We start from the raw sequence: 60,948 nt of genomic DNA on the forward strand, positions 1-60,948 counted from the left end.
CATTCGTTTGCAACCTGACAAACACAAGTTACAAATCGGAGAACACGAGTTACAAATCCCTTTGTAAATTTAAAATCCCTGCATTCGTTGGTGTGAATCCTTGCATTCGTTGGTGTGGATTTTTTGAACTTTCCTGACGCGCTTAGATTCACGAGTGCATTTTTTTTCTTAAAGATATCCTCTGCAGCCTATCAGATGTCTCCAGTTTTAGCCAATCACCGGAGAATGTCTAATATGGGTAGACGGGCTCTGCGTTAGCCTAGGAAACACAGAAAATGACTAAACATGAATCCTGCCATGCTCAACAATATTCAATCACGTATGATCATCGGTTTAATAAGATTAACAAGCAATATTTCACCTACATGCTACCAGACGACATTGCTCGTGATCTGAAGGAGACGATGTCCGTCATTATGGCAGGTTGTTAAAGTCCACATAGACACGTTAATGTGGTCTATGGTGTCGCCCATAGATATATATACACACATACATATGGGTCAGTTTTTTTACTGAAATGTTTACAACTGATATACAGCGATGCACCACACAAACTTGAGTTTAAATACATTATTTAATGTGCCATTACGTACTGTACATGCAAGTCTTAGCTAAATAACTTAAATGTATGATGCAGCGCTTTTCGAACAGTCCTCCACGACACGATATATCGTATACTTGTTGATTATAACAGCACAACAACACAAATACAGGCAGGGATACAGTAGCTAACAACGCTAATGCTAAATAAGTATTAAGCTGCTCGGCTCCATGAGAAGGGCTCGTGAGACTGCTCACCAAAAGAACGAAGGGAAACTCACTAATTTGGCAGATTACATAAAACATGTTCGTAGGAACCTAGTGAAAAATAGCCTAGACTTTCCAAGACTTTTAGCAACGGTAAGCTACTAATGCGGAGGGCTCGCTGATAGCGCTGTACAAGGACGTCTTATCTATGCGTCGTTGCTACCGTGTGCTAACGTGCACACCCAATAAATTCCAAATTTGTAGGTCACACATGCGTGAGTGCTTGTAAATAATGCTTGCACTGTCTCAAAACTGGTCGCAAAATGCAACCATTTGGTCGCAGTCTGAAGCCCTGCTCTATGAAGCTACACAGTTTGCAGAGCAACTATCGTGGATGTTTGCATGCGCCACTACCCAAGAACCGTCAGGTAGTAGCGCGAGCCAATATTTATTTTTGTTTCGAAACAATAATATTATAGGGAAGGCAGAACTTTTTAAAATCACATTTCAATTATATCATAGTTAAGGTAGGCCTATTTAAATATTTCTGATATTCCTCCGCGTACCACTAGAAGGGGGCACGCGAACCACAGTTTGAGAACCACTGAAATACACCATATTAGTTGATATATTTGTATAAAAAAGCATGTTAAGATTTTACTACATTAATTGTAGACTACGGTGAACATTTGTAAAGTTGTAGACTTATAAATTATGTTTTAAATACTTGGCAGCTGGTCGAATTTTTCCTCAAAACGCCGGTGAAATTTTATAAGTTCGAGACTTAATTATTATTTTTTACATATTATTTTGGAGGTCTACGTACAATATTCACTCTATATAAATCCTAACTACACACTGTTGGTAACGAACGGCCTTTACATGTGGTTACCCTGATTAAAACGAATGAAAATAAACAGATAGATCTGTTGAGCTAGCATGCCCGTAGTTGTTTTGTTTGAGGGAAACGAGTTGTCACGCACGCGTTACACACAACACAGACGGGTGCAGACAGCCTACCGTGAGAGAACCTCAAAGTCGATTTTGAATATCAGCGAGAAATTCAAGGAGATGGAATTAATTCTCTAAGTTTAAATACACAGGGAGTTGTATGACCCCCAAAAACAATTTAACAAGGACAACGTAGATAAGGATCAATGGTGGGATATAGCCAATGCCATGTTTATGTACCATGTCAGGGTAAAGGAAAGGTAAGAGTAGCTGAAAGGCTTGGTGATCGGCACAGAGAAATGCGCGTCTGGTGTGAACCGCTTTTGCTCAGTTGTAGCCGATTGTGGCGCTTTGCGGCGCTTCGCAGCCAGTGTGTTCCAGGCGTAAGATCAGCACGGAAAATTGGAGGATCACCTCTTCCAACACACGCAGTTCAAATCCCCCAACACACGCAGTTCAAATCCCCAACACTCAGCTGGAATCTTTTCAATATGTCCCCTAGGAACTCCGGCAACGAGCGAGCGACAACCGACCATGCTCCAGGTCGGAATCCGGACGTAAGCCACCAACGGATGAGCTAGCAACAGGCTAACTCAGTCGCTAGTCAGCATGTTACAAAAGCTAACAGAAACTAATGGTTGGGGTACCATACAATACAAACAATCTTTTCTTTCACTCCACGTGTACTCATCTCCTTCCCTCTGTTTGTGGTCCCTCCCCTTAACAGGTAAACCCTGATTGAAAGCTCAGGTGTCCTAATAAACATTCAATGGATAATTTTAGAAAGTTTTAGAACTATCTTATTTATTACTGATGACCATTTATTCATATTTTAACGCTATGAACTACAATTTTTAACAAACTTAAAACGATATCTGGATTAAATATGAAATATCTTTATATGTATGTAATATAATACAGATTAATGTGACTGCTTATTTTCTTAGTAAGTAAACTGAACCTGTATATTCTGGTTTACCACCTGGGCTACAAATGCATTAGGCTAAATGTTTTAGAGATAGACTGAGTGCATCTACTCACACTGATTTCAATAGCAGATATCTTTTCATAATGTCCATGTATCAATCTTAATATTTTTCTGGCCCCCCAATGGTGGAATCAACTCCCCACCTCCATCAGGGACACTGACTGTCACCCCACCTTCAAGAAAAGGCTCAAGACGCACTTGTTCCAGGAGTACAACGGCACTCGGAATGGCTGGACCATGTTAGTTTCCCCCAGGATCACAATGACTTGAGAGACTTGTTGCTTTTGTTGGTTAGTTGTAACTGTCTTAACATGATTGTACTCGCTGTTAAATAAATAATTGTTGCTTGCTTTTTCTACAGGTACACTCTTGCACTTTTGAGGTTCTTGCTGTTTAATTGTAACTTGTCTAACTACATGCTCTTATTGTTCTTCCCTTTGGGACTTATTTGGTTTCACAATGTATGCTTCATGTTTGGCTACCCCCAATGTTTGGGGCTATCTTGTTGTTATGATCAGTGACCTATGCACTTTTGTAAAACTCTTTCTTGGAAGTCGCTTTGGATAAAAGTGTCTGCTAAATCCATAAATGTAAAACATGTTTAAAGTTGGAGGTTTACCACCACTGGCACGTCATCGGGGCGCTGGTCATCGTGGCCCCGAGGGGTGTGGCCCCCGCTGCGGCAGGCGTCCCTTAATTTTTTGTATTGAAGGTGGCAACCCTTGTTGTAGCCTATGTATTTAAGTTGATTTTCTATGGGACTACCTCATTGTTATGATCAGTGACCTATGCTCTTGTAAAGCTCTCTCTTGGAAGTCGCTTTGGATAAAATGAGAATGTCTGTGATATATCATAATTTTCCCGTTGGGTCAGTGTTAAAGGAACGTCTGGTTAAGCAACAACACGGGCTAAGCCTGACAGTTAGCCTGCCACAGACCAGGCTAGTTGCGAAGCACAAGTTGCCATAGTAACTGAGTTCAAACTACGTTGAGCTGGCTTCATGGAACCGAATGAACAAGAAATGAGTCCGACTACTTAGCCTGGCTTATTCGGTAAACTTGCTTTATGGAACAGGCCTCTGCAATGTTTTTTTTATTCTCTTGTCTGCCCTTTTCCAAACAATGTTCAAAGACGAATTCCCGGATGGATATGTTTAACAAACCATTTGGCAAGGTTCATCGCCCATTTATTTGTGGCGTTCATACATTTATTAGTTGCAAACAGTCAACACTGCAGTTTTTTGGGACCTAAGCAAGACACCTGCTACCATGTAACTTCAAACGTTGCCCAACTTACAGTAATAGGAGCATGTGCCCGTTCACATAGAAGAGGCATGTTCATTAGCAGAGTTTTTTTAATTGAGTGCCTGTGACAAATAACTTAAAAGGCTTATTTATTTTGGCAAATGCAACAGCTCATCCAAACAACATCACACACACTGCAAGTCCTTGGGTCCTGAGCCATACATCTTCTGCATTTCAACACGCTTCATGTAATGCCTGGTTCACAAGATAATCAAGCCACACACACACACACAAAGATTCTTGGAATCCTAGATATATTACCCAGAGTGCACTGATGATCAGGTACTTTTTGGGGGTATAAAAACCCAGGAGAACATCACAACACCAAAGTCACACATCCAGGTGTGAGAAGTCACACTATTGATCTGTGATGCATTATTGTATTGACAGGAACTTATTATTTAAATAAACACTGCTTTAGAAAGCATTTGTGATTTGCTACTTAAGAGTTAGAGTTGGAGATGGGTTCTAAATTGCTTCTCATGAACGAGATAACAGACGGAAGCACTCTTGTTGCCCTATGGCCTCTGCTGTATTTCCCTGCTTCCGATCAAAATAAAGCAATTATGAATCAGGTTTATCATAATCATCATTATAATCCTCGTCTCGTCATCTTCCGCTTGTCCGGGGATCGGGTCGCGGGGGCAACGACCTAAGCAGGGAGGCCCAGGCTTCCCTCTCCCCGGCCACTTCCACCACCTCTTCCTGGGGGACCCCGAGGCGTTCCCAGGCCAGCCGAGTGACATAGTCCCTCCAGCGTGTCCTGGGTCTTCCCCGGGGCCTCTTCCCAGTGGGACGTGCCCGGAACACCTCACCAGGGAGGCGTCCAGGAGGCATCCTAATCAGATGCCCGAGCCACCTCAGCTGGCTCCTCTCGACGCGGAGGAGCAGCGGTTCTACTCTGAGCCCCTCCCGGATGACCGAGCTTCTCACCCTATCTCTAAGGGAGAGCCCGGACACCCTGCGGAGGAAGCTCATTTCGGCCGCTTGTATTCGCGATCTCGTTCTTTCGGTCACTACCCATAGTTCGTGACCATAGGTGAGGGTAGGAACGTAGATCGACTGGTAAATAGAGAGCTTCGCCTTTCGACTCAGCTCCTTCTTCACCACGACATTATAATCCTAAATAGACAAATTGTCTGTCAGCTGTCAAGAGTTGTGATAATTGAGTGATCTGACACATTTTCTTTGCGTTTCCTGAACAACCTCAACATCTAGACAATGTGCATGTGAAAAAAACTATTAGGTAAATCTGTGATCCTTGTAGTTTGTGAGTTGTTGGTACGTGGTACTTGAGAGAACAAGAAGAACTTAAAGGGGTCATTGATTGCAAAACCGATTTTGTCTTGTCATAGTTAAATAACAACAGTTTGGTGGTTAAAATGGACATACAGTGAACCTCAAAGTCCATTGACACCTCTTTCCTATCTAAATCTCACAACTGGAAACTGCTGCTGTAAAACGATCGGTTTTGAAAAAGCGGAACATTTACATTTACACCCTCTGGTGTTCTGGCCCAGGATCTCAGACACTAGTTTAGCTGCGCGCTGCTCTCTGTACTTCTGTACTTTGCAAACAACAAAGGAGAACGTTTTTAAAGTAGGCTATTTTGAAAATGGACCATTGTAAATGCAGTGTTCCAGGCGGCACTGGAAATGCTGACACTTTTCATAATCTTCCCAATGAACCAGACACTCGACGGCATGGCTGATGTTTTTCTGAGAAGATCCCTGTGAACTTCGACACTTATTTATTCATTTGCTCGAAACATTTCACCAAAGAGAGTTTTTAATGAAAACCTTGGACAATTTACATTTAGTCATTTAGCAGACGCTGTTATCCAGAGCAACGTACAGTAAGTACAGGGACATTCCGTCGTCGTCATCTGCCGCTTGTCCGGGGATCGGGTCGCGGGGGCAACAACCTAAGCAGGGAGGCCCAGGCTTCCCTCTCCCCGGCCACTTCCACCACCTCTTCCTGGGGGACCCCGAGGCGTTCCCAGGCCAGCCAAGTGACATAGTCCCTCCAGCGTGTCCTGGGTCTTCCCCGGGGCCTCTTCCCAGTGGGACGTGCCCGGAACACCTCACCAGGGAGGCGTCCAGGAGGCATCCTAATCAGATGCCCGAGCCACCTCAGCTGGCTCCTCTCGACGCGGAGGAGCAGCGGTTCTACTCAGAGCCTCTCCCGGATGACGAGCTTCTCACCCTTTCTGTAAGGGAGAGCCCGGACACCCTGCGGAGAAAGCTCATTTCGGCCGCTTGTATTCGCGATCTCGTTCTTTCGGTCACTACCCATAGTTCGTGACCATAGGTGAGGGTAGGAACGTAGATCGACTGGTAAATAGAGAGCTTCGCCTTTCGACTCAGCTCCTTCTTCACCACGACGGACCGATGCAGAGCCCGCATCACTGCGGACGCCGCACCGATCCGCCTGTCGACTTCGCGCTCCATTCTTCCCTCACTCGTGAACAAGACCCCGAGATACTTGAACTCCTCCACTTGGTTCAGGATCTCCTCCCCGACCCGGAGATGGCACTCCACCCTTTTCCGGTCGATAACCATGGCCTCAGATTTGGAGGTGCTGATTCGCATCCCAGCCGCTTCACATTCGGTTGCGAACCGCTCCAGTGAGAGCTGAGGGTCACGGCCCGATGAAGCCAACAGGACCACATCATCTGCAAAAAGCAGCGACCCGATCCTGAGGTCACCAAACCGGACCCCCTCAACACCCTGGCTGCGCCTAGAAATCCTGTCCATATAGGTAATGAACAGAATCGGTGACATAGGGCAGCCCTGGCGGAGTCCAACCCTCACTGGAAACAAGTTCGACTTACTACCGGCAATGCGGACCAAACTCTGGCACCGGTCGTACAGGGACCGGACAGCCCCGATCAGGGAATCCGGTACCCCGTACTCTCGGAGCACCCCCCACATGAGCCCCCGAGGGACACGGTCAAACGCCTTTTCCAAATCCACAAAACATGTGTAGACGGTGGTCCAGAACCTTTTTGAAGCCGTTCGGAAGTCATTCTCCATGGCCTCCTCCCATGCCCGGGTTTTTGCCTCCGCGACCGCCAAAGCCGCGTTCCGCTTGGCCTGCCGGTACACATCAGCTGCCTCAGGAGTCCTACCAGCCAATAAAGCACGATAGGCCTCCTTCTTCAGCTTGACGGCATCCCTCACCTCCGGAGTCCACCACCGGGTCCGAGGGTTAAAGCCGCGACATGCACCGACCGCCTTGCGGCCGCAGCTCTGGTCAGCCGCTTCAACAATGGAGGCCCGGAACATGGCCCATTCGGACTCAATGTCCACGGCCCCCCCCGAGACATGATCGAAGCTCTCCCGGAGGTGGGAGTTGAAGCTCCTTCTGACAGAGGGTTCCGCCAGCCGTTCCCAGCAGACCCTCACATTACGTTTGGGCCTGCCAGGCCTGACCGGCGTCCTCCCCCACCATCGGAGCCGACTCACCACCAGGTGGTGATCAGTTGACAGCTCCGCCCCTCTCCTCACCCGAGTGTCCAAGACATGCGGCCTCAAGTCCGACGACACGACTACGAAGTCGATCATCGAACTGAGACCTCGGGTGTCCTGGTGCCAGGTGCACATATGGACACCCTTATGCTTGAACATGGTGTTCGTTATGGACAAGCCGTGTTTAGCACAGAAGTCCAACAACAGAACACCACTCGGCTTCAGATCGGGGGGCCGTTCCTCCCAATCACGCCCCTCCAGGTCTCACTGTCATTGCCCACATGAGCATTGAAGTCCCCCAGGAGGACGAGGGAATCCCCGGGAGGAGCGCTTTCCAGCACCCCCTCCAGAGACTCCAAAAAGGGTGGGTACTCTGAGCTGCCGTTTGGTGCATAAGCACAAACGACAGTGAGGACCCGTCCCCCCACCCGAAGGCGGAGGGAGGCTACCCTCTCATCCACCGGGGTGAACCCCAATGTACAGGCGCCGAACCGAGGGGAAACAAGTATTCCCACCCCAGCTCGACGCCTCTCACCAAGGGCAACTCCAGAGTGGAAGAGAGTCCAGCCCCTCTCAAGGAGACTGGTTCCGGAGCCTATGCTGTGCGTCGAGGCGAGGCCGACAATATCTAGCCGGAAACTCTCTACCTCGCGCACCAGCTCAGGCTCCTTTCCCGCCAGCGAGGTGACGTTCCACGTCCCTAAAGCTAGCTTCTGCAGCCGAGGATCGGACCGCCAAGACCCCCGCCTTCGGCCGCCGCCCGTCTCACACTGCACCCGACCCCCATGACCCCTCCTGCGGATGGTGAGCCCACTGGAAGAGGGTCCCACGTTGTCTCTTCGGGCTGTGCCCGACCGGGCCCCATGGGAAAAGGCCCGGCCACCAGGCGCTCGCCATCGAGCCCCACCCCCAGGCCTGGCTCCAGGGGGGGGCCCCGGTGACCCGCTTCCGGGCAGGGGCAACTGAGAACCATTGTTGTATTTCTTCATGGTTGGTTTTTTGAGCCACGCTTTGTCTGGTCTTTCACCTGGAACCTGTTTGCCTTGGGAGACCCTACCAGGGGCATAAAGCCCCCGACAACCGCGGTAAGGTGGTGACTCAAGGAGGGGACAGGGACATTCCCCCCGGGGCAAGTAGGGTGAAGCCCGATTCCCTAACCGCTCAGCCATCTGACTCCTGGACAAAATTTAAAGAAGGATTTGTTAAGACGCTGTTGCTGAAAAGAGGTGCTGTTCCAACCGTATGCTCATCACAAACGCAAGCTGTAAGTAGGCCTATGATTTTGAAGCCTATTAGCAATGCTAACGTCTCCTGTATGTAGCATAGGTAGAATGCTAAATAAGTTTGAAAACACATCAACATACCTTACTTAGCAAATGACTCTAGCTAGACCAGCTGTAGTCGGCATTTGAAGGGAAGCTTCTGAAAAAATAGCCAGAAAACGAATAGCAGTCTAGCCTATTGCCTGTCTAGAACTATTTGAAAGGACTGGAGAAAGCAGGTGCTAGAACAGGATACGTTACCATTGTTAATAACTGTTACCAACAAAATCATACTACAGCTTGCGGTTGTGATGAATATAAGGTCGGAACGCACCTCTTTTCAGCAACAGCTTCATAGGAAATCCTGTTTTACATTGTCCCAGGTTTTCAGAACCATCCTTGGTGAAAAAGTTCGAGCAATTGTGTAATTGAGGGTCAAACTGCACAGGGATTCTATGCTATGGTATAGACAAACATCAGCCATGCCTGTCGCGTCAATGTTAGCTAGACTAGCTCATCTGCTTTTTATTAACACTGTTTAGCAATGAATGCAAGAACAGCTAGATAGCAAAAACGCCTAATAGGCATGTAAACTAGTTTAGCTTGCTAACGCAAGAGCATAGGTAGAATGTGTGATGATTTAGCCTAGTTTATTGGCAATGGGGCTAACGCGTTATTTCATGTTCCTGACTGTGTTTCATTCGAATAAATAACCCGTGTTGTCATGTAAATCTACAATTCACAATGTATATTTGTCCAGATCTTAGTCAGGTTATTTTTCATTTCATTTTTCAACAAGATATCTAACTGAAGCTGAGTTGAATCACTATATAGTTTGGTTGCAAAACTGTAATGTTACCAACAAAAGTCGATCCCGTTTCCTTCGACAACAGAAATTTATTTGCACGTTTTTATTTCAAGTCTTCACCTTCAGTGAGTGCTGTTGTTTCAGTGATTGCCGTGTTTGTTTTTTTGCTCCGCAGCTTGACTCGTTGAAAACTAACCAATCAGCGCGCAGCTCATCTATATATTCATGAGCATACCATAAAGAAAACCTAGCGTTTTTTTCCCTGGACAATTTCACAGGAAGCACCAGGGGGCATGGAACTGCACCTAGGCCATTTTCGGCCCAACCAATGTTACATACCCTATTCGGAGACCTTAAGGAACAGTGTGAAATACCCCAAAAAACCCAGTCAATGACCCCTTTAAAAAACTGCTGGAAAATTCCATCAAAAGACATATTTCCCTCAAGGGTAGCCTATGAGGATGTTTAACAAACTAGATGCTTCAATAATTTTTACTAAGGCAAAAGTTGGACTTGGACCAAAGCTTCACCAAAACTAAACCTGAACCCATGTTTGCATGCCCACAGCCTGCCCCCAGCCTCCATGGTAAGTTTGTACCACCACTCATTCAGTGGAGAGAGAGAAACACCAGATGAAAAGTAGGACACAGAAATGGTCCGTTACAAGGTCTCTCTGAAGCACAAACTTTTTTTTTCTCCATAAAATTCCGGGATAATAAAAGAATAACATGAACAGTCATGTCTCAGTCAGGCTCAACCTATGCCAGGCCATGGCATAGGTTAAAACCCCTGACCACATGTGACAGGCTCTGACCGGCTACAAAGCATGCTGACAATATGATGACCTATCCTCCACAACGGTCCTTCTGTAATCAAAGTTAATTAATACAGAGAAATACAGAGCATTCGACAAGGAAACTAAGTGAATTATATGATACAGAATTACAAGTACCACTTGTTCTGCATATTGTGATTAACATAGGAAAATGGGTAATCCTTCCATTTCTTCCACAGGTAACAGTTCACATCTGATAAGACCCTCTTATCCAAACAGGAAGAAGCCTATCCACATTTTTTATCTCATCTCATTTGAAACCCTATCCCTCTTCCTAGCACTTCCTTTGTGCTGTGCTGTTTACATTAGCAGAGAGCCACCTGTACTGCCTCTGGTGATGACAGAAATATCCTGACTCTACGGTTGCCAGGCAATGCTCACAACTGCTGGTCCACATCAGCTAATTACAACCAGTAGTCACATATTGTCAGGTGACTGCATTCATATTGATCGCTGAGACAGATTCTAAATCACTAAACACTAATGAATTATTTGCCTGTTTGGACATTGTACCAGAAAGACATTCTTGTGATGTTTACATTATGTGAAGAGAAAGTACATGTCTTTTCACATAGATCACAGTAAACTGTAAGATACAACTGTGATGCAACATAGTGTTCATGGTGTAGTCATTGATCCTGATAAAACAGCAGACATGCTGAGCAAATACATTCTAGGAATTCTATAGTCCTTCATTAATTCCAGAAAGTATACACTAGACTATTCCCACAAACAGTGACACAGATATCAGAGAAACTACTTTCTCTCTGTCTTGGTCTGTGTCTTTGCGCTCTTTTTGTTTTCTGTTATGTTATTATCTCTCTCCCCCTCTCTCTTATTTGATCCCACCCTGTCTTTCACTCTCTCTCTGTCTCTCTCTCTCCCCTCCGTGTAGTTCAGTAGTTATTTTTCATTGCAGCTGGCCGGCCAAGGCAGTAAATACTCTGCTCCTCGGAGCGTGGACCTGGTGTGACCCTGCAACCTCCGTGCCTCCAACGCCTCTCCCAAGGTCTCTCATTCCAAGGCCCCTATGATGCAGCACTCGGGCTGCGCTGTGGCCTCTGTAATTCACCCTCCTGCTAGATCGCCTGCCAGCAGCTATTGATTTTTGTTTCCCCAATCTCCAGGATAGAGGGAAAGAAAAGATTAAAAACACTTTGTCAGTTTGGTGGGGAATAAGAATTCTGTGCAGAGGGATACCTGGGAGGGCAATAGGTCAGGGATAAGGTACTGTATGTCTTTATGGCTTTAACTGTTTCCCTACCACAGACATCTTTCTTTCTCTCAGTCTCCCTATCTTTCCTACTGCCTCTCTCTCTCTCCTCCTTTGAGTCCCCACTTAGTGCTGTGAAAATACAGTGATGCTGGAGACAGAGGGATGGTAGCGGGCTCTTTGACCAGAAATGCCCAGCCCAGATCCTGGTAGGTGGTCGGCTATGTCTGCTTCTCAGTGTAGTGGCTCAGTGGTCAGTTGCCACCATACAATGCTATGATTTTACCCCCAGCCAACTGAAAGACATGAAAAGGTTAACTTCTAAAGAAAAACCTATTAGAAGAATTTTGTTTTCACCCATGAGTGATCACTGTCATGATGTCATTGTCTCATCATTGAATTCAACACCCCTTCAGCCCCCCTCTTACCTACACTTCTCCTTGGCTTGGGCCTTATAAAACGACTCTATCTTCAGAGATTAAATATTCATTCATTGGACCATTTTAGAGAAAGTAGGACTGAAATGTGAATTCATGGTCCCAGCTGACGTTTCTTTAATATTTGATGGGTCATCAGAGCTTGGGTTCTAATGTCCTTTCACTAGCTCTGGTCCCCCGTTATATGCTCTCTCCCTGCCACGTGTTACGTTTTCCACATTGGTTGTCCATTTTCTAGTTCTGGTGTAACACTGGCATGTAAAACTATGGCAATTTATGTGAAGGTAATTACAGTAGAGACTAGAATTTCCTCAAAATCATGAATCGGTTTTAGTTACAGTTTATAGTTATATACAGTTTTTGTAACTTGAATTTTTAAAATGTTCATAATATTTTACGCAAAAAGTGGCATTATTAACTTCCCTCAAGCGTTGTTTAATCTGTGTAATATGTATTTCTTCGAATAAACACCGCCCTCGAATAAACGCCGCACCAAAAATTAACGTTAAACGTTGCGGCGTTTATTCTAAGAAATACGGTGACTGTGAGATCGAAGTTTGACAACAGAGGTGGAGGCGAGAAAATGTGTCCTGTTTGGCGGCCTGTCATCAGGTATTAGCGACAAAAGAAAGTCGGCGGAGTGGAAAACTGTCACTATTTGTGCCCTTTCTTGTTTTGAACCTGTAGCACTTTGATATTTAGCTAAATGTAAAGTGCATTACAAATAAACTAGAGAGGGTACAATTTCTGGGGAAATTGTAGGGTGTGCTTGCTTCCGTTGGTTGCAGGTGGGTCCGTTTTCCCTTCTCGTGATATTTTCAAGCATTTAGCCAACTCATATTGCGTAATTTATTAAGAACACCCTTTGAAACAAGGAACCCCCTTTGAAACAAGCTACTGTAACAACGTTGTCACTGGCAGTATTTCAGATGGAATTGCGATTCAAATAGTACCGTCTGGTAACTGAAAATAAGCCCCCCAAAACGTAAATAAGTTCGATATTAATTTAGGTGGACATGGCTAATTCAAAAGCAGTTTGCTCGAGGCAAGCTAGCTGCCGTTGCTATCCACACTTCACTGATTATTTGAAAGTACCTGAAATGAGAATGTTTCTTTTGTAAGGGATAATGTATAGAACGCCAGTCATAATCGGGAAAATAAGCCCCGACAGGACGAAATTGCTCCCCGACGCGAAAGCGGAAGGGTTTTGTTTCGCCCTGAAGTGGGCTTTATTTTCCCCTGACCGGCGTTCTATACATTATCCCGCTTATTACACGGCTACTTGCCAACAAAAATAACATTTACATTGTATTTGTTACCATTCGTATTGTTGATCAATAGTTTGCCAAAGACGTTGAACTTCATAGACTTTGAACATTCATTAGGTTTCAAATCAGCTGACGTTGCTGAACAATAGAGTATGCTGGGGTTGAAAAGTTACCAGGCTACTTGCGGAGTGCTACGAAAGACGTGAATCAGAGTTGAAAAGGCCACTTCCCTTGACAGCGGTCAAATATGCATAGCAACGGTCAAATATGCATAGCAACGGTCTGAAGTATGAGAAAATTGTTCACCGCAGAACGTTGGGAAGTCCCATTCAAGTGAATGGAGCATTCTACAGCATTAAGAACAGCCGTGTAATAAAACATATTATTATATGGCAACGACGGTACGAGCTTTCTGATTGGCTACTGGGCAGTCATGCCAGCCGCGTATTGACCGCAGTCTGATAAGTATTCTTATTGGCCTCTGACGTCATCTTCAAAATGAGCGATATCGACAAGTCAGCTGCTGAGTTTTACTATCCAGACGATACTGAAGACAGCGGCGAAGAAATTGTTAACTTTCTAAAAGAGTCGTTACTTGTGTTGGAATTAAAGCCATTTCAGCAGAACCATACTGTCCGCTTTCTATCAAAAGTGATGAGTTGCTAGGCAACACATGAAACACAACGTGAGAAGACTTGAGAGCTAGCTACAATTGGCCTAGAGGTACCATTTATTTTCGTTTACAAAATGAAAAGAAGCTAAAAATGCCATATAATAAACTACTTACTAACCTCAACCATTCGGTCATGTCGGGAAATATCAAACCTCGGCTTTGCCATACGTTCCAGCCTCAGTTTGATATTTCCCGGCATGACCTCACTCTCGGTTAGTAAGTAGTTAATAAAGTTTAGCCATAGCTGTGGCATTGAAAACAGTACTGTAGCCTACTACTACACACTGCCAGTGTGGGCGAGCAGAGTCTGTGACTTTGATGCCAACATCAAAACAAGACGCGGTCTCACTCAAATTCCAAGTTTTACACAAATAACAAAAATATGCAGACCCGCTGGCTGTCTTCGCAATCGTCATATCTTTAAAGGGGCGATTGACTGTTTTTTGGGGGGTATTTCACACTGTTCCTTAAGGTCTCCGAATAGGGTATGTAACATTGGTTGGGTTGAAAATGGCCCGGGTGCTCTTCTATGCCCCCTGATAAATCCTCTGAAATGTTCCCAGGAAAAAACACTAGCTTTTCTCCTTTTATGGTATGCTCATTAATATTTAGATGAGCTGCGCGCTGATTGGTTGGTTTTCAACGAGTGAAGCTGGGAGCAAAAACGCAACACGGCCAACAGCAGCACTCACTGAAACACCGAAGGTGGAGACTTGAAATAAAAACGCGCAAATAAATCTATTATGTCTACACAACACTGTTTTCAACAGATTGACCACATATCATTTGAAATGATAACATTACTTGTTTCCACTTCTGTTGTTGATGCAAACTGGATTGACTTGGGTGGGTAGAACGTTAGCAGGGGCGCAAAAAGTGGGTATGCGCTATATGCGGCGCATAGGGGCGCCGCACCATGGGGGCGCCAAAGCAATGGTAAAAATTAATAAATTTAAAAATATATATATTTTTTTTTTGGTATTTTCTATTTATAGCTGCTGTTGTGCGTTTCTGCATTTCCTCAATGTTATAAAATATTTTAGAACTGCTCGGGTAGGCGCCCTATCTCATAAGATAGAATTTTGACATCTAGAGGGAGCGGGGGCGCCGTGAGCGCCGAGCGAGCAGTTACGAGTATTGAGTTGTCCTCTATGGAAAAGGATGGACAAATCAGTTGTCGGGGGCTAAAAATAGAAAAAGAAAGAGGGAAAAGGAGATGACATGTCAAGGGATGCAACAGTAGTAGTTAATAAGTGGATGGTTAAAGGCAACAGGTAGGATTTAAAGTGTGACGTTTGTGCTTGGAGGCTTATATTCATGTTAACAGACTAGCTAGCGTTTGCTAACACTGGGAATGTAGCAGCCAAATTTGGGTTTAAGGCTAGTTTAGAATATGCAAAACCGAGGTTGCTGAGCTGAAAACCGGAAAATATAAGGTGGCATGTGCAATAAATGACAAGAATCTGGAAAACATAATGCAATAACTCTGGTTTATATAAATATAACAATTAGCCTATGTCTGACAGTGGGGACGTAGTAAACAAATCAGAACGCAAATTTCAACATCCGCAAAGCATATGCTCGAATGCCAACAATGATGATTTATTTGTAATGAAAATAAAGTACATGAAAAAAATAGGCTACAATAATGTGGTTGCCAGGGGTGATGATTAGGTTACCACTTGTCACAATATGGTTGCCACATTTTGTCGAGCCCTGAATTAGAGGTGGGCGATATGGCCAAAATCTCCTATCACGGCATGAGTAATTTTATATCACGCTTATGGTATATGTCACGGTATAGTAATTGTTCTGTAAATTCAATTAAGAAATGGTACAAAATAACCATACCGTACTTCATCGTCACACTCGATTATTTATTACAAACAAAAACAACTGCCTCACGAGACAACAATTCAGTTAGAAACAAAAGACTCAAAAAAGTTACGAGTACGAGCGTTTCGATTGGCTGATGCGCATTTAAGCCATCCGTCTGAGTTTTACTATGCATATAGGGTGAGTTCAGGTAATGTGGGACATCAGGTAAAGTGGGACAGTTATGCATTTTGATGATTTAATATGTGCAAAACTGACATCCCATCACCAGAGCTGATCTTGACTCGTAAATACAACACTTCTAGTCACTATGCAGTGGTTTTTATTTGTCTGACATCATCAGAGTAGGCGTGATCTGGCTTGACAAGAAGTCTATACAGAAAAAACGCATCGAAAGTTCAGCGGCATATGACATCATATTTCTCAATGATAAGGCTGGCAAAGGAATTTAAATGAAGTTACAATGAGTACTATTGCAGCATATTGAAGGGGTTTAACCACTGATTGAAACACACAAAAACATTTGTAAAATAATGCTTTATTAGAAGAAAAAAATTTTTTAATGTGACTGTCCCACATTACCTAATCATGTCAGTTAATGTGGGACAGCATTTTTAAGCTAAAGTGGGACATCTAGTATTGCTGTGTTTATGCTATAAAAATAATTTAATTCGACAGTTGTCAAATGTTTTATACCAATGCATCATACTGCACTTAAGTTCCCAACTAAATAACAACTTACACTGTCATTGAACCAGCGCTTTCAGACTTGTAAGCGTGACCGCAAACGTTAGTCCAACAAAATGCTAACGCAGCGGGACTAGCTAGCTAGCACATAGACTGCAGATCACTAAGGCTTACATCAGTTACACTTTATGCCTATTGTATAAGTCAACCCCCACAACTAAATTAATCTTGCCACACCCTTGCACCTAGTAGTGTTGTATATAAACTAATAATTATTATATCAGCAGACTAGGACGACAGACAATGACTGTCCCACTTTACCAGACAAGCTGTCCCACATTACCTGAAAATGCTGCCTGAGTGAGAGAGGGGGTCATGTTATGTTTGAAAGTGTGTAGCTTCTAAAATATTGTGTATTCCCATTTCATTCCAGCATGAAAATGTTCCTAAGCCCTAAAACGATTTACAAAAACACCACTGGGGCGAGTTACCAGTTATTTTGTAAGTCTACTGGAGCCTCTACCAAAAAGTGTCCCACATTACCTGAAATCACCCTAACTTCGGTTTCGGCGTATCAACCTTGTTAAAGCTCGGTCGATACGTTAAAGCCTCAGTTTGATATTTCCCGGCATGACCTCACTCTCAGTAAGTAGTTCGCATTCACATGTCATCCTAAATCAAGAATGCTAGCAACGCCACCAGTGGGCGTTTTACCAGTTTTACAACAATAATTTTACAGCACGAGACATAAAACTTGAACAACAAATCGAATTGGTTACCAGCAGAATGGGTCATCAGATATATAATTAATTAGCATCGGCATGAATGTGGTCCGCTTAGACAAAATACACTCCACATCGACAATTCCGTCAGACCAACGCAAATGTGCTTCAGGTCAAATGAAAATAGCAAATCAAATTTCAGTTAAACTACAATTCTAAATATGGCAAGAATGCGATTTATATGATGGTTTTGTAGCGTGGTTTGCTCGTTTAAGATTAGTAATACTTAATTTCTAATAAAGTATAGTAGTTCTTGGGGGCACCACCTCTGATTCGTGAAAGGGACAGAGGAAACCTTGTTTAATAATATCGAATAATAGCACTCGTAATAATCAGTCTAATCTTAAGTAGTAAATTCTATGAAAGTAGAGCAGATCATATAACGTGAGAGATAAGCGAGTATTATACACAATGATTTATTTAAGAGAATGTAATTATAGTGAACACATACCAGACAAGTTATGGGTTAGTTGGGCTAAAGCAGTACAGTAGGCCTAAATTCTAATGAGAGCGCGCTACACAATGGTTGCGTAGAGCGCGTGTGGAGGGGAGGGGGAGAAGTTGAGGAAGAGGTAGAGATAGGAAGAGGCTTCTATAGTAACAATGGACGATCAATGGAAACTGACCTAAGGATGATTAAGTCAAATCATTTGTAGAATACAATCAAACATCAACAATTCAATCACAACATGCCAATATGTCACAAGTAAGAAATATTGCAAATCACAGTTACTTTTGTCGGTTTGAAGAACGGAGTCAAATGGTTCGTTATGTCCAACGAACAGAATCGGAATCTCTCGTCAAAGTTCCGGGCGCTCAGTGAAGGTGCAGGTTAAGAGGAATAGGTTAGAGAGTGACGCGTTCACCCACAAGTTTATCCTACGAACAAGCGGGGGTGATTGTACGTTTGGGGGTTAAATACCCCAAAGAACAGGGGGTCATCCCTGTGAAGGTGACCTCTCTCATTGGTCAGTTACTTCCACCTGGGCGTTGTCCTGGGACCTGCCCAGAGGTGTGAAGTGGCTGATAGTTTTGAGTTCCATTATCTCAAATGTCCATGGAATGCTCAAACTTCAGAATATAACAATACAACGTTCATAACTGGTTTTGTTAGTATGATACAATTATTTTGATACCAAGATTGACTGATTTAACTATACCTGAAGGGAAGTTATAATCAAACATCAATTAACAACGTTCTAGGTAAATGAGACAAACACATTATAACACATCGACTACTGTCCTTGAATTAGTGTCCATGAGCCATGTAGTCCTTTAGAAAATGTTGGTAAGTCCACACAAGTAAGTTCCTTCAAGTAATTCCCTTTTTTCTGACAATGTGAGACCATGGTCTCTGTTCCTGACCCCATGCTGGGTCAAGAATTTGAAGCTCCTACTCTGGGAGATAAGGACAAAAGGGGAAGGACCCTTCCCTTGTCGGGGGTAGGGGAAGGTGTGGATGGTACCATGCTTTGTCTGTGGACTCTCTGCTACAGTTTATATACTACTATTATATAATACAACAACCAGACATTTAATTAACATGTGTAATACAAAAATATAGTATAAAGGTATATCACGGTATAGCCAAATCTCTTCCGGTAGACACATTTCTACCATCACACGGTATACCGTCATACCGCCCAGCCCTACCCTGAATATACCTATGCTATATATACATATATAATTATTTATAATTATGGTAGGCCTACAGTGGCTGATATACTTTAAAATAAACCTTTATTATTTAAAGCCTATACATGAAGATGTCCGGCACACTTATTTATTTTTTGGGGTGGGTGAGGGGGGGTGCCAAAATTGTTGCTGCATACTCCTCTGACACTGGGTAGTTGCGCCCCTGAACGTTTGGCTTAGCAACCAAACCATATCGTGATTCAACTCGGCTTCAGTTAGCTAGCTCTAAATATCTTGCTGAAAAATAACCTGACAAAGATCTGGACAAACATGCATCGTAAATTGTAGATTTACATGACACGGGTTATTTATTTGAATGAAACACAGTCAGGAACATGAAACAACGTTAGCCCCATTGCCAATAAACTAGGCTAAATTATCACACATTCTACCTATGCTCTTGCGTTAGCAAGCTAAACTACTAGTAGTTTACATGCCTACTACAGTCTAGGTGTTACTAGTAACAGTTACTAGCAATGCTAACGTATCCTGTATCTAGCACCTGCCTTTCTCCAGTTCTTTCAAATAGATTATCTAGACAGGCGTTAGCAATAAGCCAGACTGCTGTTCGTTTTCTGGCTATTTTTTCGGAATCTTCCCTTCTAATGCCGACTACAGCTAGTCTAGCTAGAGTCATTGGATGTGTGTAGAAACGTATTTAGCTTTCTACCTATGCTATATGCAGGACACGTTAGCATTGCTAATAACTGTTTGCACAACATCATACTGTCCTTTCAGGTTGCGGTTGCAATGAGCATACGGTCGGAACAGCACCTCTTTCCAGGTTCAGCTTCCTAACAAATCCTGCTTGAAATTGTTCAAGGTTGTCAAAACTTCCCTGTACAGCCTGGAACACAGCATTTACGACCGTGGTGCATTTTCAATATCCTTGTTATATTTCAAAACGTTCTTCTTTGTAATTCCTTATAAGTAGCCTACACAGAGCAGCGCACAGCTAAACTAGTATCGGAGATAGACGCTACCTCGGGCTGGTCTGGATGTACATTTTGGGGCGTGATAAAGATATAGACCAGAGCCAAAAAGAGCGGTGCTCGGCCCTACGTCACACCGGTGGCTTTGTTGAAAAGCTAGCGTTTACAGCCAAATTTTTTCTTTTTGAGATTTGCATAGGAAAGAGGTGTCAATGGACTTTGATATTCACTGTATGTTCATTTTACCCACCGAACTGTCGTTATTCAACTATGACAAGGTAAAATCGGTTTTGCAATCAATCGCCCCTTTAAAACACTGCTCTCCATTTGGATGTAGAATTGACCCTGGTACGAAATTAAGAAAATAATTTCTCATCAGACGCAGATCGACAACACTGTTGTAGACGAGGGTCAACACTGTTGTTGCTGCCGCAATTATCAATGGAGGCTGACAGGGCTCTCAAGTAGCAAACAAATCAAAGTTTTACAGCAACCTACATTAAAATCTCACCACCTGGCTGTCTTCACAATAGTCATATCGTCATAACATTTCCCTCTTTCTGTTTTTTCGTGTAAAATTTAACTATAAAATTAGCTAGGAAATAACTACTATGACGTTTCTAGCTTGGCTGCCGCCTAAAAGACTAGGCGGTCTCACGGGCGGCCCGCACTCGCTCAAATTACAAAGACTTTCACGACCTAAATCAAAAATCCGAGATTGCAGTTCCACTCGAAATAGCTTTCTCAACAAAGCAAAATGGTTGGGATTTTTTGGGGGTGGGATTTTTCACTCGTAATCCAAGCTCCAATTTGCGTGCTAGAACGTCTCTATCATGTTGTATCCATGCGTCGTTGCTAACGTGTGTTGACGTGGTGTAGCTAACACAGATTAAAAGGCACATTGTCGCCACAAAAACATTGTAACCTCCTAAACTGTGCAACGGAACGTAAATCCCAATATAAGCAACGCAATCGAGACCAAGACGAACATTTTGACACAGGCGTTGTCTATGTAGTGCAAATATTCAAGTTTTTTTAGGGGTGTCGTTTTGACACCTTCAGTTTAACATAAATTATTAAGTGGTGGTGGATTAAACAGAAGGCCTTATAGCATTTCCCGTTTTGGGTTTTGGCATGTTGATGAGATCATCCACATTAATGATCAAACTTTTATTTTTTTGTTTTTTGAATAGTCAAATTCATAAATGTTGTGGAAACTTTATTTGTAATGTTTGGTGAGTTTCGGTAGCCTGGCTGCCAGCCCAACTTCTCCCCGCCCACAAAAAAATTTGGTCAGGAAGTTGGGTCTGGAGGGTCTCATATTGGGGAACAACTACAGAAAACCAGGATCTGGGCGTACCAATGAAATTGCCAGGGCGGGCTTTATACGATGATGGACAGATGATCAACAGTAACGTAATCACCCAAGTCACAAAAGAGCCCTTAAGTTGAATTCGTAAAAAAATATATATATATTACGTTGCTCTGATTGGTTGTAGGTCTATCCAATTGAGCGAAGAGGCATTTGTTTTCCAGGCTTGTTTGAAACACGCCCCGTAGTCAAAGTCCAACATAGAGTTCTCAGACTCTATATTCTGACTAGAATTATGAGTATGACAACGTCAGGCTAGAGTTTCGGCACTTTTCAGCTAGAATTCCCATGTTACAGAGACTCTGCGGATGGTCCGCCCATTCTCACGTCTGCTCAACTTACCTTGATGGCCCGCACATTCTCACGTTAAGTACTTTTTTGTACATCACAAAGTGTGCGTGAAAACCAGCGTACGCAAGCTTTTTGTGCGTACGCAACGTTTATACATGAGGCCTCAGATGTTCGAGGCTCCCCAGCGATCAGACAAACATCCTGTTGGTGCACATGATTGTTTGGAAAAGTGAAATAATAATAAAGAATATAATTATCATACTTTTCTATGTAAACGTGTGTCTTGTATCTTGATAGACAGGTCACCTCCACGCTTGATGCATTATTTCCTCAAAATGCTGAAACGTCATCAGAAAGAGAAACAAATACTTTACACAATAGAACTACAAGGTTGCGCACTGCAGCAACAGGCAGTGTGTGCAAACATGTAGTTGTTAATCCAGTTCATGAAGCATTTTACGTTTATGCTTTACCAAGGAGATTTTTTATATTCACCGTTTTCTTCAATACTGACTTTGAATTGCGCTGTATGGATGCAACCCATCATTAACCTGAACCTGTATCATCTTTAGGCTTTGACCGGTCCTTGTGTGGAGGTGTGTTGGCATGAAACAGGGGGGAAGATGAACAGACACACACTCAGTGCCGCCGCTCCCATAACGCGCACTACGTGCTGTGCGTAGGGCACCAAGACCTGAGGGGGCACCAAAAATGTGCCAACTGAAAAATCATCATAGTATTATAATTATAATGCCGATATTATTTCAGTAGGCCTGTATAAATATTACGCACCTTTTAGGCATGTTTATCACAAAACAGGTAAAACAACAGATATATTTAATTGCTCAAAAAACGTTACGATGGTGCCCCCCCTCACCCCCACCCCACAAAAAAACAAATACACACTCAACTTTCCAAACTCGCCGTGGGTGCCCTTTTTCTATCTCAGTGGCCTGAGGAACTTTGACAGTAGGCTAGGTAAACTTTTCGAAAATGGCCTCAAAAAGACAACAGGAGTCAGTGTCAGAAAAAGAAATAAACTGCAAGATGATGCCCGTGCATCACTTTCAGGTAAGTCCATGTTTAATCATTGATAAATACGGGAAATATGCTGCTAACTTATAGTTCGCCTATGCATACACCTCGAACTAGCTGACGTTATTGCTAATTTTAGCACACTCAAATATGTTAGGTGCAAACTAAATTTAGATTTACTGTTAAAATGTATCTATGCATTTGAAATAACTGACGCCAGCTAGATGTTACTTTACTGTACATTCTATGATGCTTTTATATTCGATTGATCAAATAGTTTTTAAATGAGTAACAAAGGTGGAGAGCTCCTTGGCTGCATGCTTTCAGTTTTAAATGTTTATAATTAATTTGGAAAACCATGCTAAGAAACGTAAGGGTGGGGCTAAAAAATTAAGAGACAAAAATACATCATGCACTCAAATAAAGGCCCCAAAATGTTTCTCGGCGGCATTGCGCGCTCACATTAACTCCGTAACCAGCATCATATCAAACACAGAATGTGGATGCATTGACAGGGCAGCTGTGGTGGTGGTGGTGGTGGGGGGGGGGGGGGGGGGGGGGCATCATAAAGGAATTATGCGTAGGGCACCAAAATGGCTAGCGGCGGCACTGCACACACTAGGCAGCTGAAACAAAGGAGGAATTGGATTGTCCTTTGGGTTAATCCGATCACCTTATCACACACAATTACAGAATTTTTAAAACACACTCACATATACAAACCCAAACACATAGAGCCAAGCTGTCAAATAAGGCACTTCTTGTTATAAAAGGAGGGGGGGGGTGGAAACATTCAGATTTCTTTATTCCAAAATGAAGCATGCCTGTCAGCAAAGGGGCAGCTCCTGGATCTGTCATCGTTGGAGCCCTGTGCGTCTGACACAGGGATTCATTCGTCTTGTCGTTCTGACAGTCGGATTTTCCCGCCGCACTCCCGCCCGCAGTCACCCGGGATGTTTTGGAAGGCAGACTTAAAAAAGAAAACAATCTTTGACAAGGAGTAGGTCTCTTAACGCATGCAGATGAGGCAGGGAAAATGCAGGGAGCAGCAAGCATGGGGGCTCTGAGGTTTCCACATCCGTCACATCACCCTCACCCTCCACCAGCTGGAATCACAGCTTAGCCTGTAGGCATGGACGCCCTACAGCAATCACACACATTCTCACAAGGGTGATGGGGGTTGCTGATGTAACCGGTGTGAACTGGTGAAACTCACTACTCAGGTAAGTAATGGGCCACCCGCATCGACCAATAGCTAGCTTTTCTTTGGCGTAGTTTGTAGTGGTTGTGCTTGGAAGTCGAGAGGTGGCAGGTTCGACTCCCAGTGGGGGTGAACATTGGCCAGATACCTCTGACGGAGCTTGCAAGACCACGTCCGTTACCTACCTGTTACACTGACATGAACTGTGTTGGGCCTTGGTGTCTGTTCTCTCTCTGGTTGATACTAACGCAGCACCAGGCACTTTTGATGTTTACATACCTTTGAGAGGTTAGCAAGGAGTTTTCACTGCATAATTATTCAAACCATCAACCTTCTGTAGGGAATATTTAAATGCAAAAATATATATTTTTTTAAGTTGGTTGTCAACTGTATAATACTATCATTATAATTGCACTGCCATTGACATTATATTCCATTAAGTGATTAAGTACTGTACACTTTAAAATGATGGGCCTTTGTAGATGTGTTTAAGCACATACGGGTAGGATGGTGAGGGGGGGCAGTGGGGGAGGGTGTTAGTGAAAAGTCTGAGCTACAAAATGTTGAGTCAACTCGTGTTCCTTAATCTATTTGAAGGCTCGATTAAAGTTTCATTTGTACCCATCTCCTAATGCCAGTGACTGTGTGTGGTGTGCGTGTGTGCATGCGTGTACGTGTGAATATGTGTTTATGTGTGAGTGTGTGTGTGGTGGTGTTTCTCAGCCTTGTTTGGTGAGCAGTTTCAAACTGAGCACATATCTTATCTCTACGGTTTGGACCCACTTTATTCATGCCTCTGGGACATTGGAAGCCGCAAACAACTGAATTTTTCATCAAGGTTACTTCCTGGTGAGATTCAGGATGGACCACCTTGTACACAACTTAAATGATTCAGTCCTGCAGTTTCTAGCCAGCCACCATTAGACTGTCCCTGACCTTGTACATGTATGGTGTTCTGAACTTGTACTGTTTATCCCCTTGTTTGGAATTATCAAATGGTGAGATGCATATAGTAATCTGTATTCTGAGTTATTTCCTGTAAAGTGTTATCTTGGTTTATTTGGTTGATTATCTGTTTCAGCAATACAGACAGCGTGAGTCCCTGGTGGGAATGTAGAACTGCTAGTCTAGACAGAAACCATTTTTGGAAGAAAAAAAAAGCCAACTGAAACACTCAGTTTATGTAAAAACATCCAATATTCATAAGTATGTTATCATCAGTGAGCTTCATTTGCAATTCTAATCAAATCCTGCAGACTTTTTTGAGGTGGGGTTTGTAAATGCTGCAACAACACATTACATTTTAATGTTGGAGAGTATGCAATGTTAGTTTGTTTCTCTAATTATGACAGAAATGCAATTTTCTTGAGTTTTGTCATCTCATCAAGATCTGGTATAAGTTTCTCAACTCTGATGGGGTACAACACTGCAGTAGAATGCTGCAGTTTCAAATGTAGTAATAATCAGAGCACAATATTGCCTTTAATCAAATCAAGTCGTCAGTTTCTTTCCATTTATTTTTCCTAAAATGGTAACACAAAAATGTGTGAGAAATAACAACAGGCTGCATAGAGTTCAATCTCCTGAATGTTCCTATATGTCAAGGTACCATGCCAGTGAGTGTCTGTTGGAAGTATAGTCCTGCATTAAAGTAGCACCTAGATACTAGACAGTCTGGATCCCTATCCCTGACAGATGACCCCCGCCCCCCCAACGCACAAACACCCACTCTGTCCCAAGTGACAATTACTGCTTCAGCCCCTATTCAAGACATAATGAGAAAACAGACTGATCGATCCTACACAGGCCATAAAAGAAAAGAGAAGATTCCAGTTGTATAACTGAGCTGAGGGGTCAAAGACACAAAACACCTTTCTTTGTCTACATAGTTGAGTAATTTGTCCTACTAATACATCTGCAAATCATATGTATCTTTACATTGATGTAAACGGAGAGGGGCCAAAATGCTCCAGAAAGAATCGGATGGGGGGGGGGGGGGGGTTTGGTTTGCAATTAGAGCATGGGTGTGGTCAGTATCCGCTCCAAATAATTTATAATACGTAATAATTATAAATATGGATTTGTTAAATAATTAATAATGTTAATTTGTCTTATTTTAGTAAACTGTGTCTATAAACATAAACCTAATTGGCTTTTAGGAGATCTAGACATCTATTGTCTGCAGTCAGGGGTCGTCATTCCTATCCACCATGTAATATCCCTGCCGAGCTTCCATTCCAAGCACAATTATTTATTACATATTCAGTCTCTATCCATCATTGTATTGCCACCCAGTCCAGTCTCCGTGTTAACGGTCACATGCCTTTATGTTTATTGATGCGTCCCACCTTCCCGAAAGATGATTGACGTTTTCAGAGGAAACCGAGGTGGGACTTAAGCGCTGCTCTTCTCCAATCGTTGCTTAAGGGGCGGAGGCTGTTTTATCCATACTCTGCTTATGACTCAGTTGCTAGACATAAGCGAAACAATAACAGTTGTGGTGAGACTTTATATCTCAGCTCTAGGGCAACTAGTTACAGGTTTGGTTTATCAAGGTTTCGAGGAAATTCTACATTTCCTCTGACCCGTTTTGCCCAAGCCACTTTTAATGAGATTAGGTCCCTTTAGTATAGAATCTTTTTTTTCTACAGTAGCCTAGCTGTGCAGGAGTGGCCAGAGCCAAAAGCAGCTTTTCAGATCAGATTTCACCTAAACCAGCTGGGAGAGAGAACGGGAGGGCTGTCATTCTCCTTCCTCTCCGATCCAGAAGAGCTCATATAGGGGAAAGAGAGGGAGAAACAGTGTGAGGGCGAAAGAGTGGAAGAGAAGGCAGGAGGATCCAAAGGAATTTCCAAGGATATTTCTTCTGTCACCTTTGAGGAAAAAAGTGTTTGTCAGTTGGGGGCGAGGCAGAGACCTTGGTCAAGGATGGACGAGCAACCTAGGTTGATGCACTCCCACGGACTGGGGATGGCCGGACACCCTGGCCTGGCGCAGCATATGCAGGATGGCACTGGAGGGACGGAGGGAGAGGGAAGGAAGCAGGACATCGGAGACATATTACAGCAAATAATGACCATTACAGACCAAAGCCTGGACGAAGCGCAGGCCAGGTGAGGTGGCATAAAGTTGAATGTCTCTGTGATGGAATACAAAATCAAAATAGTTTAACTATGTATTTAGATTGCGCAGATCTATGTGTTTCTAGCTCAAGAAAATATATGTGCACACCCGATGGCAGAATTACGAGAAATAAACCGAGTCCGTTTTGTTTCGTCAAATAACTTTTGAATAAGCAATTCTGTTATAGGTTTATAAAAAAATATTGTGATGTTATGCAAGCGTGGAGCTGTAGCCTACCTCTCATTTTCCAAGCGGCTCTTTTCTTTTAATTTTGTACAAGGTTGGGCTACCCTATACGTTGCAAACATGCTGTGTATCGCACATGTTGCGGATGTCTTTTGAAGGTTTTTCTCTCAATAAATGGAAAAACACATCACTGTTAACCTAGCTACAACGCACCATGCAAACTCCCCACACTATAATCTAATTTAGTTTGCCACATAAACGCCCCTCGGTGTCGTTGAACTGATGTTTTTCGTGTAATTTCACTCCTGCCAAGGACAGAGGAAAGTTATTGGCACATAAGTATTTTCTTTATTTAATCATGTATATCCTGTCCAACAAGTCATTGAATAGGGTTGAAAATCTAGACAAATTAAAAAGATAATCATTAAAATCACCAGTTGTAATATCTCCGTTTATTTGACCAATTAAAGGGGCACAGCAGTGGCTGTTCTCTCTTTTTCTGAGTTTATATGGCACAAGAAACAAAGAAAAACTCATCATTAATTTTGTATTTATTCATTTCCTTAGGAAACATGCACTGAATTGTCACAGGATGAAACCAGCACTCTTCAATGTCTTGTGTGAAATTAAAGAGAAAACAGGTAAGGTTTAAGAGTTTAAAACTTCTCATGCTGTATATGTGTTTTTTTCTGATCCATGTTTCTGGAGAGAAACTAAGGTTTTAGACAACTTGTTATTGGTAAACTCTGGATTTGGTTAGAGTCTGTACAGTTTTTTACTGTACATCTGCTGTACGAATTCATGTTACAAACCCCCATACTTGGATACTGAGAGTAAAATTACTCTCGTCAACACTAATGAATATTTGGTTTTACTATAAAAGGTGGCAGCACTTTACATTAAGGTTACATTAACTTGTATGTAACTACAAAGTAATACCTACAGTAAGTAAATACATTAGGAATTGCTATGTAGTGAAATGGTACTAAGTGTTAGTGGTATCTATTACAAAAATTTAAAAATAAGTAAAACACAGTATTAGTGTGGGGTGTGAGGGGTAGGTGGATGTTGTAAACGGGCAGTTGAAGGTTGTGTTACCAAAACAAGATCAATGTTAGCATCCACTTACCCTTGGAAAGTCCTACAACCCCATACCAAGTTGTACCTTTTCTAAGTTCTAACAACTTGTACCGCTAAACTTTATTGATGGGTACTACATAGCAGTTCCTTTGTAGTTCAGTGTTTAATGGTGTTAATATACATATTTACTTACATGGTTGTTTATGTAACTTATATGTAAAATGCTGCCCTTGAGACAATCCATCCCAATTCATTACAGTGTCCCTTTTCACTCAGTTCTGCAATGTGTTTTTTCTGATGAGAAAGAGATATGTTTATTTGGTCTACTGTTTTTATGTACAGGGCCAGAAGGATTTCTAAATTGGTGTTTCAAGCAAGTGTCTAAGTCATGAAAAAGGAATGTGTGTGAAACAGGCAATGAACATACTTAAAAGAGGATTAAAAGAGATAGGCAGCTTGTCTGCTCATAGAAAGAATGTGAATATTTTCAGAGGCCTATTCCAGGCTCCACAAGAGCAATATCTCTTCAAGATAGAAAATCAAAAAGCAATCTCCAATACAGACTTATCGCTGAATCTGTCTTTGAACAAGTGTCTTTTGAAATTGTTGAGGGAGAAACCATCCTTTATTTTGGCCTTCACTGAGAAGGGCTTCACCTTCCAAACTACATACGATAACAAATGGAGAGTTGTTCAAGTAGGCCGTACTTTCACACTAATCTGCCCTGATCTGTAATTCACTTTTTATGATATAAAAGAAAAGGAAAGAAACAATGAATACATACAAAAGAGATAGACTCCAGGGTGTGAAAAGCTAAGGTCGATGGGGCCTCTCTCCTCCAGGGTCTGCTTGGAAGGGAGTGAGAGAGTAATGCCTTATGCCTGGCTCTTTTAAACTGCCTCGCGTCACTATGGGTTCAGCTGGAGTTCGTTTCCAGAAAGAAGAAGAACAAAGTGACTTGGACCTTTTCCTGGTTCTCTTTACACCCCCCCTCCAACACACACATACACACTCTCTCTTTGCACTTCCCACCGGTCATGAAAGCCAGAGGAACCAGAGCTGTTCTGTCTAGAGGCTGTAGGAAGTTTGTTGTGATTAGTAAAACACACAACTGTTGCTTTAATGCTTGGTCTACTGTCTAGTGTGAAGGCCTCAGGTGATTAGGTTTAAGTTTGGTGGACTGGCAAAAATATAGTTTCCGAAGTAGAAATAACACCACAGGTGGCACACACATGCACAAACACACTCATCGATTACTAATCATGATCTATGCCAGGAGCTACAGAATTAAGTACTAACACAACTCAATAACTGTGTGAGAAATTCTAGAACACATTGAATTTACCCCACTGAGTCTCACCTTCTAGCCCTTCTGCAATTGTTTTTGCTCCAAGCATCCTTGCTAAGGTGCCCTATGCAGACAAAATCTACAATCCTTTGCAGCGACAGTGAAAATGACTCAAACCATCGCCGTGGCATTTACGGCCAAATGTGCTGAGCGTAGAGTGTGCGAGGAGAGAACAGGCTGTAATTTGTCAGGTCTTTTTTATATTATTTTATAAAGAGTCAGCCTCTCCTCACTTCTACATTGTTGCAGCCAGGATGTCTCAGGGGGAATTGCAAGAGGAAGACTATTAAAACAGCAGTCGGGCTGGAGGATAGACAGACAGAAACAGACATGAGCATAGACCAAAAGGGAGGGAAGCAAAAAGGCACACAAGAAAACAGACAGACAGGCGAGCAGGCATAAAGGCACTAATAAGTTAAAAAAGTTTATACAAGTTTACATGAGATGTTCTGAGTGAAAACACAATACCCCACAACATCAAGGGTTAAGGAAGAAAGTGCATTTTAGAGTAGTTAGATGAGCAGTTTGTGACAGTAAGCATATCCCCTTTCTAGTGGGTCTCTAAATGCAGTGTAACCAGATATTGTTGTCTTCAACATCATAAGAAATGCATGTCTCTGTCCATTGCTATGCATGCGTGTTGCACGATCCTTGGTCGCTGTGTTCTGTAGCGTGTTAGTCCAGGGTGCGTGTTGACAGCAGCGATACGGTGACAGCACAGTGATGAGGCTTCTTCTGGCATTCAGCTGACAAGTGAAGGCAGGACTGCATGCCAATTGCAGAAGGGGCTGGCCTTAACTCCTGACCCCACTCCCTATCCCCATATATCTGGTCCGGGGTCGCCCCCCATGTCATGGTGCGGGATATTTAGCAAGCTTATACAAGCACAGAATGGCCCATTAGCGCTGGGAAAACTCCATCGGGATTGGACACATTGTGATGTGCCTTCTTTTTTTGAACACAAGAAAAAAAAATCTGATGCCTCTGTAAGCTTAGTATTTAAAGTTGTTTTACATTGCATGCTAAAAGAGTAGGATGTGTGCATGTGGAACCATTGTGGTTACTGAAGTTGGCACGTACCAGTTGACCAAGTAAGAGAAGCCAGACACCAAGTTGACGTTCAAGGTGTCAGGTTTCAAGCCAGAGCTCTCTCTCCCTCTCTCTTCCTCTCGTCATCCCCCCCATTCACTCACTCTCTCTCATTCTCATTCTCCCTCTCTCTCTTCCCTCTTATTTCTGTCTTCTCTCTTTCTCTATATCTCCCCCTTCTCTTCAGAGGGGATCCCCTGATTTACAAAAAGAAGTAGAACAAAGTGACTTGGAGCTTTTCCTGGCTCCCCCTCCTCCACACTCTCTCTTTCCCTCCCTCTCTCTCTCTCTCTCTCTCTCTCTCCTCTTTTTCTTTTTCTCTCTCACTCTCTTTCTCTCTCCCTCTCTCTCTCCCCTGTCTAAGTCAACAGCCGCTCATGGTTCCCAGTCTCAGGTCAGACAGGGAACTCCTGCATGACTAATGTGATCAGATGGATAATACATCACACTACTTGGAGTTGTCAAAGTTAAGCGCCTGGTGACCTCTGTGACCCCAACTCTTATACCACTGGTATTAAGTTAGGGATGGGAATGTCTGCTGTTTACATACATAACTAATAGCTAATTGTTGAATTTTTATGAATTCAATACGTACCTACATATTTACATTCATTTACATTTATTCATTTAGCAGACGCTTTTATCCAAAGGGACTTCCAAGAGAGACCTTTACAAAAGTGCATAGGTCAATGATCATAAATAACGAGATAGCCCCAAAAACATTGCGGGTAACCAAAACATGAGGCATACATTGTGAAAAGCAAATAAGTGCCAATAGGAAGAAACATAAGAGCATGAAGTTAAACATATATACCCACTTGGAGGAATGTGGCTTCTGTCAATTAGAGCTGGGAAGCAAATATTATGAGATAGAAGGGTGCTTAAAAGTTAATAGCTATGGCTCAGTAGTTTTCACCCCAGAATAGTAAGTTTGATGCCACAGTCTGCGGTGTGGCATGTTGGTGGTTCAATGTGAGGGACAGGACTATTTACTGGGGAGGGGGGAACTTGGGGGGGGGGGGAACTAGCTGGTGAAACACCTGTCGAGGATCCTGTTAGAGTACTACTCTGTCTGTTTCAGCGTCCAGCCCTCATGCTGCTGTTTTTCAGTGTTTAATAGACATGGCCATCCGTGATGAGTTCAGAGGTTAGTGTGGCCTGCCTTTGTTACTCTCCACTCATCCCCAGTGACAGATGGAGGCATTAGTCTCCAATGTGGTGCTGTCCTGAAACTAATGGCTATGTCCTTGGTTTTCCCCACCGCAGCAGAGACAGACTGTATATCTGCTCCCACCCAACTCCCTTCCCTGGAAGTGCAACAGAAGCAGTTTGTCCCCTTGTGCTTTTGGTTTCCGTGGAAAATATGATCGAACAAGATCCCCTGTATTTTGTTCACTCTCATAAATAAAAAAGTTTCCAAACATCTTTGAAGTTGTCGGGAAAAAAACTGAATTGCACTTTGATACATTTTGGAAGAAAACTTTACTATATTCCCTTTCTTTCCAGGTAGTGTACTAGAAACATAGGAAAATAATATGACAAAATGAGAGTGAACGAGTCCCTCTATTGAGGATATAATGTAATTTTTTTGTACTTTCATTCTTAAATAGACACTAGTTTGCCGTTGGGAAAAGTAATGCGTGGACTTGCTAAAATTATCTTCTTGTCTATCTGGGACAGTGTACAACAAGATTCTTCCGCTATTTTTGCATGCTGATTCCTGTCCTCTGTCTTGCAATTAGGGCAGCTAATAAATTATGCAAATGTAGAGTGGAGTAATTAAGACATGTTAATCATGTTTTAATGCCTAATTACAGGCCGGTATATCTGAGGTGGGAGCACTAATTGGTTGTGATAACAGGTTTGGCTGTGGGATGGTCATTTGCTGTATGAGTGTGTGTTTGTTTGCTTCTGTATGTGAATTTGTGTGTAAGGTTTTGTGCGTTTGTGCATGTTTGTGTTTTTTGTATGTGTGTGGGGGAGGTTTTATTCTGATCACTTTTTGGGTGATTAACTAAGAGGAGAACAGAGTCATCAATTACCTTTCTCCTTTTGATGTGTTGGATTTCTGGGCCCTGTTCCATAAAGTGAGTTGACCGAATAAGCCAGGCTTATGTCAGTTAGTCAGTTCATTCGGTTCCATAAAGCCAGCTCAACGTAGTTCAAACTCAGTTACTATGGCAACTTATGCTGCAAAACTAACCTGGTCTGGGGCAGGCTAACTGTCGTGTGTGTTTGTGTGCACATGTGCAAGTTAAAATTCTGAATAAACAAGAGGTATGGGAAGTGAAGGAGGGAAAGAGAGAGACAAAGAAAGGGAAAGGGAGAAAGAAAAGGAGACCTATCAATTCCCTTATTCATAAGAAATGTGAACATTTCATATTTCTATTTAAAGTCTCTGTTTACCTCTCTGCTCAATCTGGTTATCTAATACAGTGAGATCAGCCATTAAAAACATTTGTTCTTATTTGTCTGACAGATATCATATTCACAGCTATTACAGTATGAATGGCGTGCCACTTATCCAATCCAAAATTGCTTTAGAGAGGAAATGTGTTTCACAGCAGAATGGGGTTTTGTTTATTATCTGAAATTTGAGTCCAGAACATTCTTAGGAACAACTACAGCATACAGAATATAATGAAATAATCCTTACTGTTAAAGTGATACCTTACAGAAATGTAACGTTCATTTGGCTCATATTCTGTAGATCAATCTACATGCAGCGAAACATAATGAATGAAAGTAGGTATTCATAGGTATTCATTTTACTGTATGTAAGCATACAGTAGTATAATGATGTAAAGCCTTACCAAACAACTCAGTTGCCATATCAACCCCTATGTGGCAGGGGATCACCTTGAATTCAGGGTGCGGGCTCACACCCGTCGGATGCCCCGCTGTTCCGATGTGAAGAGTGTGTCGGCAGCATGCTGGGGGTGTGGGGAGGTTGATGGAGCCTCCCCCCCGACTCCCCTTCCTGGGCAACAGTAAACAGTCAAACATGGAACTGCGAAGGGGTCTGTCCTCTCGGACAAAAAAAATACACAATCAGCACCAATCCGCGTGGCTCTCCTCTCTCCCTCCATCTGTTTTGAGTAATAAAAAGCGATCACATTCACACGCAGGACTTGTGTCTGCAACACAAACACACAACCGTAGACCCACACCATGTGAAATGGTGAGGCAGTGTGCCAGTTGACTCCTCTGTAGCAGCATGTAGAATATGGTGCCACAGTGTGTTATGTGGAGAAGGCCGTGACTGGGACGGGTCACTGCTGATTGGATCTTTCAATTAGGGATGGCAACGGCTGTGGCATAGTGACTCATGTAGTGCAGATAGCACCATTCATTTTAATCAGACGGGGGAGAGACTGGTGTGGATTGGTGTCTCCCTTGTCGCGGAACACTTTCACATTTAGATACAGTGTGTTGCTCACACACATGCAGACATACAGACACACACCTCACTCTCCAGCACACAGATGCTCAGGTGGATTGAGAGGGGAGGAAAGGTTGCCGTGGGTAACGCATAACGACACGGTAGTCTCTCGTGAGCTATTCTAATTTATGCTAATAAAGCCTTGCCATTGCTGTAGGAGACAAAGAGGCCACGGATGAGCCAGTGTAACCTCACCACCTTCAGAAGCCAGACGGAGAGAGCTTGAAATGGAGAGGCGGAGAGGCAGAGAAGAGAGAGACAGTCACTGCAGTTTAGGAAGATGGTTAAGGACAGATTTAACCTCCACACGCTGTTGTTGCGTTTGATGCTTGCCAAAATCTAAGAATTTACAATCCTTTGTGTGGGGGATATTTTTCTGGTTACATTATGATCTTTGTGTGTGTGTGTGTGTGTGTGTGTTAGCAATACGGGAGGTTACAACCATTCTACCTTCCATGATGTCTGGAAGTGCTGTTGGTGGGTGTTAGAGGATATGTTGAATAGCTGACTGACATCCAGGCAGCGCTTTTAGGGAAGCCTGGTCAGCCGTGCTAGCTGAGGTCAGTGTTCAACTTGACCGTTTGGCAATGGATCACACCGGAAACAATGTCTCATGGAGCCTGATAGGAGCCATCTGATGTGCCCTCAGCAGTGTTCCTCAAATGGGCTTTTCAAGGGAAAAGTTGGGAGAAAAGAGAGGATGATTGGGTTGATCCACCCAACCAAACTGTAGCAGATGACCAGAGTCATGGAGTGTTTTGCACTTGTATCAGATATCATTAGTTCCATTGTTCCATTAGTTCCAGAAAAAACTGGAATGGAATCAAACATGTGCAGGAACAAGGATGTTGTTCATGGCTCAGAATGACCCAGACTGTTAAAGATTCAGTTGGATGCCCAGACTTAGTTTGTTCTGCATCTCTCCCACTGTCAGCCATGGAAGAGCTTCACTCTAATGATAGGAATCTGTTGGTTCCCTCTCACTCAACTGTCTGCCAGCTTTCCTTTGGCAGCGTTAGTTCTGGACAGTTAATTCAATGATATTATGTTAATTGCTGTAATTTGCTTTAGTTTTTTAAATTAATTTTTACTTATAATCAGCAAATGATATACTTCTCTTTATTTATCATGGCAACAGTTTCCTTGATGGAAGATCCCTTACCCTTGACACTGTAAAAGGACAGGTGATACGATGTAAGTGTGTGGGTGTGTTCTTTTTGCTATTTTAAGTTACAGGACAATTGCATAACAGCGTCCTGGAAAGGGAGAAAGGGAGTTGTGTTCCCACAGGCTTGACTGATCAGCTGGTCTGTGCTGTTGGTGGGACAGACTCTGTTTCTTAGCTGATAACACACACATGTCCACCATTCTAAAATACTAAAAAACTGTCTGTATACATGCTCTCTGTGTACATGACACTTGCTCTTGTTTTGCTCCTGGGTGTAATCTTTCTGTTATCCAGCCTTCCTCATTGTCTCTACTGTGTTGACAGTAAACATGTTTTATGATGCAGAGACATAAATAGACTGTGTGGTCACACTAGGGATGGGCTAACTAGTTGCAGCAGTGTGAACAGCAACCTGAAAGTAGCTTTTGACTTGACAGGGAAAGGGTTTATTTCATATAAAGCTTAGACTGAATACGGCACCACCTTCTGACAAAAATTGGAATGCAAATGTCAGCTCGCACACACACTGGGCAAGTACACCAGCAGTCAGTTTCTTTGAAATCTGTTTTAGAAGTTGTAGCTCATCATGTTCTTGTCTCCTACTTTGTGATACCATTGGCTTGTAAGCATTTGGCTCAGCCTCCCCCTATCCTGTTTTACAGAAGATGTTGAGCAGGTCCCTCCCATAAATACATCCATTTATTTTATATTGCTATAACTTGACTTAATGGAAATCACCTCCTCCCTTCCCCACAGATGTGATCCCATTGATTGATTGATATTGGGAGAGGCTCTGTGTGATAAAGGTCAGAGTTTAAGAGCTTCGTGGATAGTTTAACCTTGATAAAACAGTTGTTTCAGTAAGGCTGATTTTGGCCCATCCGTCTTCATCTGTCAAGACCCCGTGCTGCAGTATGCAAATGCGGACGATGGAGAGAGAGGTGTGGGGAGGGCGCAGGGAAGTGCCTTGCACAGTTAAATGGGGCGTTGCGAATGTGCGGTGTACCGTGCCACCGGGGGTGATACTACTTACTGTCCAAATTTAGTGTGTCTTCTCCGCAACAGACACCATCACCTACCCCCTTCTCCTTATCACTTTCGTCTAGAGTTCAGCACGATACGGCCCATGAAGGAATTGTGGCCTCTCGTAAAACATTACTGCAATGTAAAGATTTTTACACTTGCACGTCCTTGTACATGTTATAGCTATTTAATGTTCAGAGTTTTTTTGTGTGTGCGCGTGTTTGTGTGTGAATAGAGAGTAGAAAGCTGTGTGCTGTACTGTATACGAGTGTGTTATTGTGTTGTTGTTTTTTGTATGTATTATTTGTATGTTTTTTTCCCCCGTTTTCTTGGCGTGCTGTGTCCTAGAAAGTCATTTTGGAATCTGTTTATTGTACTGATTAGTGAGTGTGGAGGCGTAATGATCGTATTGTTTATGATAATTGCTGTTGTTTTAAGGTTTTAATTGTGTTTTAAATGGAGAACAAATAGCTTATTTGATCATGTTTCAAACTTATGCAGTACTAAAAATTATTTTAGAGAAAATTATGCTGTACTGCGTTTTGGATGGGTGAACAAAATGCTCATACTGTAGCACAATGTGTCTAATTATTTGAGTGTTCAATATTGTGTGCATGCTTGTGAGGATGTTTGTGGGTACAGTTTCATATTGAGGTCTCATGATTGATTTTCCTTCTTGCTCTTCACTTTGTTCTCTGCCTCAGAACTCATTTTGAGCAGAAGGCCGCCGGAGAGGCCAGAAACCACATCTTGTCCTCTCCATTGGACGAGCCGTTGCACACATAAAGCTGTCAGTCACCCCAATCCTCTGGCCTGGCCTCTGTTATGGAATGTTCTGCTCTGTGGGTGGGACCTCTAGGGTGATGGATGGCTCCTGGAGCCTATCAGGCTGTGAGGAGCATCCATCTCTGTCCAGAGCCTGTTAAATCTGTTAAAGCTTGGGAGAGTAGCCTTAAAGTCCAAACCATCACTGCCCCCCACTAAAACTGTCATTAACATTAATGAAGGTTAGCTTTAAAAGTTCCTTAGTAATAGGCTCCAATTGAATTTACGAGATTCTGACGGCTTGCCAGGAACACGTCACAATGAAAGTTGCAGCTGGATAGAAAGAGGTTGAAACCGGAAAAACTGAGAATTTCTGAGGATTTTATTGGCAGATAGAAATCAAAATATGACAGTGTTCTATTTCCTTCTCAGTTTCCCTTCATCAAACTTTGAACTATTCCCCAACTCCTCAGTGGCTTAGAGAAATGAAAAAGGTGTGGCTGGTTTGTGTGTGCCGAGGTGTATGTGTGTGTGTGTGTGCGTGTGTGTATGCTAAACTAAGTTGCCATTCCATTCCTCAATACATGCAAAGCTGTTTTTAAAGAATTGTTCTCTTTAGATATCACCACTTGGTCGGCGAGTGCCTTAATGCTTTCAGAAACTGCTTGGGCCTTGCATTCGGGCATGTCAATACAATGTAACTACTACTTTATTTTTTGGCAGGTCTCTTTAGACTGCTAATGTATAGAATGCTTTTCAGAAAGTGAATTGCTGAATGGCCAAAGACAGAGATTACAGGCAGTTGCTCTGCCTGTAATCAGAACATTTCTGATTACAATACATTAGCTGGCTAAATGGGACAGACATTTGAATGTTATTTTTCTTGACTTGTATAGTGGCAGAGCAGTGCTGATGAGTTCTGTTTGTGGCAAGTAATTTTATTAAATACAATTTCCCAGTGCTAAAGATTTATAAATATATTTGGATCAAGGCAGTTTAGGCCCTTATGTTGTTGCTTTACATGAGGGACCTTATTTTGATGTGTAAACTGCAGGTTGCTGTCTGGAGATGCTACTCACCAGTCACTCAGTCATGTAACCATCCTTGTGACCATCCTTTTAATAAAGGCCCAGTCACACCATAACGTTCTGGTTAACGTTCTCTGAAAGTTCTAATCGTTCCATTTCGAGCGTTCTAGGGCGAGGTGGACACATCTGGCGTGTGACTAACGTGTGACTATAACGCATGACTAGCGTGGGACTGACGCATGAGAAGCGTGTAACAACGACCAAGTCAGACACCCCTGAAAACTATTAGCGTGTGAGGACGCGTCATTGCGTCGCGACGATGTGTGACGAAAGGAAACGATGAAAACGACATTTGCTTTCGCAAACGATGAATAACAACCAAGTAACGCTAGGGTAACTAACGATAGCCAAACGTGTGCAACGTTAGTCAAACGTTCCACAAACGTTCATCAGCGTTATCCAGCATTTAAAATTAAATGTTGAAGAACGCTGGTCTCCATCAGCACTTTTGTGCATGTTCAAAACTTTTTTTTTGGACCAGCGTTCTCCGACAATCACCAACGATTTACCAACGATTACTAGCCTCACCAGCGTCCACACAACGCTCTTCTGGTGCTAGACCAGCGCTATACCAGCGACCATAGACGTTTACCAACGTTTCCTCTAACGTCACAGGTTGTTGACCAGAACGTTATGGTGTGACGGGGCCTTAAGGTCCTCAGACACAGCTTGTACACTGATCACCTGTAGCTTCAGAATATTATTCTATGGAGTCTCCAAATTCACAATACAAATAGCCTCTCTACAATTTGTCTGTACCGATTTGAACAATGTTCTTGTCTAAATCCGAAACATACAGTGCTGGTGAAACCCAACTGATTGCTGATTAGAGAGAGACCTTGGTCTCCTGAGTGCTGATGGATGAAATCTTGCATCAGCTATTCAAATGTGCTATACAGGAGGGTACCTTCAGATAGTGTTGAGGTGTCCAGTTCAATACTGCAGTAATAGTTGACATTCCTGACTCAACGTAGAGAAGACATCCACCGTGGCTGTGCTTACTCACTACTGATTTTTCCTTGGCAGGCTCAAGCCACAGCTCATTAGACTGAGAGAATGTGCTGCCTTAATTAATGGTATGTAAATATCCTTGAATTGGCTTCATTTGCATATTAAGAGAGATTTGCGCAATCTGTGGAGTAATATATTTTAATTAGGGATTAATACGAAATAATGGGGATTTCATTTTGCATGGCAGGTTGTGTTTGGAGGAAAAACGTGTTTCACTTTTCGCACTGAATGAAAATGTAACTATTTTTTTCTGTTTCCCTGTCGTTCCTGCACGGTTTATCTTTATCTCTATATCTTAGTCTTTCTTTCCCTCACACACACAAATACAAAGGTGGCCGAAGATGTCCAAGTTAGAGCTACTTTAAAAGAATGTCTTGTACTGACACAACATGCCATTGGGAGGTTTCTGGTTCGGCTTCATTTGATCTCTCTCTTCTTTTTCTCTTTGTTTTCTTCTTGTGGATGGGGAATGGCTCTCAGACACGGAACACTAGTTGTGTTGGCAATTATGTTAATGGAGTGTCATTAAGCCATGATTCTGTATGAGCGATTGGGGAGAGAGGGCAGGTTTTCAGAGACTTAGTCAATGTAAAGTGCTGGCTCGGCTTGATGCATTTCCAGTAGAGCTTTTTACATGAGCCTACCCTACTGTACTTGGCGGAGTGAGTTACATTCAGGGAAGCCTGCTCAGGGGGCTCATTTGGAAGATCACATACCACATAGGCTGTACCATAGTGGCCCAGGTTCAATTCTAGTCTGGGCCATTTCCTGCATGCCTTCCACTTTCTCTCTCCCTACTTACCTGTCTCTATCAAATAAAAGCCCAACATATCTCAATATATCTACATTTAAATATATAACACATATATATAGAAGTAATTCTTGCTCTCATCCTGCAATTGTAGAAACATTTATGTGTACTCATTCAAAAACAATTGTCTGGGATGGTAAACACATGATTGTCAGCATGTTTTTGGCTCAAATCTAAATCACAATCCTTTATCATGATCAAGTGTGAGTGTCTACTACCATAATGATCATGCCTCAGACTGACATTAACATCACAGACATGCAACCACACACTCACATCCATGTGTGGAAACCTGGATTAATACTAATTATTGTTTGGTCAGGCTGTACTCGTAATATCTGTTGGTCCTTTTGCCAAAATAGTGCTATCAAATTGAGGTTACCATTGATTTTAAAGGAAGATTACATCTGGGAATCTGCATCTTAGTTTATGAGACTGGGGAAGATGATGAATAAGAGATGGGATGAAGAGAGTTAGAGAAAAGAAGGAGGAAGAGAGGTGAGGGAGAGCTTCTTTGGCATCTCTGCTGTGTAGCCAGTGTGCTGATGTTATTGATCCAAGACCTTCTGAATTCATTAGGAGATCCAGCAGAACTACACCACATCTTTATTTATGCTGTCTGGCTCTCATCCTCTCTGCTCTCTCTCTCTCTGTTTCTTTCTCCCTCTATCTCTCTCTTACAATTTCTCTGCCTTCCTTCCTCTATCCTCCGTCCCCCTTGCATTATTCTTTTATTATTCTTTTACAGCTGCCTTAACAGATGTGTTTTGGTGTGAATAAGACCTGTCATCTCTAGGTCCTGTCTGTGTATGGAAGGAAGTAGAGAAGAGGGCAGAGATGAGGGAAGACCTCTCAGTTCTCTTTTAGTGAGATTGTCTTCTGTCTTTCACTGTCCTTCTGTCTCTCTTTTCTCTCTCGATTTTTGCTAAGATCAATAATTTAGGGCCTAACCTTAATGGTGGTGTTAAAACACTCATACGTGTGGAGGCTAGGGTAGGCTGGAGGCGGCTGGGGATAATGATGGAGGCTGGGAGAGGCTGAGTGAGGCTGGAGAACAGGGAAGGATTTAGGGGATGGCGGAGGCTGAGGGAGGCTGGGGGAAGCTTTAGGAGGCCTTACCCCTTAAAGGTACAGTGCAGAATAAAGAGAGGATGTCTGTAGGTGGAGGAGTGTGGGGAAGGCAGAGACAAAAGGAGAGGATCAGGAAAGGGCTATGCCAGCAATGTAGTCTCCTTCTGTACCCTCAGTCTGTAAAAATAAATTATCATGTGATCCCTGTATAGGCTGCATCCATACCCTCACATTGTCTCAAACTCTCATCCTCTTACTAATCATGCGAATGCCCTTAGTTTGCTGTTGTGTCTCATATCTGCTGGTAATCCTGACCATGAACAATCCTTTACCCTCTTGCCAGCCGCTGTGGAGAAGCCCAGACACCCGAGCTGAACAAAGGGCCGTGGATGCCCCCCTCCCCCCTCTCCGCCACTGTAAAGAGTGACTTTAATATGGTTCCGCGCTGGTTTCTCTGCTCCTACAGCTTTAGGCCATGCACATTTATGGATTCGGACGGCCATCGATTTGATTCCAGTGGACATTAATGTCAAGCCCGGTCCTCCTCCTACCCCCCCCGTCACCCCACTACACCATGCATCTGTGTTGCTCAGTCTCCGCTGAATCCCAGCCCTCCTTCCTCCCTGACAGCAGGATGCCACTATCCCAGCATCCCCCCCCCACCCACCCTTAGGGGATGATATATTAGATATAACCAATTCAATTTTATGCTGCCAGGACAGACGCCCTGGGGACATAAACACACACACATTTTTAATACACTCCTCACGAGGAAGCCCATCGTGCCGGGCCTTGCGGCTTCCTGGGGTCTCCTCTCACACTCAATTATTAATGTGATGGACGCGCCAGCTTTAATTAAATAATAAAGGCGTCACTGCAAAGGAATGGGACAAGGACAAGTCCTTTCTTTACAGAAATTAAATGTCCTTTCTTTACAAAGACGAAGACATTGAATCCTATAAGCAGGTAGTAGCAACAGCCTCTCCAGTTATACTGGATCCACTCACATGGAAGAATGTCAAATAGCAATCAGGTTTGTTTCATATTGGTGTTCTGTTTGAAAACGTGCAAACTGTGTGGATGCAGTAAAACTTGCCATAATCAGAGAGTGTTGAAATGGGTGAGCAGTGAGCACACCTAGGGACGAATGCTTTGGACTGGGACTGGGTTTGTTCAAACATTCATCCTGCCTCAACAGCAAAGTCAGAATCCAGGGTTGTTGTACTCCATCCAGGACATGAGAAAAAAGATTTCCGCAGATTATGGATTTCTGCCACCTCCAGGCCAACTCAGAGGAAGTGGTCTGTCTTTGACGTGATGAAATGTGACATTATCGTTTGCTTTGTTTCATATACTTTCTACACAATATATACTAACTCCATCTACTTGGCTGGCCTGGCCCTGCTAAGATGAGAAATCATTTTTGCCCCGGGGCAGATATATTACCTGCTCCCATCCAACGCTAATTTCTCCAGGTCCATGCCAGTTTTAACAAGTAATTAATTATTCAGATTCATTTTGAAACAGAAGTTACATTTTGAGTGGCTCTCTCCAAGTTGAAAGCAGTTTCACACTAATGGCAAGTAATCCCTGTCATTAGGTTGAAAGATAGGCCCATTGTATGTGTTGACTTGAATGCGAAGTGAGATGAAGGATGGTGACAAACCGACGTGTTTAAATCGGCGAATTGAAATTAATGCTCCCCTCAAAGCTGGTTCTGCTGACGACACATTAAAGCTACTACACTGGTTAAGTAAAATAAATGTTTGTTTCTAGACATGAAGTATTCAGACAAATATTGCAGGGTGTAAAATTATTAATGTTTTGTAAGGTAAAGGCTGGATTAAAGATCAATAGGATGAAGTGCTGTCCTTTAAGTTTTAAGGGGTTCAAGGAGTTTATGTATATGTTCTTCACAGTCTAATATGTTTTTTTATTTGCTTCATTATTTACTGACCTTACAAGCTTTCTTTCCTTAAATTCAAAGCAACAATGGACATTTCATCTCTCCTATATAATTTATGGCTGTGTCCTTTTGTCTCAGAGATACTGACACGTCAAGATACTTTTAAACAATGTCTTGTTGCATAAATTATTCATGTGTTTTATTTATTTATCAAAAAATTATATTTAAAAAAAGATTATCCTTGAAGGTACTAATTATCCACATAGAGTTTGTCACTACTTGGAAACACCCCAGGCAATCCTTTACACAAAGAAAGTTGTGAGGAAAAGCTGTTGGATATATTGATTGAAATGGTCCTGCATTAACACAGCAACCAAGAGGTCCTCAGCCGCCTGTCTAAGAGGCAGGGCTAGACCACAGGCTCCTTTTTGTCCCCTTCCTTCACAATTTACTGCCGATGGCAGAGAGTGGTATTTATTTTCCTCAGTCTGTGCTTTGCTATCCTGCAGTTGGCAGAGTGATTTTGTAGAATAGAAACATTATAGACTGTTAGTGTCAGAGTGTTAAATGTGATGTATAGAGCTGTGGGGTTTCTGGGGGAGGGCGGGGTGGGCGGAGGGGGGAGAGAGGAGGTGAGCACCACCGGCCATGACTGCAGCGAGGTGCTCACTAGAGACATGGAGAAGAAGAGAGAAAGAGAAAGGAAGAAATAGAGATAGAGAGAAAAAGAGAAAGTAAAAGAGAGAGAGATGGCTGGAGAGATGGGAGCCATCCATAGTGAGGGATGGCAGGGTAATGTGACGGGAGGTAATGGCTCCTCTCATCCCACTAGAACAGAGGGGAGATCATTTGGGGCTGCAGCATGAGGCACCAGGCCTGTCAGTTTACCACTACCTCTGCCTGAGACCCACTTCAGGGTGGAGACAGGGACACAGTCACAAACACACACACATACATAGAAATAGATGTCCCTTATGGGTAGAGCTGGGTGCAGTCTTAAATGACATATGCTCATGCAAGCAGAGCTCCCGGTAAACAGTCTTTTTCTAATGTTGAGCAGGATTTGACTGTCTATCCTCTTTGGAAAACAGTACACCAATATTATAGAATAGTCTCTGCAAAATACTACCTCACAAAATGTCAACCTTTCTGCTGCTCTTCACTTTTTAGGGGGATTTTAGGGGGAATAGAATTGAAGGTACTATATGTGGCAGAAATAAAAGCCTGTGTGTGTGCTGTGTGCAACTGGGAAGGAATTCTCAAGAAACGGTTAACAGCCCTTTGAGCTGCTGGTCGATTTTGCCCCGTCGGCTCTGTGGCCCAGTGTGACAGAGAAGATTGGACGTCATTAAGGCGTGCACTCTGTCTGCCATCAGAAAACAATGCTGTGAAGTGCACTGGAGGCACTATGTATCGCTATTGTATGTCTGAAAAATACCAACCCTGGGGCTTAAGGAGGGACTAAAGAAATGACACAAATTGTGTGTTGTTGTTGTTATCTTTATATTGATTGTAATATTCATCTTCTGATCAATCATGTGTCAATTATGTGCATCTGGAGGATCATGACCTGGGCCCTGCTGCCTTGGGTACTGCTACTTTCACACTGCCAAGAGTAAAGCAAGTGAGAAATATGATCACTCCAATAAAATGGTCCAATTATTCTCCATTGACAACCTTCAAAATCCCTCTTTTACGGCCAATGCTGCCAAATAAAACTTTATAGCTTGAGTGGTGAGGTACACTGTCATTTTTGCATAGCATTTCCTAAGCCTGCATTTTATATGATTCCATTTATTGGACCTCAGTGACATTTTAAACTTTATTGAACAAGACTTTAAAATCTGTTGGCAGTATCTAAATCTTTTGAATGTATTTGTTTCTGACGGGAAGAGTGTCCTTTGCAATGCTAACAGTGACTTCTGTTGGGTTACATAATTCATTTATGAATTTTAAATAAGTATTTTCCATAGATAATACCCACATTGTCATTACATTAATCTGTGTTAATGTAATTCGGTTTAGCATGGTTGTACTCCTAAAATGAGAAAGAGTACTCAATAATATTTGTTATAGGTATTATAATGTATATGTATTTGTCAAATGTTCAAACATCTTTTTAGTGTATTTGGAAATATACTCTTTAGCTTTCAAATATGTGTATGACAGGATAGACAGTCAGATAGAGAATATGAGAGACAAAGAGAGATAAAAAGAAATGGGAAGATAAAATGGATGAAGAGAGTCAGAGAAGGCTAGATAGAGGAGAAAGAGAGAGACAGAGAGCGAGAGAGAGACCCTGGCCCTCTGCTCTGTGTAATTAAAAGGGGGTGTCTATCAGGGCGTCTGGGTCTTTGTGTGGGCCCATATGTTTGGCTGCTGATATAGGGAGGATTATTCTGTTTGGGAGACTGATAACAGCCTGTTTATAACCTTGGCACAGACTGCAACCTAATCTGGCAGCAGCTCTGCCCCCTCCGCACACATGCACCTCCACCCCCAAATTCTTACTGAAAAGCACATTGGCAACTCTGCCACAATGGGGAGATAGTCTTGACCCAAATTCAATGTCTGCCTGCACCTCATTCAATTTGTGTGTGCGTCCATCCTTGTTTGTGTGGGTGTGTGATTCATCTCTCATGTCGATTTGTCTGCTAGTGACTGTAAGCTTACTTTTTCATCTGTTAGTCTATAATTTCTTCTTTGTTGCCTCCAACATGACTGACTGACTGACTGGAAAGTTTTTTCTTTTGTACTCAATGCAGATTGTACGAAGGCTTTTTTATATAATTGAGTGAATCGTGATTTGAGTCTGCCACTGACAAGTGTTTTGTGATTAAAAGTTCTTTGTGTTTTTTGAATAATTGTTCTAATTTTCTACATTGGGAATATTTAAATGGCTCTGTTGGTATGCTAATTGGAACATGATTGATTTTCTAAATGTATTAAACTAGAAGGAGCAGCACTAACAATAGCTCCTTGGAGTGAAATTGTGAGTTTTTTTGCAGATACTTTGCCACTGAGTGGTGTTCAGGATTGATTGTTCAAGAACACCAGAGACATTTTAATCAAGACCTCATTATAAAGGTGAGATGGTCACGTAGTCGTTGGCAATGGGACTGCTAAGGCTTGATATCAAAAGCAGGCACTTAAACAAAAGTCTTCACCCCTCTCTATAATACACTCCAGTATGACCCCCACTTTCCTTTCAGACAGACATGTTGAGATTTGATTAATTCCATTAAAAAGGTTCATAATTTTCTCCGGAAATTGTTCAATGTATTTTTAAGTACTACAGTGTTAAAGACAACATCCTCCCCCCACACACATCCATGTCCACCAGAAAGAGTTCCATGGCCAAGAGTGACATAAGAAGAGAACTGTCAACCTGTCATAGAAGAGGGCTACAAGAGACTGGCATGGCGGGTCCCTGGAGATGCCAGACAACTGGGTCAGACTGATAATGTACTATCTGACTGGTCCCTCAACATCAACACCACTGCGGAGAGAAAGATAGAATATAACCTTGATTGTTGTCGAAATGAGAAAGGAATAATGGGTAGAGGAATAACGGAAGAGGGTAGGGATTAGAGGAGATACAATGTAAATATTTTAATTATTAAATAAGAAGTACATAAAGACTCTTTATTTTACATAAGGACAATAAAACTCTGAACTCAATTCTGACATCCTCGTTCTCAAGGTAAACTCCACAGAGAGATGGTTAACATGGGGTCATGAATTATATAGCCTCTTCATTGAATAGTCCTGCTTCAAACTGCAGTGTCTCATACCCATTTCTGTGTAAGGGCTGAACAAGTCCCTGCATCAGCAAAGTCCATTTTCCTTCCAGTGCAATATTCCAGAGAGGCCGGAGCACAAGCCTGCTGTGACTAGTCCCCCCTCCCAGCAGGTGAGGAAATCAAACAGGCCCTAAAAATAGACCGGCAGCTGGGAGCTCTTCACTTTGGAGGGAGGAGGGAGGGATGGGTAGGAGGAAGGATAGAGGGAGGGATAGAATCAGGGGTTCCAGCTGGGGAAGCAGGTGTGTGTGCAGAATGACCGTCAGGAAGCACCCAATAAAAATCTTGGAAGCTTGTTTGTGTGTGTGTGTGTGTGTGTGTATGTGTATGTGTGTGTGGCATATTGATTGTCAATTGGTCAGCCTCAGACATGGGGCTTGAGAGATCCCTGTATTTAAGTATTTTGACAAAGCTTTGGAAGGGATCCTTTATTTCCCATCGGTTGGGTTGATTTGTCTTCATGGTAATGATGTCTAGCACTGTTTGCATTATGGTATGTGGTTCATGGATATGAGCCTGGGGCAAATCAACCACACACTAGACACACACACTCCACACACACATACACACACACACTAGACACACACACTGTGACAGCAGGCGCTCTCCCTGACCCAGTATCCAGTGGAGCAGCCTGAGGGGCCAGTGATTAACGTCAAGGAGGGTCTGTCCGTTACCGCTGCCGTTGGTCCTGGCCAGCAGGGTTCCTGGTCCTCCACGTTCCACACTTCCCAACCCGCTCTTCAGATGTGGCCTGCAGGCCATGAGATTGTCACATCCACCTTCCCAGTCCTAACCCCCCCACATCCTTGCCCTGTTCTAAGAAGACTCCTTCCCCTCCTTCTGAGCCCTCTCTGTCTTTTTCTCTGAAATCCATGCTGCTAATTACTGCGATTAGCTTCATTGTTAATCAGCTGTGTTTGAGGCGATGGAGATGCAGTGGAAACTTGTTGGAAGAAACATTTGTTTAGTTAGTTTATCCTCGAGTTGCTCAACTAATGAGTTATAGGAAACGAAAAAAAGGGCAAATATGGAACTGTTTCTTTCTCCTGGCCGGAGTTAAATACCAACACTTTGTCAGACTTAGCCAGTGGACTTGAAGAGGCAGTGGTAATAGAGTTTGATGTCTTGCATTGTTTTCCTCTCAGTTGCCAGGAGCAGGCTTGGGTGAAGGGAGGATGTTGTATGGCGGGGAACAGCAACACAACTAGTCTCCTGAGGATCTCAGTAGCAGTGACAGCCAAATTGCACACTCTGCAAAAACAGAATTTTAAAAAAGTCTGCGTGTAGATCTTTATAGGATGTTCCACGGTAGATCTGGAGAGAGGAGGAAACAGTTCCCGTCTCTTCCCTGGTCGCTTTGGTCTCTCTGGGTTTTCAGTATTCATTAAGGCTCACACACACTATCTCTCAGTATGGGTTCAGTCATGCAGGAGCCTTGAAGTTGGGAATCAGAGCCACTGCGAGGATGGTTCATATTTAGGTATTGAACTTTGATTCCATTGTGATTTGAACATTTTTGGGGTGTATGCTCTGTGGCTGTAGCACATACTCTGCATGCTTGGTAGCTGGGAAACAAAATTAATTGCTGTCTCTTCTGTGTCATACATTCTCACATCATATCAGTTGGTCACATGCCAGAGAGGCTGGGTGAGGGTGGCGAGTGTGTGTGCATTGTGTGTGTGTGCATTGTGTGTGTGTGTGTTGAGGGGGGGGGGGTATTCTACCCTCCTTTAAAAGCCCTATGGAAGTCAGATCATCCAGGGTATACCTGAACCAAATACTGTCAGATGGTTTCTGTGTCTTCCCCCTTGTCAAAAAGCCCTCCCCCCTCACACGCACATACACACACAAGTTAGTCCCGCGCATGCTGCCTCCAGATGTGGCTTAATTTACTGCGACTTGGCTAATTACTGTAATTAAGGATTAATTACTGTTAATTACACTTGCATAAACTCATTGCCAGTCAAAGAGCGGGAGCCTTATGAATTGTGCCATTCATAGGAACACACACAGCATGAAACAGGGGTGTGAGGGGAGCTCTCTGAAGGAGCTTGCTTGGCCCTCTGGCCCTCCCTGATTGATGTGCTGTGGAGAGGCCCCTTGTAGGGCCACCGAAAGGGCAGGACGACGGCTCCCATGGCCCGTCACCTCTGAGCTCCAGCCTATGTTGTAGTTCCACCACTGTGGGGTCTGCTTGCTGTTATCAGCTCCTGGACACTCAGGCTAACTAGTCAGTGACACCATCCAGTGAATTGTTATAGTCTACTAAATTAGTTCAAAACAGTTCCACTCAGGTGTCCTACTGTTGACAATACCAAGCAACAAAAGCAGTTTGTGTTCACATTTCCGTGATGGCAGCTAGTGTGTCTGGTGTAATTAGACAGAGATTACAAATGTGTAGATGCTCGAGGCAGCTTTCTTATTAAAGATGAAGAGGACACCCCATGTTGTTGCTTTGGTAAACCATTGCGCCCCACGCACACACACAGGCAGAGATGAGAATACAAAACATCATCGTCATGTTATCATACTGTATTTTAACATGATAAATGAGCATCACTGGCTTTTACAGCTCAGCTATATGGTATGATATCACATTGAGAGCTTTCCACACCAACGCTAACCACCCACTGGGATTGCTGGTGGCTGCTCTGCCCTCCATACATAAGTGTGCATCCCTTAAGACACCTTAAGATGGACCTTGGACTAGTGGGGTAGAATAATGTTCCCAGATTAAAATAATTGCATAATTATTTGAATGAAGGTCTTTTAAGTTTGAGCGTGGTGACTGGTGTGTGTGGGCAAGTAGGAAAGCGGTTGTAGGGGGAGGAAGGGGTGTAAATGGCCTTTCCTCTGGTGCTGGCTGCCTCGTTATCAGCACAGCCCCCCAGGCCCCGAGCACGGCCTGTCTAAGCCTCAGATGGCGATGGTAATTACCGTTATTAGAAGTAGCTGCGGGGGGAGCTTGCTCTGTAAAAACCCAAGCTGGCTGGCTGGGTGAGTGGCTGGCTGGGTGACCGGCTGACTGGTTGCCCTCTCAAACCGATTCTGCTGCTACATGAGACTACAGGTCACTAGTGGGGAGACAGAGATGGAGAGAGGAGAAAAATGGGGAAGATGGCAGGAGAAAGAAGCAGAGGGGGACAAGCGGCCACCAAATCCTCCTAATGTGACGCCTGTCAGCTCCTCTCCCACCAGCTGTCACCTCCCAAACGCACTGGGATTCATTTTTTTAATTGACACCTCACTTTCCTATTCCATTTCTCTTTTTCGCTTCTATCCTCCCTTCCCCCACCCCCAACCCCCCCTTCCATTATCAGCTCCCCCCTTCCACCATCACCTTTCTTCTTTCTCTCCCTCCCCATTGATGGGGCTTGTTGTCATTGTTTTGGATCCTCCTTGACATTGTCCTAGCCCCCCCCCCCTGATCATTCCAAAAAGGACATTCTCCCCAGCTCTAACCACTCCTGATGAAGACACCAAAGATGAGAGCTAAAAGCATAAAGAAAGTGTTTTAGAGCAGCTTCATGTGCCCTTGTATGTGGCTGACTGTTCTGTGCCCTTTTTCAGTAGATGGAGCAAATATCAGAGAAGGGGGCTGGTAGGGGATACCATCAAAATAAGAACGTATACATTTAGCAGATGCTTTTCATCCAAACTAATGCAAAGGGGGGCATTTTAACCTGTGATCTCTTGATCTGTAGTCAAAAGCTCTACCAAGGAACTATACCTATATCATTTAACAGCACTTGTTGAATAATGAATAATGTACTTGATTTCCAATGCTAATAGGTCGATCAAGAAAGTAAATAGGCTAGATGACTCATAGCTTTTTCTATAGGCTTGTGAGAGATTCTAATCTCTTAGGTGGTTAGTGGTTAGAAAGTTAATTTTCCATGTTCCCATGACATACCTTTAGAACATGCAGGTTTGTGACTATGATTGCTTCAAGAACTGGGTAACAAGTGGTAGTTCTGGTACTTGTCATGTGTAAATCACAGAACCGTTTTCAGGTTGCCAGGTTAGTGTTTTTTCCCATCCTAGAATGGTATGTGGCAGGGATGAATGGTGGTGATGTTACATTATCATGTGGCTGTCGCTTTCACTCCCATTGACTGCTCTGTGACAGGCCCAAACACTCTCTTCTTTCTCCCACACACATTCACTAGCAAACACACGCACACACACAAACTGGCCTGCATCAGGACTCAATTTATTAACCGCTGAAACCCTGGATGACGTGTGCCCACTGCCCACAGAATCAATACATAATACAGCCACACATGCTGCCCAGCCCCAGCCCTGGTGAGTGTGACTTGCAGAGCTAAGCAGGGGGTAGACACACATACAGCACTGCAGAACAGAGTGTATTGTGTTACAGCATCGATGTGAAATGGATACGGTCCAGCGCTGGGTGGTAGCTGCCAGTCAGACAAGGCGAGGAGGGTAAACCTTCATCATGACTGTCAGGGACATCACGGCTGCCTTGTTTAACCGTACATCTTCCTAATTGTGACAGAATACTTCAACATCATTAATTAAACATGCTTTCATTTTTAAACGCTCAGGGGGAGCCTGCACTGGGAATGTTGTCTGCCAATACACATGTACTGTGTGTGTGTGTGTGTGTGTGTGTGCATGCATGTGAGGGGATGGTTTAGTTATGTACAGTGTACAGTGCTTTTTTATCTCCCAGAAGGGCTGACAGGTTATACATAAACCAGTAAAACAACAAGCAAGGAAAAACCAAATAAGTAATTGAGATATTATAATAAAGGTGGCCTGTGGTGAATTGCTATGGCTTCTTCCATAATGATTATGATAACATGTTTACAGTGTGTCAGAGTTCACCCTAAGATATTAGGCTAGTGTTGAGCACTAAACGATTTCATAGCTATTATTGAACACAACTAAATAAAGCTGGTGGCTATGTAAAGGGTAATTACGTCATGGCAGAGTGAATTGTATGATTATCCTTATTAATTGTGTTTATTTAATCCATGTCATGCTTTTAGTCCTGCTCTGGAGGATGTAAAGGATGAATAAATCACTGGTGTTGCTCATTAAATGTCCACTCCAATTGAGAGTAGCCAACGCTATAGCTTTACTGGCAAGCATGTGCGCTCGCACATACATATATTCACACACTCCTCATCTACAGTCAGGAAAAGCTACACCTTTTTCACCTCCTTTGAGCCAAAGAGACAGGCCCTGCTCCTTTACTTAGGGAGCCTCCTGGTGGTAGACAGAGGAAGAACAGTCTGGTGCACACTTCATCGATAGAATGTTGTCCTGGTAGACCATGATAATTAGCTGGTGAAAGATACTGTTTCACGCCACTGTTGGTATATGATACAACCTATGTATATGTGGGGTAGAGGGAGATGGGGCTGTGGCATACATTTGATCAGTTATCTGCCAGAAAACATAATTTTACATCTGGTTGTGTGTGCGTATGTTGTAGCAGACCATAGTGCCTGTGGGAGTGTGAAGTAAAGGTTCAAACCATGGCCACTCGTCCACCTAGACCAGATGAAGAACACACCATTTGAACAAGTTTTAACTATGTTATTGTTGCAATTTCTACTTTTCCTTAAAACGACCTACTGAAACAATGTACTATTTGTCATATGCACTATTTGTATTTAGAGTCAAAATTAATCAAATGATTAATTAATTAATGAAAAACTAAATTAATATGTAATAAGACTAGTTGTGTTAAAGTTGAATTGATTAAAATTAGCATTCAGTTGGCTAGTGATTATACTATTATTCCCCGATATTGTGGTAGCTGTTGCCATTGATGTTAGATGGCTGTAATTAAATGAGTTTTAATCAAAAATCATCATAACAGCCTCATTCCAGTCAAGTATCTTGATATAATGTCAGATGTCCAACTGTAAAGCTACAGTAGGTAAACATCGCAGCTCACTAAAAAGAAGAGCAAAGACAAATGGACTCTGCTGAAAGTCTGTGTTAATTAATTAGAATGATATTTAAAAAATCAATGAAATTATGTTTTTATTATCTTGTATCGCTGCCAGACTCTGTGAAACTATGGGTTTTATGGCACAGATGTGAGCTATTAAATGAATGGTCATATTTCAGACTGTATAGTTGGATAGTAGAATAATATGTAAAATAATGTTTTTTTCCAGATTAGCCAACAAACACCTCCCAGACAGATACCGAATAATATCTCAGAATCTAACATCTCAGATACTGTACTGTGTCACTGTGTCACGGTCATGTACAGTGCAAGTAGAACTACTATATTTTGAGATATTGAAATTACCTTGTACTTTCATGACAAGAATAGAAACTGTGAAACTTTTTCCATACCGACATATGTGCCTCTCTTCTGCAGTACTCAGTATCCGTGGCGCCCAAGAGGAGGAGCCGCCAGACGCCCAGCTCATGCGATTGGACAACATGCTCCTGGCAGAGGGTGTGTCTGGACCAGAAAAAGGGGGTGGCTCTGCGGCAGCCGCAGCAGCTGCAGCAGCAGCAGGAGGCGTGGGGCCGGACAACTCAGCCGAACACTCAGATTACCGGGCCAAACTGACCCAGATTAGGCAGATATACCACACAGAGCTGGAGAAGTACGAACAGGTAGGAGAGACCTGGAAAGCTCTGGATCCAAACACACAGCCAAGGCCCAGTCCAAAAGGTCTAAACTCTGCCAGTCACCTAATCCAAATCCAAGTAGTTTTATTGTTGACATGTTAAGCAAAATGTTAGTAAATGTTTTCAGTGTTAGACATTACTTTAAATGGTCACTCTAGAATTGTTTTTAATCCATCCGAAAAACAAAACTTTTTGTTGCCCTTATTTTGTTCCTTTTATGATAATCTTCTCTTCAAACCAGATCTCTCATGGCATCTCATGAGTAACCAAGCTCTAAACGTAAATTTGCACCTGGCAGTAATTGTATCAGTCACACACCAGCACAGTGCCAAGAAAGTCAACATGCTGTCATTCTTTTTGACGTCAAAATACTTCAAAATATTGCCGGCTTTTATGAGCAAGGCAGTAATCAGCACCAACTGTCAGTATGCATATACACCTGAGTATGCCCTGTGTCACCACGCTATGTTCATTGTGTAGTGCATGAGTGAATGGTGCTGCGTGTGTAGGAGCGGAACGTACGTGGTATTGTTTTTTAACTGATGTGGTGACAGTCGACAGACACCCCAACTCAGAATGCCAGGCTCAGCCTTTGACTGATGCTGACAGAGAAGTAGAAAACGAGGCAACAACGACAAGGAAAAAAGACAGAGAAACATGGAGAAAGAAAGAGAGCTCGGACCCATTGAACTTGAACAAAACTGAAAGTCTGCTGTCATTTTGTCTTCACTTGTCAATAGTTTTTTTTCCTGTGCTGTACACCCCTTCTATATTCATAGAGCACATCACTCAGCCTCTTTCGACATAAAACTTTGAATACTGTAACTTCATCTGTAACTTCTGTAACTGCTTCACAATAACAACCCCCATCAAAATGTTAACCATCCAGTTGGCACTCAAAGGATTCCCCCTCTTCTTTCCATGCCTATCTGTGGTTGTGTGTGTGTGTGTGTATGATTGCCGGTGTGTATGGTTACCTGTGTGTGTGTATGTATGTAGGCCTGTAACGAGTTCACTACCCATGTGATGAACCTGCTGAGGGAGCAGTCTCGGACACGTCCCATCTCGCCCAAGGAGATCGAGCGCATGGTGGGCATCATCCACCGCAAGTTCTCCTCCATCCAGATGCAGCTGAAGCAGAGCACCTGCGAGGCAGTCATGATCCTGCGCTCCAGATTCCTTGACGCCAGGTCTGTCTATGCGTGTCTGTACTTTGTGTCCGTACAGGTGTGCGAACTGGTAGAGCTCAGAATTTCAGATTTGAGTGTTTACCTTTTTGCGGTTGTAAATAGAAGAGAAAGACTAGATCCCCTTTGCCTGTTCAGAAGTACTTCTGAGTGGCTTATCCTCACACTCATTACACACTGTGCTCAACACACTCATTGCCCATTACCCCCCTCCCCCTTTTACCTTAAAGACGGAAGAGGAGGAACTTCAATAAGCAGGCAACGGAGATCCTGAATGAGTACTTCTACTCTCACCTCAGTAACCCCTACCCCAGTGAGGAGGCCAAGGAGGAGCTGGCCAAGAAGTGCAGCATCACAGTCTCCCAGGTGCAGTAACCTACCCTACCACACCACACAACATCTGCAGGAGCAACAGAGGTATTTCTATAACCACAGTCAGTCATAAAGTCGTAAAGTGCACCCAAGTTTAGTTAAAATGCTTTGAACTACACAGTATTGTCAGTGGTGAAATGCTCAAAGCTGTGTTGTCGTTGAAGTTCTACTAATTCAAAAACATCTATACATGATTAGTTACTGTTTTTTACAGACGGGATGTATTTATTTCTTTGGACTCTCCAGGTATCCAACTGGTTTGGTAACAAGAGAATCCGATACAAGAAGAACATTGGTAAATTTCAGGAGGAGGCCAACATGTACGCAGCAAAGACGGCTGTGAGTGCAACGAGCGTGTCTGCTCAAGGCAGCCAGGCCAACTCACCCTCGACCCCCAACTCAGCAGGTCAGCACAAGACAATGAGAAACAAATACAATCGTTTCAGCTTGCGACTCAGATACAACATGTGAAAGAGGGACACAATGACCTTTTCCCAGACCTCCGCTGAAGAACCTGATCCTTGGGTCTCTCTATCTCTATCACTCCCTACTTCCCCAAATTCCTTGATTTTTCTCTATATCTTTCCCCTTTTCTCTCCCATCTCTGTCTGCGTGGTGGGTTTTGTCTGGTGAGCTGGGTGGGATGTATTGACCGTCTGGTCCCCTCGAGGCTCATCCATCCTGCTCCTTGTCCGGTTGACCTCCTGTAGGTCATTAAGCTGCTGAAAGGGCACTCCAAGTCTTTAGTCATATAGGGAGTTTTCCACAGTATTGGATTATGGCCAGAGTTTTTTTTCCTGTCCAAATCTAGTTAGGCAGTTCTCTCTCACGTCTGTGGACATACAGTCCATTAAAGGACAACGGATTATTTCGGTCTTCCTGCAGATCAATTAGTGCTTCCTTAATGACACACTAGTAACAAGCAACTTTGACAATGAAACCATACATCTAGTCCACGTAGGTTATGGCCCAGTTTTGACCTCAGTGCCTGCATGGCTATTGGTCATATTGCTATTCTGTTGTATTATTGTATTGTCGTAATATCATGCCTATCAGCCCTTCGGGTCTAATCTTTAAAACTTTTCTAAAACTGCCTTTTTCTTTCATTTTTAACAAAATTGTAATCATAATTTAGGCAGTAAATGGTTGCCTTTATCCTCAATCTCAAATGTGTTGCTGCTATCCCACCCTTACCCCACTCTTACTAATCCACTTACTGCATTTTTGCTGTTGCATGATTGTGTTTATTCCTCTCTTCCTGCCTTCACCTCTTTCTGTATATATTTATCTCTCTTTCTGTGTGCCTGTGTGTCTCTCTCTCTCTTTCTCTCTCTCGCTTTCTGTCCTCCCAGGTTCTGCTGGCTCTTTTAACATGTCCAATTCCGGAGACTTATTCATGAGTGTGCAGTCTCTCAATGGGGACTCGTACCAGGGGGGGCAGGTGGGAGCCAACATTCAGTCCCAGGTAGGCACCTCTTCCATCAGGGCCTGGATTAGATGTGTTGTTGTTTTAGAGCAGCCCATCAGAGATAGATAGTCTCTTGACCTTAACCAGCGAGTCAGAGAAGTCACACTTTGCCCTTGGCAAAATACTAATATGGTGGTCATTGTCAACTCACAATTGTATAAACAACTACGACAGATTTGGAAACAATACAACAGCAATCAACACCCTTGACAAGGGTTACCATAGCCACTGGTGCCCAACAGACCCTGACCTTGCCCAGATGGACAAGAATGACCAACACAAGGTTTCTGGGTGTTGGGGTTCTCACCCTGGGTTGGAGAGTCACCCGTGGTGACATTCTCATTTTAATCAAGCCCTTCAGCCCCATCCCTTTATCCAGTCTTTCATTTCTTTTTAAATCAGCTTTCCAAAAGCTTTGGGTATCGTATGAATATGCAGAAGCATAATACCCTCAGGAAGAAGTGGGCTCTCGGGTTGAAAGCTAATTGAAACCAATGTCCTTATCGAAAGGTTATTTGTCCAAGTGTTACAAAATGGCTTCCCAGTCACTGAGGATAAGCAATGAGCTGAATATGTTAGATATATTACATTTGAGGCTCAGGGCCTCATTTACTAACAAGATTGCACCCATTTCAGGCGTGAAATAGCGGGTAAAGACATAACACCGTATTTACAAAGGCAGCGCACTTGAGTAAAAACGCAGATTACCGCTGCTGGGAGGGTATAAGGGAAAAGGGGTGTGTATATTTCTTGCTCCTATTTGGCGCAACGTTTTTTCCTCGAATCACCCATGGTGGCAGGAACATGCAGGCAATTTTTCCCATCTTTTAACGGCGCGCTAATTAACACTGATGGGCAGGGGCACCGTATAGGGGAAAGGTTAGGATGATTCTAAGGGCCCCTGACTGATTCTAAGGGCCCCTGACTGAAAATTGAAAAACTAATAGAAATGATCTATTAGTCTATTAGAAATTATGATTTTGTAATCTTTTTTTCATGGGGCCAAAAATTCCTGGCGGCGCCCCTGCTAATGGGCGCTGATTGCCCAACGAGGATTTGGTTTGATAAATACCACGCAAAATGCGGAAATACACCGTCCGCTATTTGCGGTTGGGCAAAGGTGCAGATTCAGCTGCGGCCGCAATGTTCGTAAATGAGGCCCTCAGAGCGCTGCTGTTGTATTGTATTGTATTGTAAAATAATATGCATTACAAGTTCCCCGGTGTTCCTGTATGGTATTTGGAATTGTTTATCACTGCCCTTTTTCATGTTTATTGTCTCATTCTGGGGCCAGAACATTCAGAAAGCTTGGCGGTAACCTTTTCAGTACCCTTTTTGCTATCAACCTGACCTTTTCATGGCTCTTTTTGTCACAGGGAGCTTTTGTTTGAAACATCCGTGCATCTGTCTGTTCCAGGTGGATACTCTTCGCCATGTTATCAGCCAGACAGGAGGATACAGTGACAGCCTTGCCGCCAACCAGCTGTACAGTCCACAGGGCATCAACGTAAGACAAAAACAAAACAACCTTGATTCTTTATGAATGTATTTTTATTGCTTTTTCTACCTTCGTTCCTTTGGTACCCCCACATTGTTTTATTGAAAAGGTAGCTGTGTCTGCTCCTAGGCAGTGTCTGTCAGAGCTGTGCTCACACTGCTCTCAGCTCTCGTCCTGCCCTGGGTGGCACAGCAAGGACACACGTTGGGATGGGGGGGGGGGGGGGCGGCCCTTTCATGCTCCTGGCTGTCTGAGGACATCAGCTTTGCCGAGTCACCTACAGCCATCAAGAGCAACGGCACAGGTGTTGTGTTGTCACCCTAAAGACAGCAAAACAGTTAGCCTGTGCTGTCAGGTATACCTAAAGGAGTAAAAGAGATGTGGAGCAGCACGTTTCATGGTCACCTCTCTTCAGGCCAGAACAGGGAACAGAGACTCATAGCTAATTGAGACAGGGGGGGGGGAGGGGGCTTCGGAGCCAACAGAGCAGAGGAAGGTGTTTTCACTTTTAAGGCATACTTATTTGACACCCGACCACTTGTTCCATATCTAAAACTTTGATTAGGAGCTTAACTTGGAAAGTGTTATTATTTAGTAGTATTTATAAACTATCCTCTTGCTCCCTGAAGATTTCACAGAGACCGGAGAGTGTTCCTGGGTTGTCACTGCAATCCTTGAATTTTAATTACACCTTTGATAGGGTGTTGCAGAAGCACATGATTTGAAAAGTATTTTTATTCTTGCTTCAAAATTCGATGACAGACTGACTCAGTGTAAAATAACAGGGTTGGAAAATAAGAGGGTGCCAAAGCCCATTTCCAGCATTCACTGATGGCATGGAAATTGCCATTAATGTGCCAAATGCTCTTTAGCAGGGGCCTATCTCCGGTATGGCCTCCCTTCTCCAAAGCCATTATATTTCCCTCCCAATAGACTGTGTGATAATTTCCTATAATCGATCCACCCACCAGACGTCTTAGGGTTTCAGAGTGTTTGTAAATGGTCTGTAGATCCTTAGAAATATCCACCCATTGTTAGTGTTGTGGAGGGTGAGCCTGTCTGATGTGCATAAATCCCTAAATTGTTTCTCCATAGATTGCATCTAATTAACAGGATAGGAAAAGGAATGTTGTATTATCAGCACAAACCAGAGATGACTAATAGCAATGTTCAACAATCATTTTGAGTTGTCTGTCTTGTCTCTCCACAGACAAACGGTGGCTGGCAGGATGCCCCAACCCCCTCGTCAGTGACCTCACCCACAGAAGGACCCGGAAGTGTTCATTCGGACACCTCCAATTAAATATTTCACATTTCTCAACCAGGCCCCACAACAATGAACTGGCTTTGCCAATCACAGTATTAAAGATGAACAGAGCCTAATCTACAGAATCTTCTAGTTTGGAGGGGTGCTGCCGGATCCTAACTTACAACCTTATGACCTTTCATAAGCTGCTGATGGACATTTGGGATACATTCTGCGTCTTTCAAAATAAAAAAGATAAAAACAACAACAAAAAGGAATAGCAATGATGTTTGTACAGACTTCACAAGATGTTCAGAGAGTAAGGGTTACATTGATATTTACCTGATAAAATTAAACCCATAAAACTTTGATTGACAAATGCTTTATTCTACCTCTCTGGCAACGAAAAGGTAGAATTGTCAGAAAGTTATTTGTTTGGAAATAACGTATTTGTGAGCAAGAGGCTCCCCATCATGATTGGTTTTGCAGTCTTTTCCCTATTCATCATAGTCATATAGATGTGGCTCCCCTGTTTACAGTGTGTGCTTGTAAAACTTGCTTTTGCCCTCTACAACAAGGAAGACTCAAATGAAACTATTTAGTGTTTTCCTACTGCCCCAAACCTAATGGAAGATACAGGTCCACCTGTTGCATACAGCGTGACTAGCACTGTTTGCGGGACATTTGCAACGTATTGATTCAAGGTGGCCAAATTATGTAATGGAAATTAAGCATCCACAGCAGGTGTTTGTCTTCCTGGTTTAGCTCTTGCAAGCCCACCTTCCCTTTGTAACCTATCAAAATGTGTGTGTCTGCCATGGATTCCAGGAGGGCCGGGAAATCTTCTGTCCAACCTGTTGTCTGTTGAGGGCTTGTGAACTTGAGGGAATTTGATTTGAAAGGTAAACTTGTGAAATATGTCATGTGTAAAACTAAAATAAATACCTGTCATCAACAATCCAGATGAGCTCGATTCAAATCATTCATTGGGACGAGAGTACAAACAGGGTTTAAGTCTCATCTTACACCGTCATCCTCAATCATTTGCTCTGGTTGGGTGCTGCAGCCAATAACAGTTGAGTAAATGGTGAGGGTGGCAGAATCATAAAGTCTTTATTGTATTATCTCATGTCATTTCCTCGTTTGACCTCTCACCTCACATGTGTTTAGCTTTGTCCTTCTGCATTTGTATAACCCATTCTAAATTTTCCAAGTCTAAATCATGTTAGTCTTCAATTTTATCAAACTTTGAAATGGATGATCCAACCACCCCTTCAAAAAAACTGAGATTTGACAGTGCAGTAAAAGCAACTACATTATTCCAAGTTTGTATTTTCTCACAGACTGCAATTTTAGAAGGCAGATACTTTTCAATATTGCCAAATGTAGCTATAAACCAAAACACAGTTTGACATGTCCATCCAAAGTTTATTTTATCACAGTGCCATTCATGTTCATCCAATCCTGTATGTTTCATCACTCATCCTAATGATGTTGCTATACAGGTCCTGAAAAATAGGAGCCATCTGAACTATGTCTAATTGAACAATATTGTTGAACTGTCCGGTAGAAAATCATTTCAGCAGAAAAATGTATTTCAAGGTTCTGTGTAACTAAGTTTGTTTTTCAGTACATTAAATCAGAATCCATTTAAACAGGGAAGTCGTTATGATAATATAATTTCAACAGTAACGCTTGCTCTATTAATGCAGGTAACACCAGGTCTGAACTTTAGGCCAGGAGATGGTTTTTGCTCTATGATGAAGAATAATTTTCTCAATATGTATTATAATTCCCCCCTTTGTGAAAACACAATGCTTTTCAATACTTTTCACAATAGAGCGAT

The 60,948-nt window shown here is 43.0% G+C and overlaps 1 protein-coding gene across 2 annotated transcripts; it reads left to right on the forward strand.

Moving 5' to 3' along the window:
- The first annotated feature begins 26,270 nt into the window (after nt 1–26,270).
- pbx1a (pre-B-cell leukemia homeobox 1a) lies at nt 26,271–60,062 on the forward strand. Of its 2 annotated transcripts, XM_084707420.1 has the most exons (9): nt 26,278–26,900; nt 27,664–27,737; nt 53,072–53,316; nt 54,331–54,521; nt 54,749–54,884; nt 55,137–55,296; nt 56,243–56,355; nt 57,776–57,865; nt 59,067–60,062. In XM_084707420.1, exons 1-9 carry the CDS (start codon nt 26,716–26,718, stop codon nt 59,157–59,159), a joined length of 1,287 nt encoding a protein of 428 aa, XP_084563546.1. In that variant the 5' UTR covers nt 26,278–26,715; the 3' UTR covers nt 59,160–60,062. The 2 variants fall into 2 exon arrangements, with proteins under 2 accessions (XP_084563547.1, XP_084563546.1); XM_084707421.1 differs by lacking the exon at nt 56,243–56,355 and having other exon boundaries at nt 26,271–26,900.
- The last annotated feature ends 886 nt before the right edge of the window (nt 60,063–60,948 follow it).

Source organism: Hypomesus nipponensis, chromosome 10, assembly GCF_054491055.1.
Source record: "Hypomesus nipponensis isolate SF chromosome 10, ASM5449105v1, whole genome shotgun sequence".
NCBI lineage: Eukaryota > Metazoa > Chordata > Actinopteri > Osmeriformes > Osmeridae > Hypomesus > Hypomesus nipponensis.

What these genes read in the sequence shown, in the direction of transcription:
- pbx1a (XM_084707420.1), top strand. Translation starts at nt 26,716, where the DNA reads ATGGACGAGCAACCTAGGTTGATGCACTCCCACGGACTGGGGATGGCC. An exon ending in TGAAATTAAAGAGAAAACAG is followed by an intron (nt 27,738 to 53,071) that starts GTAAGGTTTAAG and finishes TCTCTTCTGCAG; the next exon opens with TACTCAGTATCCGTGGCGCC. An exon ending in ACAGTCCACAGGGCATCAAC is followed by an intron (nt 57,866 to 59,066) that starts GTAAGACAAAAA and finishes GTCTCTCCACAG; the next exon opens with ACAAACGGTGGCTGGCAGGA.